The following is a 72,089-nucleotide window of genomic DNA, read 5'->3' as shown; positions in this document are numbered from 1 at the left end:
ATTCTGCAGCTATCTTTAATCCTGCTATGAGGGCCTCATATTCAGCTATATTGTTGGTGCTAGGGAATTGTAGCTTGAAGGCTTTTGGAATATAATCTCCTTGAGGTGTGACCAACAATATTCCTGCCCCTGATCCATGAGATGTGTATGAGCCATCAAAAAAAAGTTTCCATGTGGGTTGTTCTTCAATTAGACAGATATGCTCATCTGAAAATTTTGTGATCAATGGATAAGCATCTATTAGAGGTGCATTAGCTAGGTGATCTGCTATAGCTTGCCCTTTGATTGCCTTTCTATCCACATACTGGATGTCAAATTCACTAAGGAGCATAACCCATTTGGCCAAACGGCCTGTAAGTGCTGTTCTAGAGAGCATATACTTGAGAGGGTCAATCTTGGAGACTAGTTGGATGGTATGACTTAGCATGTAATGGCGAAGCTTTTGAGTTGAGAAAACAACTGCCAAACAAGCTTTTTCCATAGGAGTGTAATTGAGTTCATAACCAACTAGGGTTCTACTGATGTAGTAGATGGCTCTTTCTCTATTGTAGTCATCAAGCTGTGCTAGAAGTGCCCCTAGAGCAGTAGGTGTTGCTGATATGTACAAAATCAGGGGACGACCAGGAACTGGTGGAACCAAGATAGGGGGATTGATGAGATACTGCTTGAGATGGTCGAAGCTGCGCTGACATAAAGGATCCCACTTGAAGTTCTCATCCTTCTTCAGTAAATGTGAAAATGGTGTACACTTATCTGCAAGCTGGGAGATGAAGCGTCGAACAGATTGGAGCTTTCCTTGAAGAGAGCAAAGTTGTCTCAGTGTCTGGGGAAGAGGCATGTCTAAGATAGCCTTGACCTTCTTGGGGTCGATCTCTATACCTCGTTTAGAAACTATGAAACCTAGAAGCTTGCCAGATGTGACCCCAAAGACACATTTCTTGGGATTCAGCATGAGATGATATTTGGCTAACCTATCAAAGACTTTCTCCAGGTCAGCAAGATGATCCATGAAGGTATGAGACTTGACCAAGGTATCATCCACATAATCCTCCAAAATGTTATGGATGAGATCATGAAAAATGGCTGTCATAGCTCTTTGATAGGTAGACCCAGCATTCTTTAGGCCAAAAGGCATCATGTTGTAGCGAAAGGTTCCCCAAGGGGTAGTGAATGCTATCTTATGCTGATCCTCTTCTACAATCTTGATTTGATTATACCCAGAAAATCCATCCATGAGGGACAAAATTTCATGTCTAGCTGTAAGATCTACAATCATATCTATGTTGGGCAAGGGAAAATCATCTTTTGGACAAGCTTTGTTAAGATCTCTAAAATCAGTGCAGATTCTGATGTCACCGAAAGGTTTAGTGATAGGGACCATGTTGGAGATCCACTCTGAGTAGTCGATAGGTCGGATAACCTTAGCAGCTAACATTCTTTCTAATTCAGCTTTGACCAATAATGCCACCTTGGGGTGCATTTTTCTAAGCTTTTGTCTGACGGGCTTGATCTTTGGATCAACTGCAAGATGATGAACTACAAGCTTTGGATCAAGTCCTGGCATGTCTTGATATGACCATGCAAATTGGCCAATGTTCTCTCTTAAGACCTCAAAGAGGAGGTCAGCTTGGTCTTATGATAGGGATGCAGCAATGTGAACAAATCTGGGGATCTCTGAAGAACCAATGTTGACTTCTCGAGTATCCTCAATTAGAATAGAAGACACCTCTAGTCGATTATCTTGAGGAGGCAATGCTAAATCCTCATGTTCTTCTGGATTTTCTTGCTGAGGGGTTCTCTTCGTTGCCTTAGCTAGTCTTAGATTCACCTTAGTTCCAGTTTTGGGTGTATCGGAACTAGGTTGGGGATTTTCTCCAAAATACCCCTTGGGATCTAGCTTGTAGATATAGGCAGGATCTAGCTTTGTTTTCTTGTGAGGAGTTTCAGCTCCCATGAATCTTAGAAGTTCCTCCTCTGATGTGAACTCATCGATGTGTATGACACTTGGTTGGTCCCAATCTATGAGTTGTGGATGGGCGAGTGGTAGGTCAATGAGGTGGATGGATAGTTCTTGGAGAACAGAGTCTCTGAGGGAGATTTGGTCTAGGATATCGTCGTAGGCTCTCTTTTCAACTTCCTCAAGAATGTCTTCGATTTCGAAAAGGTTGCGGTGAATGTTTAAAAAAGTGTGACCGTTCTCATTGGTGCCCCCAATTGTGGGTATGCCAAAGCCAAGACCTGACTTCGATTCCCACTTGTGTGCGTCGATGGGGCACTGCATGCCTCTTTCTTCTGGTCCTAGACCACCACCTTGATAGTTCCATTTGTCAGTGATGAGCTTATGTTCTTGGGGATACTTTTGGCTGAAGTGATCAAGGCGTGCTTGATTTCTTTGAGGTGCATCCTTATGTAACCATTTGTTGATATCTGGAGTGAGCTCCTCATGAAGAGGGATTTTTGAGGATACAAAGGTTGTTGGGCCAAACTGTTTGTATCGAGGAGGTGGAACCTCCTTAGCTTTGTGATATGTCGGTCGTCTATGGGTATGTGGATCAAGTGGGAGTGCCCCGACAGCAAATGCATCTGACAGACTATAATCTCCACAACCTTTGTTATTGATCTTCACGGTAGATAGGGTAGAGGCGAGGATGGTTTCTGGGTCATTGTAAGTGTGGGATGAGTTGGCGATGGATGTGCCGATATCAATTCCAAGGCAATGGTTTGTATATGAAGCTTCAATCGCATTGCAGTAAGCAAAGGGTTCTGGATCGGCATGGATGGTTACCTTAGTGCCTTGATGCAGAAATTTGATGCACTGATGGTAAGTGGATGGAACGGCTTTCATGGCATGAATCCATGGGCGACCGAGGAGGATGTTAAATGGTAGGTTTAGATCAATAACATGGCAGAGTGTCTCTTGGATGACTGGCCCAACCTTGATTGGCAACAAAATAGTTCCTTCTGTGGTTCTTTTCAAGTTGTCATAAGCTTTGATGGTGATAACCTCACTGATGATATCTGCCTCAGTATACCCAGCTTGTTTTATGAATTTTAGGGTGCAAATATTCAAGGCTGATCCATTATCTATCATTACTCTTTTTACAGCAAAGTTGGATACCATGATGGCTATGCGAAGCGGAAGGGTGTGATCTGGCTCGACCACGGGTATGTCGGTGGGTTTGAACGATAGGGCACATGAGGATGAGAGGTGTCCAACAAGATTACGAAAATCAGTAGCATTGATATCAGAAGGGACACGAGATTCTATGAGAGCACTGTCAAGGATGTTCTTGTACACAGGACTAGTGCGAAGAAGGTCTAAAATGGAGATTTGGGCTGGCATGTTCCCAAGGTGTTCCAAGATATTGTATTGGCTTTTTGATGGAGCTGATGGTGTTGGTGTAACAAGTGGGCCTGCGATGTTAAATCGCGCTCTTTGAGTGGTGACTGCACACTCATTGTTTCGTCCTTAGATATTGATAACATTGACGAAAGGCTCTTTCTCAGATATACAACCTATAAGGCTACCATAGTCTATATAGGATGAAGTGTGGTCATTGTTCTTCCCATGTTGTTGGTTTGGCTGACGGTTGTTGGTTTTGTTTTTGTTGGTTTGGATAGGTGCTTTTGCAGGATTTTGGTTGTGGTGTGGAGGAAAAGCATTTTGATAGATCTGTAAGCCTGCATTGGGAGAGGTTTGGGCACCAACAGTGATTTCCTTCCGATCAATGAGGTCCTGCACATAGTCTTTCAATTTCATGCATCTGAGGGTAGTGTGACCTTTTACCCTATGAAATTTGCAGTACTCATTATCTTTGTACCATGCAGCTTTGGATTGGCTTGGGTCAATTTGCTAGGTAGGAGGAAATTCGATGAGGTTTTCTTTGACTAATTTCTCAAAAATGACATCCAATGGCTCACCAAGGGGTGTATAGTTTCTAGGTGTAGGTTGGAATATATGCTTTTGTCCTGCAGCTACATTGATGGCATTAGCTTGATTGCTAGACCCTTGGAAGTTGGGTCTTGGATTGTGGTTTTGATAGCTTTGGTTATTCTGTTGTTGGTAGTTGATAGCTTGTTGATTTTTTGGTTGATATGGTGGGTTGGACTGGTTGTGAGAAGGACCAACAATATTCACATGTCTGGTGTCAGTGACGCCATCTATTGCAACGTGCTTGTTTTTGTTCCAATACCTAGACTTGTCATTGGAATGTGATTGATTTTGGTTGGCTTCCTTGTAAAGCTTGACCACACCATCTTTAATGAGTCCTTGCTCAAGGATCATTCCTTTCTCTTTGATATCTTTGTAGGTTTGCAAACAGTTCATGGTCATGTGGTGAGCCAAGCTAGGATGGGCATTATCAATAAACATTTTCACCACATGGCGTTCTGGCAAGGTGCAAGATATGCGGGTGGTAAGGGTTTTCCATCTTTGCAGGTATTCGGCAAGGCTTTCTCCACCTTTTTGCTTGGTGTGGACAAGATCAACTATTGATAGCTCTGTTTCAACAAGATGGGCATATTGGGCTACAAATGCCTCCGATAATTCAGCAAAGTTTTTAATTGTGCCATAGGGGATTCTATAAAACCATTCAAGAGCTGGTCCAGCTAAGCTTTTGGGAAAAAGGCGTTAGAGGAAGACATCATTGTATGCTACGTCCTGGCAGTACATGTAAAATTCTTTGATATGTGTGACAGGGTCTCCTTTTCCTCTGAATTTGTCAAATGTGGGTACCTCAAAGTGTTTGGGAAATGGTGTCATGGTAATGGCTCTGTCAAATGGGTAAGGACACACATTCTCAAACTTGAATGTCTTCGGATCATTCCCTTCTTGGCTGGCTTTCAGAGCTATCTTCATTTGCTCCCATTTTGAATTGATAGGTGATGGATGGGGTGCCCCCAATGTAGGAGTGCCCTTAGGTAGGTATGTGCTAGATGGGGCCACTGAATATGGATGGCTATGAGGGATTTGCTGATAGGGATTGTACATTGTTTGGGCAGCTACGTGGTGGATGACAGGTTGCTGAGGCGGAGGTGGCGCATATTGTTGCATGTGTTGCGAGGCTTGCTGTTGATATGGGATTTGAGGTTGGGATTGAGGAACATAAGCTGGCTGTGGGATAAATGGATTTCTTTGTGGAGGTAAGGTATAAGATGGTTGAGAGGCTTGGGGAAAGGATCAGGGGGCTTGTGGGGTTTGACCAATATATGTGGGTTGTGCCCCCATTTGGGATGGTATCTGCAAATAATTGGTGGTTGGCTGGGGTGGTGGATTACCTCCTAGAAGTGGCATTGAAAAGTAGTTGGTAATTGGAGGTAATGGATTAGTTGGTGGTGGAGGTGGTGGGAATTGAAAGCTTGGGAATGGAACTGATGGGGTTTGATAGCTTTGTGGTTGGATTTGGAAGCTTGGTAGAGTGGTGGTAGGGGCTGGGGTCACTTGGGAGTTTGGTAGAAAATTGGTAGTAGCTTGTGGGATTTGATAGCTTTGTGGAGTGAGGGTAGTAGCTTGTAGATTTGTAGCTAATGGTATTGAGCTCCCAAGACCTAATGGAAATGATGGGATTGTGCTTTGGGCTGCAGTGAACAAGCTGGGGGTGATGAAAGGTTGATTACTTGGCCCCATGGGTGGCATCCCTGTTGTATATTGCTGAGGTTGGCCAAAGATGCTAGCACTGATTTGGGAGATGGGTGGATTTGGAAGGCTGGGTTGGGGGGCAGCAGCAGCAATAGTGAAGGGGGTGAACGGTGAGTTGTTTTGGGTAAAGGGGGTTTGGAGCGGAGAGGTATGAACCAAGGATGGAGTGGTGGTGGATGGGTTGGCTTGCGGCATGGAGATTTCAACTTAGGTGGATGATGGTATGTTTGGGTCTGTTGGATCATATGGATTGGCTGGAGGCTCTTCTTTTGGCATATATTGAGGATAATTTGGATCATAAGAGCCTATGGGTGGTGGTAGCTACCCAAACAATGGGTGAGATGGATCTGATAATGGAGGGGGTCTTCCAAAGTCAAAGGTTCCTACATTTTCCCTTCAAAAATTAGCCATGATTGTCTCTTTGTTCTTGTCTATAATGGCATTTACCAATACTGCATTTCCTGGTTGGTTCATGAAAGCTTCAATGTCAGTACATGATGGCATATCTTTCTCTGGGCTGAAGGATGGCTAAGTGCTCAAGGGGGGTGAGGTTGTTCGATCCAAATGATAGGGCTCCATTGTTTCTTTCTTCTTGGCTAAGTGAGTGACGGGTGGCATGAAAAATGCTCCTAGGGATGAGATGCAATAATGTTGATGGATGCAAAAGGGGGAAGGCTTCACTATGCAAATGATTTCCTAGGTTAAGGCAAAGCTATATGACAAAACCTAAGGAGGATTGGGTTGGAGATTCTAACTTCAAAGATATGTTGCCAAAGCATGAAAGGTTTTCTTTCCTATGTGCAAGTTTGGTGGTGATTGTGTCAACTTAAGGATAGACTGATGATCTTTTAGGAAGAACACAAGATTGACCACTTGTGGATCCCAACCTTTAGCTCAAGGTGATGAGAGATAACAAGTGACAAAGCTAGATTACCCTAGACAAAGCTCTGTCAAAGGGATAACCTTGGTGAGATTGATGGATTTGGAAGATTTTAGGAGTGGCAAACTTTTGGCAAAAGTGACAACAATTTTGAAGGCTTGGATGTGAGGTTTTGATTGTTGGCTAGATGGTTTGATTCTAAATGAGATGGATGAGCTAATAATGCTTAAGGGGATAACCTAAGATGGCTGGCTTTTCTACAAAGATGACTCTAAAGTGAAGCTCATCCAAGAAGATGTGGAGAAACAAGGGTGTCTAATCATAGAAATCATGCCTAGTTGGTAAGGCATAAGCAGGATTAACTCCTGGATGTTGGCTAAATTTGATGGTGCGCTCTAACCAGGCCTCTTGAAGTGCTTCGTCAGTAGCTTTGTCCTCTGCTTTGTGGAGTTTGGCAATTCGTGGGCTTGGTGTTATTTCTTTTCTCTTGGCTGAAAGTTCTTCGTATGCTAGAGATGGTTTGAGTTTAACTTTGTGGAACTTCTGTTTGGGTTTGGGTTGCTCTGATATCAATTTCTAAATCTGCTTGGCTTTGAGAGATCTTGGTTGTTTTGCTTCAACTCGTTCAACTTCTGGAATAGGCAGTGACTACGCTAAGTATGCCCTAAGCTAGGATTGACCAAGTTTGGCAAACATTCATTCAACAAATAAAAGATCAAGCAATAGATAGAAACAACCAGATAGAAGTTTTTGATTCTCAGAAAGTGATACTTGCGCCAAGGAGTGTGTATGTTCTACAAATGTTTCGATCAGTCACCTCAAACACATTAACATCCTAGATGGTTGTCTACAAGGTTGACAGTTGGTTTAGCTAAGGAGTCCTCGATATACCCAAGGTATGTGAGGTCCAAATTTGTAGATGAGACCAAAAAGATGTCACACAGCCGAGAGGAGCGGTAACCCACTTCTCCTCTTTCACTTCTCAAGGGTATAAAGTTCCTTGAGGCTTAGCCCGAATGACAAAATCTTGATCCCAAGAGAGGTGTCTTTCGATTCACCTCCCAATTCTTATACTCCGCCAGAACGCTGGAGTTGAGGTCGTCCAAGGGGTGATGAAATCCCCAAGCAGGCCTCCTAAAAAGAAACAAGGTTATGGATCCTAATCTTATGCACCCAAGATGGCCTCGAAAGACGACAAGGGGAGAGAAGACTTGGATGACCTTGGTCTAAAAAACACGCTTGTTCTTTTACCAACTGACTCTTATGTGTGCTAATCTAGACTTTGCAAGCACTCATGTTTAAGAGACAATGTTCAATTCCAACTTGAAGCGCCAACAAAAGTAAATCGATCGAAGAATGCAAACAATAAGAAGAGTTAGGGTCAACAAAAGAAAACTCGCGTGCCCAGAGGCCCTCCACGTCAAGTATTGATTAATTTTCTTTAAGGCATTCAAGATTGAGTGTGAGTTTGTTTTAAGCCCAAAACAAAAGTGTGTGAGATTCGATTTCAAGTGCGCGCCCGGAGGCTCTCCACGTTAGTTGTTGTTCAATTTTAGTGCCCAAACTTGAAGTGTGATTGATTTAATCTAGAGTTTTGATCATTTAAGAATTTTGATAAAGTTAAAGCAAACATTCAAAGACCAAGTGAGTGAGTTAGATTGTGGAACATTTAACACCTTTTTTCAAATAGACCCATCCCCATAAATGGCGCTGAGATTGCAACCAATGGTTAATATTTGATGGGTGATTAGAAAAGAGGTGAGTCCAAGGAACTACTCAAATTAATTTTTGCAAATTTGTATTTTAACTTAACAAGGTTTCTTAAATGTCCAAAAATCAAACTTTACCTAGATTGCATGTGGAAAAGAGATTTGTTTTGTTCAATTTTTAGAAGCTCCAAATGAAGTGTTTGATATTGCAATGGTTAATTGATCCTTAGAATTCAAGATTTGATTTGTTGTTTTAATCATGCATTCAAGGAAAATTTGATTTTAATCCATGGCATTCAAGAGTGATTTTAGCAACATGCATTTCAAAGAAAAGTGGTTAAACATTCAAGTGTTTTCTTTTGAGCATTCAAGATTGAGATTTTGTGTGTTGTTTTAAGAACTTTGAAGTGCTTTGTTTTAACCTTAGATCATTCAAGATTGTTTTGGACTCAAAAGTGAAAATGACTCTTTGGACTTTGGTTTTCATTCAAGATTTTGTGTTCTAGTTTGCATATTTTAAGCCCAAAAATGATATTCCTAGATTGTTTTGATGCATGAAAACCTTAAGAAACATTCAAGATTTTGCAATAAGACATTTGTTTGGAACAAATAACAAAGCTTTTAAGACAATTTTTGGCCACCATTTAGGACTCTTAGTTTTCATGAGATTTTTTAAAAGAACTTTAGTGTGCACTTAGTGTTGATTTTGAACCTTTTGAAATGGAAACTTGAAGTTTTTTTTAAATTCCCAAAAATGAAGTGTTCCTAATTTTGCATGAATGCATCTAAAACCTTGATGTTGCAAGGATGCAAATGATTAGATTGGTTTAGTTTCACTTGTTAAAAGATTTTTTCTTTCTTGCAAATTTTTAATTTTTCAATGGATTTAAGTATGATTTGGGGGTTCATTTTAAGCACTAAAAAGAAGTGTGTATGATTTTGCTTCCTTAAAAAAAAATGGCCAAGATCTCCCACAAGAAGAAGAAGAAGAAGTAGATGGAATAAGAAGAATATAGACAAGAAGAGGAAGAAGAATTTCAAGTTCTTTGTCCACCTATAAGCTTGAAAAATTTGCAAACACTATGAGATAGATTATGAGTTCCTTTGTCTTCTTCATGCTCATGTGGACCTACAAAACCAATTTATACAATCCTACCAATCACAAAAACAAGAAAAATTAGCCAAAATCAGCAAATAACATACAAAACTTTGACTAAAAAAGCTAATGAAGATGACCCATGCGGGGTCCCACCAGGCGTGCTAAAATGTATATGAGCAATGTTAGTATGCTAATAGAAACCAAATTTAAATAAAGCTTCTACAAACTAAACAAAATTCATAAACTTCAAGATAGACTAAGATGAGCTCTCAATTGAGAATATGAGCCATTAATGGGCTCTCTCAATAAGAAGCTCTCTTGTTGAGTGGCTTTGTCTAAATAGATAGGATGTATGCTCAATATGCTTCCAAAGGCTTCAATGGATGATTGTGGATTTTGGGTGTGAGTGTATGGTTTTGATGTAAAATGGCTTCTTAAAATGGCATTATGACTTTACTTCATGGATTGTGTTGTTTTGCAAAGGGGAAGGATCCAATTTATAGGCAAGAGGCTTGAAGGTTTGAGGGCTAAGATGCAAGGATGGGAAAAAGCTTATGGAGGGCTCAGATTGCATGAGAGGAGAGCACATGGATTGTGCTTCCTTATAGCCAATCAAGGAGTGACACATGTCACATGGTGAGAGGATGGAGGAAAGGGGAAGGATGAGTCAACAAAAGAGGCTCAAGGGATAAAATCTTCATAAAGACCCTCATAATGACTTGTAAGAGCAATAAAAGGGCTTGTAAGAGTCATTTATGACCTAGTGGACTTCATAAAGTTTTATGGTTGAGATATTTTGAGGGTGATGAGAGCAATTTCGACTTGGACTTGATTAGGAAGGTTTTAACCTTGTTTAGCCTTGTGCAAATGATTAGAGGATGGATTAGGATGGTTTAAGATTAGCTTAGGGATAGGCAAGTGGATGGCATTTAATGAGGGTGGGTGAAGGAGGAGATATTTGTTAACTTTGGCTTGGGTTAGTAAGTCTTAACCCATGTTTAGGGAATGTGACAAGGTTAGGAGGGGATTAAGATTAGGTTTAAAGACATCTTCTAGAAGAGTCTAGACTTTGGATGAGGATAAAGACTTTCTAGAATAGTCTAGAATTTCCTAGGATGAGGATGAAGACTTTCTAGAAGAGTCTAGAACTTCTTAGGATGAGGATAAATTAGATTTTTAAGAAATAAATAAAGTTTTATTTATTTCAAGGGTTCGGGTTGAGGAGATATTTATTAAAACTTTTTTAATAAACATGAGGATTAATATTTAATTTTAATTAAATATTTTGAGTTGGGGTTAGGGGTAGGAAATGATGAGATTAGCCTTTAATCGAAATTAAAGAAGGATTAGAAGATTTTGGAAGAGGTTATTGGTCATAAGGAAATTGGCCAAGTTTTGGGCAAAAAATAAATTTTTTATTTATTTTAGGATTTTTGAACAATTTATTAATTAAATAATTAATAAATAAGAAAATAATGTTTAAATAAGATTTAAACATTTTTGGGAGGGATTCCTTAATTAAATATTTTTAATTAAGATAAAGGGATTTAATGGCATAAAAATTAATTAATTAATTAATTAATTAATTAATTAATAAATGATGATGTCATCAGAACTTTTTCAAAAAATAAAAATACTTTATTTTCTAAAGGTTTTTAGGTGTCTACACCAACAATGTGATTTGGTTTATAGATTTGTTCATTTTTTGTCTTCCCTTCCAGATTTGAATTGGTGGGTTTAAAAGTCTTAGAAACCAATTATTTCTCATAACCTTTAGCTGTTTCCTTGTGTAAAAGGTTTTCTCATTGCTGTTCTTTACTTCTAAAAATAAACAAGATTTGATTTTGAGCAGGTTGTGGGGGAATCACTCCCTCTTAGTCAAACCCTAGGTTGTCTCTTCTAACCCTCTCACTGAACCACTCAGTGTGCATCCAATGTGGGTTCTTCTCCCAAATCTTCTCCTTGATTTTTGGGAGAAATCTCGCTTTGAGGCCATAGGCAACTCTATTGGTTGTTTTTAGAGATGGATGAAGCTACGAATGAGGTGAATCATTCTACTTGTGTCTACTTTATGGTTGACCTTTTGTTTTTAGAGATGGATGAAGCTACAACTGAGGTGAATCATTCTACTTGTGTCTACTTTATGGTTGACCTTGACATCTCCACATCCTTTCCAAGTGACATGGTTCTCATGGTTGGGGATAGGCCATGGACCTAGTGGCTGGATCTTGAGGGCCTCCCCTTCAAATGTAGGCAACACTTCTCTACTGGTCATTTGGGCACTAACTATTCTCTTTTGGGGCGTAAAAGTCATGCCACTTGGTGGAAGGATGTGAATGAGGGCATTCAACTATCCTACTTGTTGATGAATCTCCTCAGACTGATGTCCCCTGCCCCACTCTACCACCATGAGTGATGCTCCTCTTGCTCCAACATCCTATGGCCCTATGGATTTGCTTCCAGTTGCTAGTCCAAACTACTCTAGCAACGCTCCAATTGTTCTGATTGCTATTGTTCCTAGTCTATTACTCTTCTTCCTCTGCTACTATTGATTTGCTCCTGTTCGTGGCTATTGTATCATAGCATTGTCAGCACTTTGGTCCTGTTATGTAATAACCCCAATAGGTTATAACTTCTTCAAACACCAAAAAAATTTATACTTCAGTTGTTTGACATTTTGTCAAACACTTTGCAAGCAAGCTCTAATACCACTATAATAACCCTCCTCAAATCTACCCTCAAAAAAAACTGATGAAAGCTCAAAGAATTTCATCAAACAATTCACATGCAAGGGACGTATAACTGATATAGTATTTCAGCTAACTTCAAATGACTTTTTCTTCAATTTGCATCAATGAGAATCTTGTGCTAGAAGACTACAATGGACTACACAATGACCTAACATGAGTGTGCTACTAATTTTGATAATATTCAGTGCATATATATGATCTAAGCATGAGAAATGAACACCTACAACCAACTGACATTTTTACAAACAGTTGGTATGCAAACTAACTAGCTGATAAATAATGATATTAAATTGCTTAAATGACACCAGCAACTATTATCTTCTTAATTGCAATGAAAATTACAATGCTCATGAAATATGGCCAAGACTTTGGCATTTACATGGATTACAAAATGATAATGCTGGTATAATGCACACTTACAGCTGAAAGCTTATAACACCCTAAAAAGAAATACTAACAAAAGAACCTGGTTGTAGATGGCTGTAATAATTTCCTTCAATGCTGCCCCTTCTGCTTTGCTTTTTTCGAACTGCTTTTTCGGTTCTGCTTTTTCGTACTCGCTTTTTCAGCTTACTTTTTCGGTTTCACTTTTTCGGACCGCTTTTTCATATCTTCTTTTTTGGATTGCTACTATGTTGAATCTCAAGACCATATCTTTCAATGGCGTCAAGAGTTCCAGCTTTAAGGGATTTCATCTTTCAAACTATTGAGACATAATCTCCAAAAAAAATTCCAATTTCAGTGATATTTCCAAGCCTGCTTAAAAGAAGCTCTTCTATTTCTTTTATAGTGTTCTCACAAGAGCTCCATCCTTCGTTTTCTCAATGTGGGATAAAACATAGCTCCCTTTATGTAACTTATGTCTCCAATGTGTTATAAAATAAAGGGGACTCCTTTTAATTTAAATATTTCCCACAAACTATAGTCTATGCATTAATAAAGTTAAATATTTAAATTTAACTTTATAAAATAGCTTTACCAATGCATAACAAATCTTATCAGTGATAAACTAGTCTTCTTGTCGATTTTAAACAATTACCATCGACATACCGCTGCCCCTGGATGTCCGACCATGTCCAAGATGATTTACTATAAATAGTAAGTATGCCCAAAGTTGCCTCAAAACCCCTCAGAAAGACCTGCAACTGAAACTATCTAGGCCAAATGGCCTCTAAGTCCCTTTAATGTCTTGTTTAGCCTATGGGACCGTGGGAAAATAGGCTAACGAAAACATCATGCTATGAATGCGAAAAAGGGGACATTACAATCCGCCCTTCCCAAAATTGCTTGTCCCCAAGAAATGGTCGAACAACAACCCAATCAATCCACCTGGATCCCAAATGTAGTGATGAACTATACTGCTATCAGTCAACATAGGCTCTTGCAACAACCTCTGAAAATTAACCAAGAGGAATCCATAATCAAATTGGCGAATACAACTCACCCAAACTCCAAAGTCAGGAACCCATGAGAAACAAGCTCTCGAAATATCAGAACCCAAGTAGAGTAGATAACCCAAACTGCCAACATAGTAAATACCATCAACACATCCCACCAACCTATGTGGAATGTACAATACAATTCTGCAACAACAATGAATACTCCCACATGAAACTGCACCAAATACAGCGAATCCACACACTACACACCTACTGCGATTATCACAACTCTGCAAATCACCGATCACTGTCTCATAACCATAACACCTATGCACTGTTGATGGTGAATAGTCATTACACAGTAGATAGCAAAAACGAGAGCCCAGACCAAACCTGTCTGCCATCAACTCCTCAACACATGGATCAAAAGCAAACTGATGAACATATCCTACAATATAATGCCGGTAAAAAGAACCAATCCCAGTCAAAGACTCATCTTGCAGACGTGATACAACCAATTGTGACTGATCATCAGCTAAGTCAGAGGATGATATAACCAAGTGTGCAGAATCAACAACAACATCACTAGTCTTTGTGCCCTCCAAGTCAAACATACCACAATGCTCAGCTGCAGCGCCCAACTCAGCTGAACCTGCCTCCAGTGGAAACGAACCAAATATGCCAATACTAGTGTCATGGATAGATATATCCTCATCTCCACTGCCTCTATCAACCTCGAACATGGACATCCTCGGATCAACAGACACCACGGTCAGTGACTGTACAAAATTTGGTAAAGACTGAAGTCGTTCCAACTCCACGGTCACCTCAGCTAAATGAAACTGTGACTCCTCGAAAGCCAACTGTGTACTCTCAAGAAACTCAGAAGTCACCTCAAGCTGCTGAGTAAGCTTACTCACCTCATCTTCCTTGACCAATAATGCATCATATGTTGTACTGCCCCACTCCATAAGATAATCTCTATCGGCTACCAACTGCATATAATTCTATCTCAAAATCCGGATAGCCTCCCATAAAGAGTGGATCTCTGTCAAGGAAAGATAACTGCCTCCCTGCTCATCACTAGTAGGAGAACCCCATCCCTAAACTGCTAACAACTGACAAGCAGCATCAAAATGCTCGCAAGCGATAGAAATGTCTCGCTCGTAAACTCTCAACTGACTAGACACATGATTGTGCCGACTGGTCGCACTCCTATACTCTATCCCTGGTACACTGTCCAAAGGAGTAACCTTAGAATAGCTATCATCTGTAATACTCAAATCCTGGGACTCTTCTGTAAACTCTGTCATATCTGAGAGATCATTAACCCATTCCAACAAGAATGGTCAACTGGATATATGAACAATGCCCAACACAGATGTGTAAAAACTAAATCCAGCATCAAACAAGTTGTTGGCATGGATGAGAACTACACCTGGCAAGCTACTAATCAAGTCCATGATGGTGCAATAGATACTACTACCAAACAATGATAAATATCTCCGGTCAAAATGATCCCAAGTACTAAGATAAGGATCCCAACATCTAATCCATGAATGGAAACCAACTGGCAATTCAAGTAAACTTCTCACCTGAGTAATGTGAACAATACCAACTGACTTCACGTACCTGTCTACAGTCTCTGAATCTGGAGTGTGAATGCTAGACGTACTCATATCATCATCAATATGTGACCCGACTGTAAAAGGAAACTGAGTCCCCGCTATATGCGCTAACTCCCAAACTGAACTCACCTCAAGACAACGCTCGTCCACATGTCTCTCAAAATCCTGGAGAGCCAACTGAGTACACACCAAGGAATTTTGAGTATCCTCCAACTCATGAAAAAATCGGTCAACCTCCTTCTCCTCCTTCTTCACTACATCTAAATAGATCCTTGCAAGATTAAGGATATGATTGCAATCTGAAAGTAGGTGTATGTAACTTAACTTCATTGCCTCCATGCCTTCCTTGATCTGTTGTAAGTCGTCACAAGAAGAACCTGTTGTGACTCTTTTTTGTCTCTCTTGTAGTTGAATCATCCAAATGTGATTCTCAATCAATCCATGTATCCTGTCATGATGAGATAAAGTCGTGACAATATTCTTGCCCCTTGTCTTCAGCTGGCGTGCCAAACTAAGTAAAGAGCTACTAGCCTCTATCTCATGTGAAGAAGCATCCAACTGTGCCTGATACTCACTTTCTGCAAAGTCTTGAATGCTCACTTTCGAATCAATTGTACTATCCTCAAACATGACAGTATCCTCAACTGTTGTAACTTCATCTAGCCCAATTGTACTGGAATCACTATCTGTGTCAATCGCACAATCCGGTGTGCCTGTGATATCACCTTCTGGCTCATCCTACACAACGTCTGTAACCCCTTCTACTTGTGAAGATGATGCAAATAAACCATTACCTGAAGATGTGTTAATGTCTCCCTGTATCGAATCAGCATGTCTGTTAAACTCCTCATACAAGTGTCTGCCTGTCATAGGGAAGGTATGATCCTTAGGCCTATCAAAACGTTCAATCAGTCTGTCCTTAAACTCCACATATGAGGTAATGTGTGCATGACCCATAGTGACCATACCATGATGCCACCACTCGTGTGCTAACCCATCCAAGTGAATTGCTACATACTTAATAGCCTCTTCCTCAAGCATAGGGTTCATTTGAAAGTATGTGTCAAGCCTTTGAACCCAAGCTCTTGCTGTAGACTTCCTCGAGCCATCATAATATGGTAACTGAAGTTTCCCTAATTTCTTCCATAGCTCATAGCTCTGGTTCTTGTCATGTCCACATGGCATATGCTTCATCCACACATCTATATACTCCCTAAAGGTAATTGCAACAGTAAAATCTGGACCTCCAGCTTCCCAATCTCTCCTCAGCTGGTCCTGTATATCCACTAATACATTTGACATCGATTTGTGATGGCCAAGTGTCGAAATTGCGAAGCAAATGTGTCGCCGCTGCGACGGCAACAGACGTCGTTGTTTTTTAGTCACAAATTATGACGTCTATTCTTGGATGTCGCAGTTTCAACGCCTATCCGTCGCAAGCTCAACATTCTATCCCATCATTACTCCCGTCGCAATGGATGTGGTTCTCGTCGCAATTTCGACGTCTTCACCATGCATTGCGACGGGGTGGCGTCGGCATCTGCCCACGGGTTCGCTGAGGCGGGAGCCTTTACAGTTCTTTCGTGCGCATCGCACTTGCGACATCCATGGAAACTTGCGACGGTGCTGTCGACGCCACTGGCCGTCGCAATGTTTGCGAATGTGTCGCAATTGCAATGCAAAATCATCAATTGTGACGGGGTCGCTATGCACGTGACGCTTATTTCGTCGCAATGCACGTGCAGACGTCGCAATTGTGACGTCTGTGGTTAGCAATATGGCGGGGCCACTGTGGCGGCGACGCCAACTGTCGTCGCCGCCACAGCGGCCCCGCCACAAGCATCATCTTCAGCTGCTAGCTCTAGCAATGTGTTCGCAGTCATGTCGAGCAATTGTATTACTCCTTCATCAAATGCGGTTGCCCATAGCTCCCCAGTGTGGTCTTGCAATTATAGGCAGACCATGTAGCTATAATTGCATTCCGTAAATTGCTTGTCGCATTTTTTACCGTACCATTCTTCATTTGCATTTTCAGACAACTTTTTCTTGCATTGCTTTCCTGCCACTTGGTTGGGGCAAGCCGGGTAGGATAGCTTTTCTGTGTTGACCTCTATAATGGTTGCTTTCACGATGCACTTTATAGCACAAGTAGAATGCACAGTTTGATCATGTATGTCATGAATTTTCATTCTCAATACTGCAGGAGGTTGTGGGGCGTAGCTAATCGATGGCTCACAGTTGTCCTTAACTTTGTCATCGAACCATGACTTTAACTCTGCTGTCTCTGGAATTTGGAGATTGATCATCAGTTGTGTATTACTTGTGGTGTTGAGTACTCTTCCATTGAACTCAGTAACACGGCCTCCCTTAACCACTAGAACTGCAGTGTCTTGCAAGTAGTAGCTTTGTTGCAATTCATTGCCCACTTACTTGGCTGCTGAGCCCCAAAGCGTCAGATCGTGCCTATTCTCAATTCCTATGCCATTCCTATTCCCAATATTACATGCCTATTCTCAATTCCTATGCCCGCGACCAAACAGGCCCTAAGTTCATTGGATTAGTATAGAATTAGTTTAAGGTTAAAATTATCTTCATAAACCCTACTCTTTTACACTTTGTTTCAGAAATCTTTGTAAGCGTTAAACCCACAAAATTTCAAAAAAAGAAAAAAGAAAAGGGAAATTCAAAAGTTGAATGATCAAATCTTGAATAACCATGTAAGTATCCTTGGAGGTTTTCAACAAATCATCCTACCATGATAGTCTATCCTGGACATTAAAAACACACACATTTGGAACCTTGGAGTTGTCTTTGTGATCACACAGTTCATCTGTTTAGAACATAAAGATTTTGATCAAGAGAGGATAAAGTACCCCTTGGTATTTTATTTTGTGTTGTCTATCATAAAGCTCACACCAACAAGAAGCCTAGACACATGTCAGAATGGTTATTTAATCAAATTTATTACATTTGTTTCTGAGGCCATAAAAATCTTATCAGCTTTTAATATCTAGCATTTGTATGATGAATATTCACCATGTTGAATGATGAATATTCACAGTAATTATCTGGACAAATTGATCTGTGCCTACAATAAATAAATATTGACACATCTTCCCATAGTGGAGGTTTAAATACAACATGAAATAGCATAGGAAATTGATACCAACAACTGTTGGGAATACGGATGTGTGAACTGAAATATGTTGCCTAAAAAAATATTTTCTGGATGGAAAAAGGCTTCTTGGCTTTCATTACTGATTTCCTCAGCTATCAAAAAAGATAATGAAAACAAGAAAAGGTTATTGTCCTGCAAAAACTGTCATGACAGCCATTTCCAACCATCCACTACAAAAAAACTTATGGCAGCTACTGCTTGTTCAATTTTTTCTATAACCTCATTGACGGTCATCATTCCTAGTTCTCCACCATGCCTTGAACGAATAGTTAAAGTTTCACTCTCCACCTCCTTTGGCCCCACAATAGCCATTAATGGTATCTTCTGTGTTTCTGAATTCCGAATTAGTTTGCTAAGACGCTCACCATATGATATTTCTGTTCTAATATTTTTTTTCCTCATCATTTCCACCACTTTTTGACAGTACGGTACCTGTTGAATTCCAATATTAATCAGTCAACCTGAAACCCTTTGTAGGAAAAACAAAATATGAACATGCAATCAATCTACAGACCTGGGTGTCTGTTACAGGTAAAAGACGGGCTTGTACTGGAGACAGCCACAAGGGAAAATCACCAGTGTAATTCTCTATTAATATGCCAAAGAAGCATTCAAGAGATCCTAGGATAGCTCTGTGAATCAGTATTGGCCTGTGTTTCTCTGAGTTTGAATCAACATAGAATAAATCAAATTGCTCAGGCAAATTAAAATCCACCTGCATACAAATGTCCATAGTATTATTTCGATTAGAAAAATCAAAGTCAACTCCCCAAGATTATACTAATTAAAATTCATGAGTATAGGCCAAATATGTTTACCTGAATTGTTGAGCATTACCACTTTCTTCCAAGGGCATCTTCAATCTTAAGATCAATCTTTGGACCATAAAATGCACCTCCTCCTTCATCAATAGAATAATCCCAACCCTTGTCTTGAAAAGCGTCTTTCAAAGCAGAAGTCGCTTTCTCCCAAATATCATCGCTACCCACTGCTTTCTCAGGCTTTGTTGATAAACTGACTTCATAGCTCTTAAAACCAAATTGAGACAATATTACTTCTCTAAGATCTAGAACAGATCTTATTTCTTCCTTGATCTGACTAGGCAAACAGAAGATATGTGCATCATCCTGTGACAAACAATGAAACTCTTAAGCAATATAAAAGAGATAGATTGACTTATAAATTTCAAACAAATCTTGAAACTGCAGCCCCTGACACCTACTAGATTGAAGATAGATTCATTTTATCGATTTTAAATTGGTGTTCGCTTAGATGTATAACAGAACAAGTCTCGTCTCCTTGTAGAAATGATTAAAACTGATACTAAAAGAGAAAATGAACAAAGGCCAAAATAAAGTGGGGTCAAATTCAAAATAATGATTTAGTGTCTAATATTCTCTATTCTCGCCTGTGAAAAATGCTCTGAATGCCTCTTAAGATATTTCTAAATGATTAGCTTAAAATCTATAGTAAACATGGTTTCTCTTGCTTGTTAAAGATTAATTTAGGGAGCAGTACCAACTCTTTTTCAACGTCTTTGAATGTTAAATACTTCATGCCTTGAAAATGGGGCAGAATAAGTTATCAAGCATGTGTTTCTCAATATAGTATTATAGACAATTATTTTTAAAATGGTCATAAAAACTGTAGATTTCTGCATGTAAAGTATAACTGCCATGACAGATCTGTGTGACATAGGATTTTTTATTCTATTACTAATATTGTTCTTTGGCTCTTTATTAAATATGGGTTATTTGATTAAAATTAAATCTATTGCATGAAAAATGAATTCATATACGAAGCTTTGCAGAAGAGACAATTCATCATGCCCATCAAACATAATAATTGTCGAACGAGTTGCCAAACATCACAAAAGCATTCAATTTACTGACAGTGAAATATTTGTTATTTTCTAAAACATGTGATTTGAATCTCAAACTCAATAGGAGATTCTTTATCAATTCTGTATAATCAGTGACAATGATATGTTGTTTCTGAAATAGTCAATTCTTCAAGAGCTTTACTTAATATCCATTTGCCAATTTAAGTATTATATACTTCTTGTGACCACGGCACCTTTGCCCCATATTGATACATTATTTGAAACAGATTAATCATGGGGTGGGTATGACATTAAATCCTTACATACAATCTTGTATTGATTTCTCATCTATCATGAAGTTTCTTGTATGTCAATGCCTTTTTACATATTTATGAATCTCTGGAAGTGCATCAAGAACAACAAAATTCTACCAATGGAACAATCTTCCCAACATATAACCATGACATCAAGTACCCCACAGAAGAAAGAGTTGTCATCCAAAAGACAGCCTTAATGCAGTGTTCCATGGGAATGCATATTGCATTACCTGGGGAGTGGAAGATGTTCCTGATGTTCCAGACATCCTCAAGACTCAGAGACTCGGAAAGGATGCCATCTTTCTCAGAACTAGACAGTCTGCATCATTTTCTGCATAATGTTCTAAAAAAAGCTAATTTGTTAAAGAAAAACTTTTAAAAGTTAAAGCCTCTAGAAGGTAGAGGTGGGAAGATGGTCATTGCAAATTCAGTACATTGTATTTACTTTTCAAAATTTCAGCTTCTCCTAGTTTCTTGAAGTTACTTTAGTAGCCATAACCTTTTGGAAAAAAATTGTCGTCCTCAAAACTATTTCCCTGCATCCCTCAGTCCCAGAAGCTCAGAGAAACACTACCTAAGAGTTAAAAGAAGACATCAGGGAAACTAAAACTATCACCTACCATATTTGCTAAATCACATTGTTAAAAGAACAATTATGAGCATCATAAGCCTTTCACTAAGATGCATCTCCAAGGTTGGCAACATTAAAATTTGTATTAGTCCTTAGCTGTAAGATTTACTAATGGCTCCACCCTATGTCATTACACAACGGACCTATGAAATTTTTCCTTAATGCCCTGGAGCTTGATAAAATGCATAATACTAGAGCACTAACAGGTGTTTCATGCCAAAAGGGAAAAACCTGCACCTCAACCCCTAACTAGAACTGATCATTATCCATGCAAACCTTTAAAATCTAATACATCAAAATCATGGACAGAACACTCTTCTTAATTTTTATAGATTTGGTTTTGTTGCATTATTATCTTCAACGGTCTAAGGAGGAGTTCATTATATTTTCTTCTAGTATCAATAAAGTAAATATCAAATGTCTTACATGAGGAAGTACAAACAACTTTGATAAGTATTACTTTCAACTAGCCAAAAACTATTGTTATTGACACAAAATTTTCTTGTGCATTAACAAGTTATAAGTTTTTTTAATGTTGTGATGTTGCTATCAGGATTCAATTGTGTAGTTTTCGGTCAAACTCATTGGTCTATGTTTATGAGTAGTGTTTCACAATAACTTATTTCTCATTAGAATGAATAGAACACTAAATACTCATTGCATCTAGGTTTGCTCACAAAGGTGAAGCGTTGGGCTTTCTCGAGATGTTACCCACCCAAGCACCACTCCAACCCAAATGTTCTTAACCATGGAGTTTTTTAAAGGTTAATGTCATGCTCAAAAATCAAGGCTAAAGCACACAATTTTTTTTAAAAAAGGTAATAACAAGTATCTTATTGAGCTTCACTTTGTTTCGAGAATAGTTTAATATTCTCTACTAAACAGGGCCAACCACGTGAAGGTGGAAGCTCATTTGGCCCCACCCCCCTCCCCCTAACATCACTCTACATTCCCCGTTAACATCTAACATTCATTCATTCTTTCAACCATTAATAAAATGTAACATTCAATCAATATCACATGATAACATTCATTAACACATTAGATTCGTTAACATGCAACATTCATCAATATTCTACATTAACACATAATTCATGAACATTCATTAGCACATAATTAAATTCATTGAGACATAAAATACAGTCATTATCAATTAAGGTATGTAGTGACAATCATTTCTTTTTTTTCTTTCTATTTCTTTTTTCTATGTAAGCTCTAAGAGGAGCATCAGTGTCATCATCAATTCCCCCCCCATCAGTTGTTCTGTTCTCTATTCTTGATGATCTCAAATTCCTATGTTGTTGCAAAGGGGGGTCCTCTGCAATAACAAATAAAAGAGTTAAATTAAAAATAATTTATTATAATTGTTACAAGTAGTTAATTATTTTAAATAACATAACTGTGTCTCTTTACCTGATCTGACCACATCATTTTGTCTGGACTCAACGTCAACACGGTCATGAACATCGACACCTCGATCCTCTACAGCTGCTATACAAAATGTTATGTTAATCCAAACACCAATTGCAATTACATATAAAAAAATTAATAGCAAATGTATACCTCCACCACTGGGATGCACATCATGCGAACCTTCGACATCCACAGATTGTGTAGAAGGATTGTCAAGCTGCATTCCAACATCCTACGCATTGTTATCATTGCTTGCTTAAAACAGATATACTCACTTTATATTGGAACTTAACATCAAATAGACTAATTGGTAAAGTATTCAATTTGAAATAAATTTCGTTTAGCTTATTTACCTGTGGCTCAGATGCATCAGTATTAGAACCTTCCACACTAATTTCAGCTCGTAGCCATTCAGCCACGGCTCTATAGCCTTGTTGGAAGCCAATTCTCTTATCGTCTTCTGTGAGGCATCTCTTGAACTCTGAGCCCTGCATTTTTGCGTGGTATGGTGAATTTTACTTGCATTGTTTCATCAACCAATGGAGGGTAGTTAAAATATCAACAGCAAATCATCTATATCCATCACAATATAATAGGAGAAAAATCGAGCAGTTTTGATGGAGCAATCTACTATATAAATGTTGCGTGTTTGTATGCTTTGCTTGTACCAACATATTTTCTCCAAATTCTTAAGTTGGGTAAGAGTTAGTTCAGCTCTTTGGAAATAAAAATGGCTGCAAGTGTTGCTGCATTCCCTCATTCTTTCAATCACTGCCTTTATTCTCAACTATTGGAGGAAAATTCAGTCAAGGGTGAGATTTTAAATAATGTCATATTAGTGAATCACAAGTTTTCTTCACTAATCTAGATTGCAGAGTCTTGACTTCAATTGTTGAATTGTTTATATTGAATATGAAAATCCACTACTGTTATTATATTCTATTGACCTATTTATAATTGATGAGCTAAATAAGGGAGTCCTAGCATTTCCCTTCACATTATATAAAAAATTTGATACAATTTTTCATTTACTAATACTTACAACTCTTGCTTGAAGTTTCAAAAAACCGCCAGAGCCGAGCTCGTGTGTCCCGTGCTTTTCTAGTCTTGCCTTTGTTGCCTTTGATGTGTCAGGCAATCTATGAAAAGTTTGAAATATGTTAGATAGTATAAATATGGAGGGTAATTAGTACATAATTAGATTCTCAACAGTATCACATACCTTGATGTACTCTCCACTGGTGTAATATTATTTTTCTTGTCAGCTTTATACTTTCCATCCAAAATTAGAACCTGCCACTCAGCCTCAGGAACATAGGATGGACGCTCGTACCTAGGGTTATCTCGTAAATTTTTTTTGTACTGGTCCCTAATATACTTCAAACATAAACCAGCTTTTTCAAGGAGCTTGTTTCTCTCGAATGCACGAGGTCCAAAGAGTTGGGTCATGCTCTCTATAAGATCATCCTTCAACGGTTTGTGTTGGTGATTCCACCTTTTAAGTTAAAAAAAAACATGTTAGACTCATAAATGAAGTGAAGCTACCTTTAATATAGTTCAAGAAATGGACGAAAAGGAAAACTATTATAGCAATGATATGAAATCAAAATAGTGGTTTGGGGTTTTAGTTAGGATATGATGTTCCACCAGGTACGCATGGTGGGCCCAAATATTTGCAAACACTCATCACCAAGTTTTCTCCAAAAAAGATCATTCCCTACAAAACAATCATGGGATCATTAGTCAATGAAGAGTGATCAAAAACTAAATTACTATTATATCACTATAGAATAATAATAACTTTAAAGTACCTGGAACTTTGGCTACTTTTAATGGAATGCCTTCATCTTCGCTAACGATCAATGTGACATCCTTCACCGTTCTCGTACTAGGAACATAGGAACATCCAGGAAATGATGTTGCAGGTCCTATTGCAAAAAGTTTCATAAGTTTCATAAGTCTTTGTCACAATCGAAGTATAAAAGAACAAATGATAATTGATTTTATAAAGTTGTAAAAAAGAAACTATTTGTTGCTGTCATAAGAGAGAAAAAGAGGGATTTGTGTACCAGCAGATGGTGCAACAGTCGATGCATGTAAGCTGCGTGTTGTTGACTGAGCAGTCGGAAAGAGATTTGTGGTTGTCCTAGATGGAGGCGGCGTCATCGTAGGATTCAATTGATGTGAAGCTGAAGAATAAAATTGTTAGAGCATGCATAAATATAGAACGCGTGGACTAGCATGGACAAGATTGTTAGAGCATTAAAAAAAAGGATTGTTCGAGCATGTATTGTCAATGATTATGATCATTCCTATATATATTCAGTGGAAAATAGAAGTGGGGAATGGAACATGTGATCTACCTGAACCACCTGCAGCACCCTCATCATGGGAACGGGGCTCGAAATCAAGCAAAAAACTCTGTAAAGACAACGCATCCATATTTTAATTAATGTCATAAAAGAGCATAACATAAAAACCATTATTGAACTCTTGTTATAATTAAAAATTTCATTAATACTTACTTTTAAGGACTCAGAGGTGTGCAACAATTCAGATGCCCTATCTTTTATTTGTTGAGTCATAGGCTTTATGGTTGCCAAACGTAGAATTTCTTTGCTAATTTTCTTTAAATTAATTTTAATCGAACCGATCAGGTCATCGGTCTCTGCTAAATCGATATAGAAAGGGTCCTCCTCAGGGGGGGCCTGCTGAGGGACTGCAGGTTCCTTTCCCTCCCTCCGACCACTAGCCCTCTGTGACAACAATAGTATTAGTATTATCAAAATTACTCCAAAACAATAAAGAAAACAACATTAAAAAAATAACATTTTGCTTCTATCTAGTTTGCACAATTACAAATGAGTTTTACCTGCTCATGTGTAGATGAGCCGGGAGCATCGTCAGCATCCCCTCCAGGCGGTTGCTCCATATTGTGCTCCTGTGTCAAAGATGAAGTGTAAAAATGTTAGCCAAAAATTTATTGACTAAATGGTATGTTGGAGTCATTGATTAGAAGTTGGTTTAATAGTATGTACCACCCCCATGATAGTAGCCTCGTTTGTATCTATGCAGTTCAAATTGTAATCAATAAGAAGCTCTTCCCCTGCACGTATTGATTTTATCGCACAGATGAATACACGATTTCCCTCGTGCGCCTCAAATATGCAATTGGGTTGCTTTATAGTTGACCCAGGTCATGTACTATTTATAAAACTTACAATATTCCCTGTTGCTTTTAGCCTTCCATCAATGTATATAGCCACACTTTTACTTTGATTATTGTCTTGCTGTTGTATATAATTTGCCGAGAGGGCATACCTATGCATACTTTTTTTTATTTAACAATATGCATCCAACTTTTGTAATCGTAACATGGTCCAACATACTCCATCAATTCAGAAACTTTTTTGTAAGACACCTTTATGCCGTCCATAGAAAATAGGCCCAAACCATGTAGTGATGATGGTGCTATGCGATATATCCTCTCGTTAACACAAAAATCAGTGTTTATTGGAGGAAGTTCCTTGAGTACCCAATGTTTCTGTAGATGTTGGTACCTCAAGGGCACCTCGATGTCGCCTTCCGTCTCATCATCATAAGAACATGACCCCCCTTGAGCAAGGAAAAATTTCATGTGTTTATTGAATTTCCTTCTAGTCCTTTGACCTCTAGTTAATCTCCCTGTTCTAGATAAACTGCATGTCTCACTTTCCTCTTCTATTCCTATATTTCCCTCACTCGAGGAAGACACTTCTGACAAATACCTACTCGCTGGTACCTGCAAATGGGAGAGATCTTAGAAGACATCAATCTTACTATTGATAAGTGTATTAAATAGACTGTCTATAAGGAGTACTGACTTATACCTGTCGATCCATGAGACTGTGCGGGATGCTCCTGAAAGGGGTTCAATTTCCTGCAAATGTAATTCAACTATCGTGAGCATAATCACATCATAATCATAATCACATCCATCATTAGCATCACATAAAAATTAAAAATATTAAAAGGTACACAATAAAACACTTAAATCAGGCTCACATTATAAGCCTACTAGGGAAGTAGGCCTAGTGAAGGGCTAAAACTGGGTTTTTGTATCAGCTGATGAGTTGAGGGCTTAGTCACCTTGGGGACATGCTATTTGAAGTTGTTTGATGTGTGTGGAGGTGGAGGAAACACCTAGACTAAAGCCACTTGCATAACATTTTGAAATTCAGTTAGATATTTTATATTAATTAAGATAACTGTAATTTCTTCCAAAACCCATTATAATAATTTTAAAATGGATTACTGGTTTCTTTTTACTTACCGTGTAAATCTCATAGATCCAAATACATTACTGAAATAAGTTTTCTAGTTTTAGTCTGTAAATCAACATACTGATACAATGTTATTCCTATTCTAAAATGAAATGTTAGAGATACTTGAATTATTAACCAACAAATTGGGTAAGCACTTATATTATGTTTTCCCTATGAATTTTATTCTAGGTACAACTCCCTTTTATAGATATTTAATGAATTCCCTTTTCTAAACTAAACACTTACAAATGCTTTTGACCTGAAAGAAAATAAGGCTCAATACATTCACGCATCAATATGTGTTTTAAATAGTTTTATTTAATTAATTTAGATTAATAGTTAATTTAGATTAATAGTTAATTTAGATTAGTAGTATTCTATTTGTAGTTGAAACTTGTAGCTTTTAAATAGATAATGAATAAACTATGTAACCATATATATAAGACAAATATATTTCTATCAAGAAATGAATATTAAATAGATTAAGGATTGATGGCATACCTCTAAATTCCATCATCATTATCCTCGTTGTCATCATCATGATCTTCGTCGTCCTCGTCGTGCTCGTCATCATCATCGTCGTCGTCGTCATCATCCTCCTCGCCATCATCGTCGTCGTCATCATCAACATCATCATCAACATCAACATCATCTTCATCATCATCATCAGTAGCAGCATCATCGTCATCATCTTCTTCTTCTTCTTCATGAAAATTTGTGTCAGGAACATCATCCAATAACTGTCGATCGTGATCACCATCTAGATCATCTTCTACTTCTTCAGTATCTTCTTCTTCCATCGCATTATACTTTATTGGCCTTCCTCTCGGTTCATGTCTAACAACAAATGACCAACCTGGTTTATGTGGAACCTCTAAGTAAAATACCTGCTCACATTGGCTTGGAATAACATAAAGCTCATCCCCAACTGGCTCAAACGACCTTGTATTAACCATTGTAAATCCATTATCATGTTCAATAACAGTTCTATCAGGATCATTTGGATTAAGTCGTAGCCTGTACCATTTGACAACGAAGAGTACTAATTTGAAGGAACTAAAGTCACACTCAATTATCTCATCCAAAATGCCATAGTATCGATTTTCAGACTCTTGAGGATGTAAGTCGTTTCTAGATGAAATATTAGTCACTTGAAAGACTACAGTTATTCCTGGATCACAAGTTTTCTTCGTGTCATCCAACACTTTGACGCGAAATTTCTGACCATTACAGAACATAGCCTTGTGGTGTTTAACCTGCAATAATATGTGAAACATATCAAAATTATTGTATTGTGAGTTGATAAACATACGGGTGATTAATAAATTTGTACCTACCTGAAAATCTCTTGAACCACGTGCTAAATCTATTTCCCTTTGCGTAACATTGGAATCTCCATTACGATGAGCTTCTTTAACCAATGAAGATACACCTTTCCATGTTAATGTGCGACCAGAATGTTGACATCGTTCAATCCATACCGTCATCCAATCAAAGATTGTTTGCAATATACAAATGTAGTGCATCCCACTCTCGAGCACTTGTACAAAAAAAAAATAGACAACTTACAACCAATTTATTTTGAAGATTAAGAAATAATTTATTACAACATCATCTTATAATTTATTACCTCTCACTTTCCTCAATGTACCTTTCCCCATCAAGTACTCCCCTTCTAATTTTTTAAAAGGCTTGAGATCCCAAATGCGATCTACATGGATATTTGATGCAAACTTAGGAAGATATTCAGTAATGTACACCATAGTCTGGTATACCATATATCCCTCTACCATAGAACCCTCAGGATGTGCTCTTTGTCGAACCAAAGCCTTCAAAGATTTCAAATGCCTCTCAACCATCCACATTGACCTAGTGTGTACAGGTCCACACAATTCAATCTCCTCAACTAGGTGTATGAGGTAGTGTTCCTGTGCATTGAAAAAAGTTGGAGGTAGACACTTTTGCATTTCACACAGTAAATGAGGAATTCTTCTCTTCCAATAGTTTATATCTTCTTTATGGATTTCTTTAGATGACAACCACCTACATTAAGAGATTCAAGTCACAAAAAATATATAGATATGAGACTTTACAAAATAATATACAATAGATTACATAGCAAGAAAAACAAATCACGAATATAATAAATATATACAACAAATTGAACAGATATTACTGTTTACCCCATATATTTTCCAAGATCATATATCACTTGTTTGATGTTATTGTTGAAGTGCTCTGGGAGAGATAGAGGAAGCACGTACTGCAGTAATTATAAACCAATCATTTCATTATTTTCTAACATAACATAACGAACAATTCACGTAGTTTATGAATATATTGTAAATACAGAAGAACATAACTTACCTTGACGAAAGTATGCCAATCATGCGTTTTGAGCCCTGGCCCAAATTCACTTTTTTTTTATATGAGATTGTTTATGTTCGCAGCAAATCCTGTGGGAAATCGAATTTTTCGTATGACTTCTTTTATGGCATCACTTTGTTGCTTCGTTAATAACCATGGAAGGGCACTTATATTAATCTGATCTCTGTTGCTATTTGAGTGAATGAAATTTTTCAATGCATGATTGGATTCATGTATGTCATTACAAATTTTGACAATTTTTTCTTTGTCACGCCTTCCATCCAATATTTTCCACAATGTCTCTGTTATATTCTTTCCAATATGCATAGTATCAAACAAATGCACAATTTGTAAGTGCTCGTAGTAGGGCAACCTACTAAATTGTCTGGGATAGCTTTTTAGTCCCTTTGGAAGGTTGTCAGTATTGCCTTGACGACCTTCACGATCATCAATTACACAATTAGTCAACAAAAATCACAATAGAAATATATAAATTACAAACATAAACCATTAGGTGGAATGGCATTACCTCGACGATTAATTCTATTATATTCCAACTTCCATAAGCGAGGTGTCATTCTTCGTGTCTTTGATGTAGTCTCTTCTTTCCCATTGAAAAGATGTTTTTCCGTACTTCGATACTTATGATTCCTGTGGAAGAAGTGTCTACACTCATCAAACACCTGCTTTCCTAAACTTTTTGAATGACGAGATTTCATCTTTGGACCACAAACTGGACATGCAAATTTTCCCTTTGTTTGAAGACCTACAAGATAATGATGTAATTGGATTATTAAATATGTTGATTTTTATAATTAGAATTATTGTGCGCAACTTGAATTCACTATAACATACCACAAAAATGTGTTAGCCCTGGGGCATCATGTATTGTCCATCCAAGTATTGCATGGAATTGAAATTGTCTTTGTCGTATTGGTCTAGACACGTCATAAATAGTGACACCGTTCCATAACTCCACCAACTCGTCGATAAGAGGCTCAATATATACATTCATATCTTTTACTTGATATTTACCTACTTGAATGAAGAGTAACATTACATAGTTATTGTGACCGTTTTACTGCAAGATTTGTAAGTACGTGTAAATTAATAACTATCAAATGATAAGATATCTGGAACAATCATTGCCAACATAATGTGCTCCCTCTTTATTGACATCCACAGAGGAATGTTATTGTTGATAACAAAAACAGGCCACACCGAGTAAACAGATCTCATCTCTCCAAATGGATTGACACCGTCCGCTGCCAATGAAAGCCTGAGATTACGAGGTTCTTCTTTGAAGTGTTGCCACTTTTCCTCTATGTGCATAAATGCCGAACCATCTGCAGGGATTTGAATAATGTCATCTCGACTTCTATTGCGTGCATGATAATCCATAAATTGAGCCAAGCTACTACACCTGAATAATTGTCGCATCCGTGGAATAATGGGGATGTAATGAAGAACCTTTTGAGGCACCTTTTTGTTAGTCAATCTGTTCGATATCTACTCGTATGACATACAGGGCATTGTGTTCCAAATTCATGTTCTTTATAATATATAATATGATCATTGGGACAAGCATGTATTGCTTCATACTCCATTCCAATATCTTTCATAACAGCAGTTAATTCTCGATATGAGCGAGGTAGAATATTTGATGATGGTAACAGAAACTCGCCTATCAATCTACAACAAAAAATATAAGTTGTTAATATAAACAATATTAGTGGTACATTATTCACCCTTTGTTATCTATAAAGACATATATGACATACCTTAACATACGTGACATTGTTATGTTGGATAACCATTCATAACCTTCACGTTCAACAACAACAATACAGCAAAGAGAAGAGTTGTTTGGGAGTCTTTGTATAGGGGCTCGTATGCCTTCTGAAGTAGAGGTACATCGAGGCTATCATCATCATCATGATCAGATACGCTTGGACTAGATGTGTCATGGATCAATGTATTTATAGCATCCTCTTCAATTGTGTTTTATGGCGCATGATCGTCATCTTCCATGGGATCATTATCTTCACCTTGGATATTTGCACCTCCATGTTCCTCCACTTCGAAAACCATATTCTTCGGATTGTTGTGGTTCATATCATGTACTTCCCTAGGAAGATCAACCTATATAAAATTGATTAACATAAATAAACCATGATCATCAACTCATCATCAAGTGATTTCATATGTATATAAATTGTTAAAATGATATAATGAACGACTTACCAGTGGATGATAGTCATGCCCCCTTCAATGTGACCATTCTCCCTACAATGTCTCTTAACTGTTTTGATTAGCAGTCTTCTACGGTTTAAGCCCTTACAAATATTGCAAGGACAATAACATTTTCCATCACCTTTTCTTTTCAAGTTAGACCACAATCTAGCGATTGTCTCCCTGTTTTGTTCTTCACTTATATTATCTAACATGATCGTTCTTTGCAGGAAGCAAAAATCAGGCTATGAAAACTTTGGTCTACAACTTTCACAAACTAAGCAAAACTGTCGAAAGTACACAAATCTTCTTAGACCTAGCTAAATACTTTAATATTTTAAAAATACTTTCTTTGACTTTATTCCTAAGATTATTTGTAAAACTTTGACCAACCGCCTGAAGGTCTTATTTCAAGAGACCTTACAACATTAAGCCATTAAAAGCAATTTCAAAACATATAAGCTAAAAGTCTAGTTAAAATATACATTAGAATAAAAAAAAAACAATTTTCATACCCGAGCGTGCGGCTATAACTCGTGCAACGGCCTTCTTGCTTAGTTGTAGAAGCTCTCCAGCAATCAAATTATACAAACTACAAGGCCTAACAAAAATTTGAAAACATATAAGCTACAAGTCTAGTTAAAATATACATTAGATTAGATTCAACAATAGCAAGCAATGTTATTCAGAATTAGATTCAACAAACCTTAGCAGTGTAAATAGCCATCTCCTCTAAACTGGACTCCAGACACGAGGGGGCATTCACATACTCTTCCCCTAAAGGTATCCTGAAGAACAAAAGCCACTATTCTTGAGTTTTTGAATTGCACCTCGAGATGAATGAAGCTTAAAGGGAATGAAAATTGTTTTCATACATTTAAATCAGGATGTAATATTTATTCATAAGTATATACCTTGCAAGCACTTAAAATTGTTGTTATATGTGTTGCGAGAAAAGAAGAAGTTTATACTTATGTGTATAGACGCACTTCCTGTATGCGATCCAAAGCTCAAATGTTATCAAGTGTGTCCAATGATGGGGAGAGACCTCTATGCAAGTAGAAGATCTGCAATGAAACAAAAGAAAAGAAAATTTTCTTATAGTAAGAACAAGTTTGTTGTGCTGCACAGGGTACCAACAAAATAGTGTATAATATCTTTTTCTTTACCTGGCTTTTAATTCAGCATGAGAGCCTTTAATAGAAAAGTCAAGTTGATAACATATTTAACAAGAGCTGCAGGGCAACATAGTTCCTGCGTAAGTCCAAGAAAATGTGTAAGGATTCACATAGATTTGCGTAAGTCCAAGAAGATGTGTGAGCATTGACATAGATTTTGTGAACATTTTCTATGTAATGAAGATTTTACTGCAAATGGAATGAACCTAGGGGTCGATTGGTAAACTGATTATTTGTATCAAATGGTGTAAAATTGAAACTAAAACCATTTCAACTGGCCACGCCACTCATGGACTGTTCCTCCATATGTTATAATACTTTCATCATATATCACAAATATGAAATAGAATATGTAGCACACTGAAATAAAGCATTAAAAGATAGTGTCTAAATGTAATTAAATATATGGAACTGGTTATAAGAATTTGTACAAATCAATCAGAATGGGTTGAAATCAGTGCATCTTACTTCAACATTTCATGTAACACAGCCAAATCCAAAAGAAATCTCGCAGACAAACTACCTGAGATTTATAACCTTTATCTTCCAATGTCCAATGGCTCCTTATAGGCGTTAATACAAAGAAGCCAACTGTCAAAAACTGTGGCAGTGATAAACATTTCGAAAAATAAAATTGTATTATGTATAAATAAAAAACAGTGAAGAATGGTGTAAACTTGTAGCCAGAAGATAACACAGTGAAAATTGATGAGCTCTTTGTTATCACCCACCTCAAAGAAACGTGCATATCAACTCCAAGTGTCAAATGTTAGCTATAAGTGCAACAATGCAAGTTTTCATCTGTGTAACTTGTTTTTCTGCTACAGTCAATGCTGATACATCCTGCTTTAACATAAATAGATTAGTCACCAAAAAAATTATCAAGAGACCCTATGGTCATCGTCATGATTATTTGCTAAGCCAATTTCAACATCAAAGCCTCTAATATGAATATAGAGGATCATAACTAGATCCCATATGATTTGTCATAGAGTGAGATCTGAAACACTGTGATTCAAAAAACATATACAATCTTTTCTAGAAACAACATCAAGTAAAATCTTGGATAGCAGAAAAATTGTTATGTATAACAGAAAGTTGTTTTTAATTCACCAAATATAAGGATGTTTACCAACGAATAGTTAATATATTTTGTTGCACTGACAAGTGTGGGCGGGAAATTCTTGGGCTGCTACTCCTAAAGTCAAATATGATGATGTTGAATGCCCTGCCTCATGGAAAGTAAAATCCTATTGTGCATGTCTCCAAAGGCACCATTGGAATACATCTAATGATGTTATGAGATCTTATCTCTTTGTATTGGGTACCATCTTTGAAATACTTGATCTCTTCTCATTCCTCAGCTGATCGAGACTGCAGCCACAGTACAAATAAGTAACCAACTATTTCTGAATTTGATTCTGCTCTAAAGGAAAATGCCAGCACCACTTCTTTTTCTATTACTGAGTTTTTCTGCATGTAATCACCAGTTTGCCAAGTTGTTTGAAGTTTGAACCATGCTCCATATATGCCAAAGTAAAATAATCAAGTAGGATGCATGTGAGCGAGAGATAATTATGAAGAACCTAGATGTAGAATATAATTATGTGCATTCTCTTGCATTGATGTTTTCCTGTATCGTACATATTATTATTTTGAATTGTAATACTGATAGCATGTTCACCGTGTCTTTTCTCTGAATTTGAATATTTCTTTTCATGTTTCATTTGCCGCTTCTTTTCATAGTACCTCTGAGTTGTACTTGTTTACTTAGCAGGTTTTTAGGGTACTTGCTATTTTTAAAGTGATAAAACGTTAAGAGAGATTATGTTTAAGTTTTAGTTTGTTGGATAGCCATTACCATCTTAATTACCCTTTCTCACTACTCTTATTAATTGTTCTCTTCTTAGAGTGACAAAGCATGAATAATCATTTTGCAAGTGGCATACCCTCAACTATGGGACAACTTTCTACAAAATTTCCATGTACCACTACCACTTTCAAGTTATCCTATTTTTAGAAATTGTTTGCTAGAAAAAGGTGTTTAGTATACTTGAATTTAGACATACCTAGTAATGGAGACCAATGAATGACTGGAGACATACCTTAGCTTGCACACTATCTTCTTGCAATGGAGTGCCTAGTGCTTTCTTTGAAATCAACTCACTGCATTACAAATTGGAAGAGCCAGACAAGTTTGAGATTCTTCATGCAGGCTACACAAATTCATATTCTCACTACTAAATGGGAGATCTTAGGTTCAATTCCTAACTAGTCCATAAAAATATAACATAATGAATGTTGTCATGCCACACTTCTAGGTATATAAACAACTCAATGGTCCTTCTATTGCACAATTTGAATGTTACTTGATGTTAATATAAGAACAGATTAGAGCACTATATGGTTTTCATAAATGCAACTTTTGGTATTAATTTTTTAGCTAAGCTATCTATTGTAAAATAAAAAATTCAAGAGGAAGCTATATCCACATCAAGAGAAAGCTATTAAAAGACTATACTAAATAGTAGAAGCATATCTTTATACAATAATTACACTAAATTTGAATAGGTTAATAGTTGTTTAGGACATATAAGAAATATAAAATGCTTAATACATGTGGCAAAAGAAAAAATGCAGTTAATGCCTCTTAGCCATTTAGAATTGTGAAGTTTACAATTATTGAAAGGCATGTATTGAAGGAGGAATGCCAATTTTCTTACATAGAATAAATAATGGTAAGGTTCCAAAATGGAGAGGAAATTGAGGTTTGTGCTTCAACTCAAAGGAAGGGGGCCTAGATGATTAAGGTATAAGTCCATCATGAGTTAAATCTAGCTTTTATGGACAATATCGTACCTGACCTAGAATATAAAAATCATACTAAAATCCATACAAAAATCTAAAAAATGGTTCTTTGTGATATATAAAATCTTGACATATTCTGCTTCAATATCACCAATCTAATGGAGTTGTACCACTACCGATCTCCTTGTTACAATACCCGCATTCTATAAAATAAATCTGTATGGAAGAGTATGCTATTACGATGCTGTCTTTTCACTTGATTTACATTCAATTTGATGCCTATTGAAAGGATTTGCTGTGTATAATAAATATCTCTTTCTATGAATGTGAATCAGTTTTCTGTCACTTTCTTCAGTTTTTGCCGAGAATGAGTCGTTCTCTTACTCTTTGCTTGGTCTATTCATTGTGTTAAATTCTATTTTTGTGGGTATCAATAAACGTTTAGAAATATCTAAGCATATACGTAGTAGACGGTTATAGTTAGTAGTAATATTAAGGATTTCAGGAGAACTGAATAAGCCCTGATTCGAAGATAACTTGATAGAATGTCCATAGTTGTGTCGTTGAACCAGACAAAATCTTGTTATTAGTGATTCCTGTAAGGTGTTAGCTAATATAAATATCTATTTCAAATACAAAAATCTTGTTATTAGTGTACCTTCACTTCCAATGTTATTCGAAAGGCTATCCTACAATGCGCACGCCTTTCCTTTCAGAAGAACCCTGTGTCGCGCAATTTCATTCAAATGAGGGTTTTTGGCTTCTTCTTTTTCTCTTATATCTCGCTGGCATCGCAATTGCGACGACATCGGGCTAAAATTGAAAAAAAAAAAGCCAAAACCACATTACCTTTTATTGCCATCGCAAATTGACCCCTAATGTATTAGTGATCAGTGATCTGGGGCTCTGGTACAGGCTGCTCTGGAGCTCTAGGAGGAAATGTGGGAATAATGGGCCTCGAACTCACTGTCCTAGATTGCTGGGGTGCATGACCGAAATTGTTCCCAACTTGTTCACCTCCATTATGTGTCCCATCCTGATTATTCCCATTCTGATTGTTACCATTTTGATTATTACCATTCTGATTATTTCCTCCACCTACGTTAGCATTCAACCCCATTTGACAAGCCATCATCTGCATCATAAGCTCCAATCTCTGACTTTGTTCCTGTGCTCTTTGCTCTGTTGATCGCTGTCCCTATGCTAAGGTGTCTAATAACTGTAAGAATCTTTCCTTTCCCTGATCTGGACTGGCATTCATTTTGTCAAACATTTTTCTCTCTATCTGGCTAATCCAAATTCCCAATAAGACCTCCACAGGATGGCAGGAAACCGCTCTAATACCACTGTAATAACCCCAATAGGTTATAACTTCTTCAAACACCAAAAATCTTTATACTTCAGTTGTTTGACATTTCGTCAAACACTTTGCAAGCAAGCTCTGATACCACTGTAATAACCCTCCTCAAATCTGCCCTCAAAAAAAACTGATGAAAGCTCAAAAAATTTCATCAAACAATTCACATGCAAGGGACGTATGACTGATATAGTATTTCAGCTAGCTTCAAATGACTTTTTCTTCAATTTGCATCAATGAGAATCTTGTGCTAGAAGACTACAATGTACTACACAATGACCTAACATGAGTGTGCTACTAATTTTGACAATATTCAGTGCATATATATGATCTAAGCATGCGAAATGAACACCTACAGCCAACTGACATTTTTACAAACAGTTGGTATGCAAACTAACTAGCTGATAAATAATGATATTAAATTGCTTAAATGACACCAGCAACTATTATCTTCTTAATTGCAATGAAAATTACAATGCTCATGAAATATGGCCAAGACTTTGGCATTTACATGGATTACAAAATGATAATGCTGGTATAATGCACACTTACAGCTGAAAGCTTATAACACCCTAAAAAGCAATACTAACAAAAGAACCTGGTTGTAGATGGTTGTAATAATTTCCTTGAATGCTGCCCTTTCTGCTTTGCTTTTTTCGAACTGCTTTTTCGGCCTGCTTTTTCGTACCTGCTTTTTCGATTCCGCTTTTTCAAACTACTTTTTTGTATCTGCTTTTTTGGATTGCTACTATGTTGAATCTCAAGACCATATCTTTCAATGGCGTCAAGAGTTCCAACTTGAAGGGATTTCGTCCTTCAAACTATTGAGACATAATCTCCAAAAAAAATTTCAATTTCTTTGATATTTCCAAGCCTGCTTAAAAGAAGCTCTTCTATTTCTTTTATAGTGTTCTCACAAGAGCTCCATCTTTCGTTTTGTCAATGTGGGATAAAACATAACTCCCTTTATGTAACTTATGTCTCCAATGTGTTATAAAATAAAGGGGACTCCTTTTAATTTAAATATTTCCCACAAACTATAGTCTATGCATTAATAAAGTTGTATATTTAAATTTAACTTTATAAACTAGCTTTATCAATGCATAACAAATATTATCAGTGATAAACTAGTCTTCTTGTCGATTTTAAACAATTACCATCGATATACCGCTGCCCCTGGATGTCCGCCCATGTCCAAGATGACTTACTATAAATAGTAAGTATGCCCAAAGTTGCCTCAAAACCCTTCAAAAAGACCTGCAACTGAAACTATCTAGGCCAAATGGCCTCTAAGTCCCTTTAATGTCTTGTTTAGCCTATGGGCCCGTGGGGAAATAGGCTAACGACAACATCATGCTATGAATGCTAAAAAAGGGACATTACATGTTAATAACGTTGATTCCCTCTCTCTGGGGCTCCCACCTTGTGTCGGGGATCCTGCTGATAGTATTGGTTGGATAGTTGTTTTCTGGTGGTGGTCGTATCATTCTACAGTCCCTCACCCTTCTCCCTTCATTGTGAGTGAGTCACCTAATCAAACTTGATTTGGGTCATTCGCTGTGCTACAAGTCTGTTGTCCATGGTCTACTCTTGACCCTGTTGTAATTTCTTTTTTCACCCTTTGACTGTGGTTGTGTATGGGGTCATCACCCTTGTTCTGCTGCTTAATTACTAATCAAAAACATTGTACACAATACATACAACTTTGACACCAGATCTTTAACCATGCCATCAATGGCAGGAAGCTCTAATCTCGCAGATGATTGACTACATGCTATACAGCCATCAGCATCTAGAAGTCATTACTAATAAGAACAGCTAAGGATCTTAAAATTAAAATGTTTCCCAAGTGTGAGGTTTTCAATATGATCAATTTTTTCAACACAGTATATTTTCAAGAAATGAAGGAAAAAGCCAGTATCTTCAACTAAATAACTTTATATCAGTGAATAAAATTTAAGCTCTGCAAAGCTCTTCATCGGCTGATAATTGATGTTTGGATTTTGAAAGAGTGATGTAGCAACAGTGTTTTTGTAATATACCCTTTTTACAGACTTTCTGTGCTTTCTCACAAGCTCAATATTGCCGAAAACTCCAATTGACAATTTTTTAAATATTATATAGGAAAAAAGTTCCCAAGAACATAATTTACTGATCATAAAATAAGTTGCTCAATGAATTTTTTTTAGATATATCAGAAAATTATCATTGTCTGCAATGTACAGTAGAAAGATTTCAATTCATAATGATGAAAAAAAATTACCATTGCCTGCAATGTACAGTAGCAAACACAGTCATGTGTGCTACTGTCCACTTTGATAGGAATTGCATCAATTCTTCTGATAGAAACTGTGTTTACTCTACGGACATCTATTCCTCTCTACCATCATAAAGGAGCACTCGGCGATGTCACTTTTAAGAGGGTCAGGAATGATAAGCATTGATCAACATTCAGTGTCACCCTGAACTTCCACTTTGGGATAATCTACAATTTCAGAATAGAAAATTGAAACATTGAGTAGGATGGAAGCCAAGCTAGTTCAAAAGGAATTTGTTCCTTGCAACAACCAAATAGGATTTCTTTTTAACTTAAGAAAAACATTAATACAAATTCACACTTTTATCAACCAAAAAATTTAATTATAGATAATTTAGAATGGAATTATTGTAGTTCTTCTCTTTTTTTGACTTTTTTCTATGCCACTGAAAGCAAATCAGTCATAAATGATTGATAAACATAATCCCTGTCACCCATATCAACTGCAGCTTGATGTTGTTCTATTCAGAAATAGTCCTGCTCCCGTCTTTTCATGATGATGTACCACTTGCAGTAGCATCAGCTAGGGGAATGGATTTCTTCAAAAACTTTGGAATGTTGTTAACATCTTGTGCACAGCACTGTTGCGGATGAGACAATAGAATACAAGAATCTTAAAAAAGCACATGCGTAATACCATTGAGATAGGATGGAAACCAAGCTAGTTGAGAAGGAATTTGTTCCTTGCAACAACCAAATAGGAATTCTTTTTGTTAAAAAAAATTAATAATAATAATAATAATAATACAAATTCACACTTTTATCTACCAAAAAACATAATTACAGATAAAAATAAGGGATTTATTGTACTTTTTCTCTTTCTTCCTTTATTTCTATGCCATTGAAGCAAATCAGTCATAAATAATTGATACACATAATTCCTGTCAACCAAATCAACTGCAAATTGATGTTCTATTGAGAAATGGAACTGCTCCCTTCTTTTCGTGATGATGTACCACTTGCAGTAGCATCAGCCGGGGGAATGGATTTCTTCAAAACCTTTGGAATGTCATTGTCATCTTGCGCACAGCGCTGTTGGGGATGAGACAATAGAACACAAGTATCTCGAAAAAGGACACGAGTAATACCTGTACCATTCTCAAATATATATCCTTCATGTTCACTAACACGTTCGAGGACATCAACAAGAGCATCATACACCTTCTGTGGGCAGTTCTCTCCACTTGGTTTATCATGAAGATATATAACATCCAAAGTGAATAGTTTTTGGTTTTCAGGCCAATGTGATGGGCACTCTGGCACTACAGATGATCTGCAGTATATAAGAATCTGACAAGGCAAAATACATCATGTCATTTGCAGTAGGTCATATCCCTATGAACCTAGCTTGGTCGAACATCAAATTAAAAATAAAAAACTTAGATTGACCATATTTTTAAACCATTGATTCAGATGTCACAAGGAATTTCAATTTTATAAATGATCTGAATAAAAAAATCGATTTAAAAAAAAGATAGGCCAGTTGGGATGAACCCAGAAAGACAACAAAATTGAGGAATGATTGATAAACAAAAGTAATTGACCGTCAATAGAAGGGACGAGGATGAAATCCCTAACACACCACACCAATAAAGATGCACTTCATAAATACTTGCTCAACATGGTAGCTTCCCCAATCACCCATTTACCTACCTATCCACCTCCTATCTCACATAAACACCACCAAGATCCAAATACATATATTTCCAGTTCGTCAATTTAAAAAGGGCTTTACAAAAAAATTGTCTAACTTTACGCCTACAATATATAGTTTGGATCACAAACTCATATGTCCTTTAAAAACCTTTTCCTAGTGTCCATTTAAAAAAGCATTATGAGAAACCTCATCTTTTCAAAATATAATAAATAATTGACAGCATTGAGAATTATAAATGAATAATGTCTTAAAATATGTGTTACTTATTTCATAATTAAATTAAAATCTTTTGACAATTAAAATAAAGCATACGAGATTTTAAAAAGGAGAGAATTGGATGTCATTCTAAAGTAATTATATATATGTGCATGCTCCTCATGGTTTCAGTTTATTGCATATGCTGTGGAAGATGAAAATGACCATGTAGCAGGCGTTGATCCTGAAAGCAGTATGACTTTTTTTCTTAGAAACAGACTAACAAAGAATGGATTATATCGAGTAAACCCTGAAATCCCTTATATGCAATGAATTTGGTACTAGAATTCAAACAGTTAACCAAGAAGGGCAAGAACCTTAATTGTTGTCACAGGAGCTATCAACCTGCCTTGCTCAGGTATCTTTACTTTTGCTTTCACCTTTTCTATGCACTTGCTAACACCAAATTTTCTAAAATATCCCTAGGAAATAGCCCTTGCATCTGCACGCCACCACCAACACCATATCCCTCTAATGCCTCCTCCACCTTTCACTTGGGAATATATATCTCATGAATGTAGGCCTCAACAATGGCTTTACAACATGCCTTCATCTATAATAATGTACATTGTGTTTGAAAAAAGGACCCAATTGGTGTTGCTGGAGTAATTGCTACAATAATTTCACACCTACCACCCTATGCATGGCACTCTTCACTAGAGGTAATTTTGTTGACTTGGTGATCAGCACCTACTTGGAGATTTGTGACATGGCTTAACCACCTCCCATGGGTTGGGTTAAAGCTGGCATTTGTATCGGACATTGACAGTTCAAGCTTTTGGTGCAACGGCAAATGATTCCAACGATTAGTATCAGACCCTTGCGTCACGGGTTCAAGTCTCCCTTCAATAGGTGCTGAAGGCTCAGTCAGTTCTGAGGGGGAGATTGTTGACTTGGTGGTCAGCATCTCCTTGGAGATTTGTGACATGGCTTAACCACCTCCCATGGGTTGGGTTAAAGCTGGCATTTGTATCGGACATTGACAGTTCAAGCTTTTGGTGCAACGGCAAATGATTCCAACAATTAGTATCAGACCCTTGGGTCACGGGTTCAAGTCTCCCTTCAATAGGTGCTGAAGGCTCAGTCAGTTCTGAGGAGGAGATTGTTGACTTGGTGGTCAGCATCTCCTTGGAGATTTGTGAGATGGATTAACCACCTCTTGTGGGTCAGGTGAAATTTGGCATTCCGCATCTGGCATTGACACTTCCAGCTTTTGGTGTAACACCAATGATTCCAACAAAGTTGACAATAAAAATGCCTCTTAAACATTCAAAAGCACACCTGTTATATTTTGGGAGTCCCATTTTCCAAGTCTCTCAATTTGGGTTGGATTATATCTTTGTACCACACACTCACCTAATGTCATCTTGATCAGTCCTACAAGATTTTCATTCTAAACTTATGTCTACTTCATTGTCATATCTTCAAACTAACTACCTGCAATGTTGATTTGTCATATTTTCTACACTTCCCTAACAAGCATTAGTTGCAATTCTCTTGCCAAGGCCCTTTTAGCCTTAAGTAATCTACAGGAGTGAAAAGCAAGTCTGACTTCCAGAATCCAATTAATACTCCACTCCTGGCAGTTGCTTTGATTTCTCACCACCAAGCCTATTTCCTCCCAATTGATTGAAATTTTGCTTAAGATTTCATTCTCTAGATGATCACTGAAAAAGTCAGCCAACTTAGTCACAAGTTTGTTGCATTCTCTATAGCCATGTTTGATTGTAAGAAAATTTAATAATTTATTAATGCCAGCTTTTGAGAAATTTGGTCAAAAAACGTGGTTAACTTTCAAGCTTTTCAAACAAATATTCCTTAAGAGTTTATTGTCACCATGCGATCGCCCTCCATTATTACTTATTGGATATCATTTCTAATACATTTATCTATGTTGAGCTACGTTGCCCTGAGATTCCACGACAGGCAGAACATATTTCTGGGACAGCAATTTTCTAGATTAAAGAGATCAAATTTTCACAATCCATAGTAAAAATAAACTGATATATTTCTGGATTCGATTGTGTAAAGATTTTTCACCATCAACGTTTCGAATCACACCAAGTGATCCATCATCAGGATGAAGAGAGCAAGAGATGTCAAACAAAAATGATGGATCACTTGGTGTGATTCGAAACGTTGATGGTGAAAAATCTTTACACAATCGAATTCAGAAATATATCAGTTTAATTTTCTAGATGCCAATTTGGGGACAGCAAATCGGACATCTATATAAAATATAGGGAAAATATAAAATATATCGGAAGTTTTAAATATTAATATAAAAACATGGATAAAACATGCATATAGACATTTTATTTATATGAAAACACGGATAAAGTATGTCTACATACATTATAGAGCCTTAGCATAGAACATTTTTGTTCAATTGATGCCCCTGGTTGACCACTAATATTGATGGTATTGATTAGTCTACACTAGCCACTCCCATTGATGTTCATTTCCGGCCCAAGCATGTGAGTTTGGAGGAGTATTACTGGTTTCCAGCCTACAGCTCAGTACAAGTTGTACCTCCTGCAAACCTGATGTGATCTACTGGGTATGATCCCGTGCATTTCTTGACCCTCTGTTGCTGTGTGGTGGTGCTGGTGGTATTTGGTGCTGCTGAGCAATGTGAAGAAGTGCTCTTTGATGTATCAAAAAGGTGTTTGATGAATTTTGTAGCTGTTTTGAGCTGTAACCACTTGAATATCAGACCTGCAATGCTTTGAGCTTTGCACGGTGGTTTCCAGCATTGACATTGATCATTGCAACACTTGTTTAAAGTGGTTCATTGTTTCTTTCTGATTTGAGAATTTTTTAATAGTATTCTATACAGATATGACCTATACAGTTATGACCTTCAACAACTTCTTTATGCACTAACAAGTTCTGGGTGTTTGTGAAATTCTTTACCAAGTTGTTGGTCATATTTCTGAGTGCTTTTAGCTATGATTCAGACCTGTTTACCCTTCGTAGCAGTGAGAAGTCCAATGTTACAGACCTGCGACCATTTTTTTACACACTGCCAAGCTCTGAGTGTTTATAAAATTTATTACTAGGCTGCTGTTGATTACTTTCAGATTTCAAATTCCTTTTGGCAGTGACTCAGACATGTTCACCCCTCATATCAGTGAAAGATCTAGTGTTGCAGACCTATAATCACTTTCATATGCATTACAAGATTCTGGGTGTCTGTGAGTCGTGCTTGCTGCAAAGATCTGTTGCAGCATCTCTCCCAATATTTTGCAACCCTGTAGTTAGAACTAACATATGTAGTTCAACATGTATCATTTTTATCAAACACTTATACACTATTGCTGAGGTATGGGGGCCTGACAAAGAATTTAAAAATGTTTGTTTTAGAGCATTCTGAGTCTTTTTTTCGAAAGTGTTGGAAAAGGGGGGACGGTTGACCATCCCGGGACAGTTAGGGAACATCAAAGACATCCCCAACCATCCTAGGGATGAGGGACATCCTCTCTAATAATCACTGGCATTCCCAAGTTTCCAGGACATTTCCTACAATTTTCAGATTTTGTGGATGGCTAGAGGACATCCACGACCCGACCCTACAAGGAAAAAGGTTACGGTACCTGAAATATGTTTCATACCTAATGACTCGTCAGTCTATGGAGATCCCTCTCCCCTGCACATTCTTGCTTGAGTTAATGATATTGCTAGAGGACATCCACGACCCGACCCTACAAGCAAAAAGGTTACGGTGCCTGAAATATGTTTTACACCTAATGACTCATCATTCTGTGGAGATCCCTCTCCCCTGCACATTCTTGCTTGAATTAATGATATTGCCATTGTTGGTGCTATGGTTGATCCAGCCTAAAATCAAATGTCATCACAGAGGAGACCCTTTTTATCAATGGGTTGCTTTGGGGGAGATATGATGAGTCGAAGACCGCCATCTATACACATCATGGCCTTTCTCTTCCTCCTTTGGGATCTATTTCTCTGTCGGTCCTTGTAGGACCTAAGGCTATTTTTGCAATATTTGTTGTGATTGCAAAGTCAACTTCTTCGAAGTGTAGCTAGCCGTCCCTTGGCCAATTTCCATGGACATTGTTGCTTATATTGTCAACTACTGTGCAAACTATCCAAGATACTGAATACAAACCACTAGTGTCGCATAGGGACTCTTCAAACCAAATCTGACAACCTCTAGTTGGACCTATGGCACCCCAAGGCGATCTATTATATCAAGCATATTATGAATACAAGACTAGGGATTTAGCATTTGCATTGGTTCAACCAGCTTCTTCTCTAACTTCTCCTTACTCTTGCACAGCAGTGTGCTACATTATTGTTCCTTCGTCAGGGGCTAAGGACAAGCCCACTCCCTCGTATAGGCCTCCTCATTCTTCTAAGACCTCACAACATCCAGTGATGCCTCTTCTTCCTTTGCCTCCCACGAGAAAGGAAAGGTACCCATGTTGCATTTCCAAGACTTTGTCTTGGCCTTTTCAAGAGACATAGATCTCACACCGGATTTGGATCTGCTTCTTTCTTCTTCTGTTTTGTCCTTCTTGCTTTTCTCTTTCGATCTTCACTTACTACAAGACCCACCTTAACTAGCTCTGAAGTTTCCCTTCACATCTCTTTAGAAAGTAACAATGCTACCACCTTATCCATGTTGAACTTGGTGGTCATAATCCCAATATCCACAACAAGATGGGTCCCGTGAGCCCAACAAAGAACACAACATAAGCATGCAATTACACTCCTAAATCTTGTCAAACAGATTCCAACTGAATCATGTTGAATGCAATGAGATGATCAACAATGGATCCTCCTTCCATCTTCAAAGATTACATCTTCTTTCTCAGGAATAGCTTGTTTACAAGGGATTTAGCCTGATAAACATCTCCAAGCTTCTTCCAAAGAAGTTGCGTCATCTTCTCTTCATGGACATTTAACAGATGGAGTCTGCCAAATAGAGCCTTGTGAGGCTCTTAGCTTTACGATCCATTGTATACCAGACATCTTGGGCCATGGTGAAAGATTTTTCTCCGGATATCAAAGCCCACAGATCTTAATCTATTAGCATATTCCCCATTTTCAACATCAGAAAATCCCTCAAACTAACATTTTGCAAGAAAAATTCCTAGGCAAGTGCAGAAATCTTTCAGTCGAATTTCTCTAAGACTCAATAGAAATCTTCCCCTCCTAAAACATAATCTGCACCAAGTTCTTTGGAAAATATTCTGATTTTCTATTTTTCAAACAATCAAGTCAGATGGGACCACCTGAAGCATAAAAATTTGAAACTAAAAGTAAAACTACCCTTCTAGGATTGTTGAGTCATTTTAGTTTGATCTGTTCAGGAAAGTTTGCACAACAGAATCCCAGGTGAACTGGAAGTTGAGTGATAAATATTACCTTTAACAAGTGGTGCAGACTCAAACCAAGCCATAATTCAGAATGGCTCGTGAGGGCAAGCGCCACACATCATTAATGACTTCTAAACAGAAAAAACAATTACTCTGGAGGAAGGATTCTGCCGGTTCGGATTCTGGTTCGTATGCTGGTTCGACATTCGTCCAAATGAGTGGAAATGAAATTGCCACATCTTGTAAAGGACTGGGCAAGTGCTGTATGATTTGAATAATTGCATTGGAGTATAGGTGTGAACATGTCGAACATCTGAATTGAAGAAAAATAAAACATTCATTCATCAGGGAGCGGTAGAATTGTAGACCCAACCTACAATATCACCGTTATGAATGGTATGTTTCAACCAATTCAACTATTGCTTAAGTTACTGACGAATAGAGTTATCCATGACCAGATATTTTTAGATTGTATAAACTTTATAACCTGCCGTCTTCAGGAAGCTATCAAGTTCTCTTAACACTATGTACCAATAAACTTTCGCGAGAATATCTATGGACAGCGACTTTTAAAAGAAATAGCAATAAAATCTTTATGTAACATTAAAGTGCAGGGATCATGTTGACAGCATGAAGAAGTAAGTTTGACTTCAGTGGAATACAAATGTTCATTGACCATTGGTTCAAAGGCTCGTGGTTAGGGACTCATGTAATACTGTTACGTGTGTGATAACCATTCTTCTGCGTTTGACATGTACGCGCGATAACTTAAAACTCTGTTCCTCTCGCTTCCGGTGGCCCTCGAGATGCATTTGAAATTTGCCCAAATTGCACGAAATTCATTCTGGGTGCGCTTTGACCAGTCAAAATTCGCTGCAGATGTTTTAAAAGTCGCCCAGGGTCCCTTTGACCGAATTTCCAGCGAATTACACACAGAAATAACGATTTGAGGCAAATCGACTTTCGAATTCCATGGTAACCAACCGAATATGGTAACTTATTTTATTTTCTCGAAATCAGTCAGCCAGCAAATAAACATCACTCATTAGAAAGATTAACTACTCATATAGTAATTTTAAGTTTTGTTCTTCAGAGGTTCTATGAAAATATAATAATGATGAGAAGGAAAAACAATTACCACTCTCAGAGATCGAAATTGAGCACGGGACTTCTTAGCCTCAGTGACAACCATTCTGAAAAGCTGAGAAAGATCACAGGATTTGTACAATGCATCTGTTGTCAAACCCCTCACTGATGCATTTATGGTGTTTAGGTCATGTGTAAATTCCCTCTGCCACTGCAACACATCCCCCAAACATATTAAAAATAAATACATTTTCAATGGAAAAAGAATGTGTCACCTAAATATTATAATGAATTATTATATAGCACGACTCGTGTTCAAACCCTGAGAACCATATTACCCACTTAAAATAGAAAATCCAATCTGGCCTTGGCTTAATGAAAAAGGCAAAGTGCAAGTACTAACTCAGAGTCAATTTGACATAAAACCAAAAGGGGTTCAACCGCCCAAAATAAATGAAAAAATATAAGATTGAAGACCATTGTAACCAATTTTACAGCCAACATTGTAACCTGCATCAACTTAATCTATGATGTACGGCAGTAAAGCTAAATGCAAGTGCAAGCTCTAGATGAACTTGACAAAATAAAGACCCAAATTTTAATCCATTGAAAGCATGAATACATGTTAAAGTGTACCATTGAATAACATATGGTATCAAGTTCTATGGCATACTTGAAAGAGCAAGGCCAGAGGCAGTTGCAAATTCTAGGTGAAATCCTTACTTAAAGTTGAAACAAAGGTTCAAATCTGAGAGAGAGAACTTAAAATCTAATATAAAGCAATATATATGGTCCAATTCTACAGCATACTTGGACGGACAAGGCTAACTGCAAATACTGGGTAGATTTAACCAAATGGAAACCTGACTTCATAGCCTTGAAAGACATGTTTCCATGTAATTCAACATACTTCAATAGATGATGATATGTATCAAAGTAACAAGAATCAGAATCAGATCGGAATTGGCAAGGCCGAATCGTACCGTGAATCGGCCATGAATCGCCAAATATAAAAATCCCTTGAAATTTAGCAACTTATTTCATAAACCCTTTATCGCTGATTTGATTCACCGATTCACAAAAAATCATTTGGCTTGAATCAAATCGCCGAATCGGGTGAATCACATGAATCACCATGATTTTCGGAACTATGATATGTATAATAATCTAGGAAGTCTAGTTTGGCACCCTGGGACCCTGGTTCCAGACCCTTTCAATCCGGGACTGGATCAGAGCCAGTCTGTCTGTGGGTCCAGACAGGGTTCATTGCCCACAATAGCCAGTTCAATCCAGCTGGACCAGGTAAAAATTCGGTGAACCATGCACTGACCTGGGCAGAAAAATGGCAGCCCACTATTTATTTTTTTGCAAATTAAATAAAATTTTGACATTCAAAACCCTAAAAAGTGGTTATATCATGACTTATGTTAGCTTTTATGTCTTATTTGATGTGCAAATAGACTGTTTTCTCTTGAAGTGGAGCAAATAGGTGGTTGAGAAAGGAGTTAGACAATTGATTTATGAAGTTTGATTGAGTGTTTGTGCTCCATTCCTATCCTTGAGTAATTTTTTATTTTTATTTAAAAAAAAAAAAATTGCGTAAGTTTTTGAATCTCTCTTATTTTTATTTTGAATGTGTATAAAATTACTTGCCATATGAACTACAATGACATCTACCTCTTCCTCCATGGGCAATAATGAACAACAAAGAATAGATCCAAGCTTTCCTTTGTGAAACTATGTTGATATTATAAGATCACTTCCAAGAGGTGGGGGATTCCGTTGGAAATGTCGGGGTTGTGATGTAGAAAGGAATAGTTCATATCATCAGGTGGTATGCCATTTGTTTGGACTCCCTAGAAGAGGAGTCAATAAGAAAAAAGATGCTCCTATACCAAATGAAACAGTATTAAATTATATATCATGAAGCGTGAAGAAGCAAAAGAGGGGGACGCACGAAACACTATTTTGTCCACTAAAAAAAAATCAAAGAAAATGTAAGCCCCCATCTTCAAATATTGTTATGGAAGACCACCCCTTTTGTACTACTGCAGCTAAGCCTTTTGTACTACTGCAGCTAAGCCTAAAACTGAAACTCAAGCACGCATTTCACAGAAAAGAAAGGGACCTTTGGAAACTTCATTCCAAAATGAGAATCAAGATATCGTAGACCAAGATATAGAAAGATGCATATAAGTGAATGGTTTGGCTTTTAGTGTTGTTCACTCCCCATACTAGAAGATGTTGAAAAGTGTCAATGTAGACCAAGATATAGAAAGATGCATATAAGTGAATGGTTTGGCTTTTAGTGTTGTTCACTCCCCATACTAGAAGATGTTGAAAAGTGTCAATGAAGCTCCAACAGAGAATAAGGACCCCAGTTATGAGAAGATACAAACTTGATGGAAAGAGAGGTCAAGGGGGGTTGAGGATGCATTGAAGCCCATAAGGGATTCATGAATTGAGATAGAGATATCTATTGCATCATATGGGTGGAAAGATTCAAGAAATCGTCCCTTGATCAATGTTATAATAGTGTCCCCTAAATAGGCAATGTTTTTGAAATTTGTGGATTGTAAGGGGTAAGTAAAGAAAGAAAATTTATTGTTAATATTCTCATCTCTGCCATGGAGAAAATGGCACGTAGAAACGTTGTTCAAGTCATAATAGACAATGCAAAGAATGGTAGAGATGGTGGTTAGCTGGTTGAAGAACGTAATCCACATATGCTTTGGACACCTCGTGTGGTCCACTCACTCAATCTTCTTCTACAAATGATTGGGAAATAAAATAGGTTGGGTCAAAAAGGTGTATGCACAGGCTGAGAATATCCAGATTTTCATCACAAACCACCACAAGTCCCAAGGAATTTTCAGATTGTTCTCAAATTTGGAGCTATTGAAGGTAAGTGAACTTGAAGTAGTAACTTAATTTTTTTTTAATTAAAATTAGTATTTTACATTTTTATATTTGAATAACTCAATCGTGTAATGTGTATACTTCTTTAAAAGTTGTCTCTATTTAATTGTATTTTTTTTGCTTTCATTTCCATTACATGTTGAAACCTGTCTTGCATCTAGCTTAATTGTCTTGAGACAACTTGTGAAAGTGAAAGTGGCACATTGCAATATGATGATCAACAATAATTGATCCATATGGAAGCAAAGTAGCACTGAGAAGGCAACAAAAATTAAGCAAAGGATATTGCATGATTTGTGGTGGGAACGTGTGGAGTGTCTCCTTCGCTTCACCCAGCCCAATATGAGCTTGCTTCACTACATTGACATGGATAGGCCTTGCATTGAAGAGGTCTATGATGGTATCAACTTGATGCTTGACAAAGAAAATAATAAATGATAAAAGACAAGACCTTGAGGAGATCTTCAAACAATTGCAAGCAATTGTTGTAGAATGATGGAACAAGATGACCACTCCTCCATATCTTCTTGCCTACCCATTGCCATTGAAATATTATAAATAACATATTGATATGCTAGAATGGATTCCACCATATAGAAATTTAGATGATATGTGGATTTGATTAAAGGTGAGTTCATGGAGTTTGTGAATGGAGGAGGTCTAAGTATTGATGCTGTTCATCGTCAGTTTAAGAAGGATGCTCATAGTTGGCGATACTTCCATGGCCAACAATTCCAATTGCTACAACCCTTCCCAGTCAAAATTATATCACAAGTAAATTTTGTTCATAATTTTCATTTACTTTATCTTCATAGGTTGCTAGTAATCTTACAACTTTATAATTTGATTTTAATTGTTTACTTTGTCTTGTCTTGATAGGTTGCTAGTTCATCTGCATCAAAAAGAAACTAGACCACATATTCTTTCATCCACTCAATAAAGTGCAATAGATTGCAATCAAAGAAAGCGGAAAACTTAGTATATGTGCATTCCAACTTGCATTTCCTTTCACATAAGCAGAATGAATGCAAAGAAGGAGAGTTGAAGATGTGGGATATAAATGCAAAGCATGTGGACTTGAATGCTTCCACTTCTCGGCTTGTTATTTCTGATTTGAGGACTTGGGCAGTGAAAATGTTATTGTTGCAGCTGATCCTATTGGGCTTGGCACTATTTTTTAATCAACTAATATCATTCATGAAGAAGAAGAAGAATTTGATCGAGAATAATACGTTAGATGAGTTAAACTTAGTATAAAGTTCCAATTGCTGAAAGTTAAAACAATGATACTTGAACTCAATATTATTATTTTGATGCTGACCTTGAAGTATATGATGCTAAGATGGTGTGATCATTATGTTGTAATCACAAGTTTATGGTGTTTCTATTGTTTATATGATATTTTGTGACATTCTAATCTTAATTCATGCTTCTAGGCTGAATACAAATAGATAGATAGATAGATAGGAAGGGAGGGAGGGACGGAGCGGGGCAGAGAGTTTACATGATTTTGTACAAAGGAAACCAAACCCTCTTTCAAAATTTTGCCATACCGGAGAGCCAATTGTTTGAACCCATATCCGAACCTATATAATAATGAAATCTTGATGCATTTGATGAAATTAACATTTGGGTTCAAATCTTTAAAAGATATCCTGCTGTACAATATAGTTAGTCTATATCATCTGAATCTAATAGTTTTGTGCCTAAGGCTACATATAAGTTATGGGTGAATTTGATGGAATAAACACCAAAGTAAAGATCCCAAGAGGTATGTTAAAGCATAGATGGAATACTGGCAGAGTACTCTCCAAGTTGCAAAAGCTGGCCGGGTTTTCTGACTTGGCGAGTTTTTATGACTTTTTCAGGCCCCAGAAACTGCAGAATTTTTGGCAAGAACTTGTCGAGTACTTGCTGAGTTTTTGTTAAAACTCGGTCATAGTTTTATAACAATAGTTAAAGGCAAAAAATGGCCCAAATCAGTTTCATTTCTCATTTCTTCACTTGCATTTTTCTGAGGGGAAAAGTCTTCCAAACACTTGCAAACTAATTTCGATCAACTTGAAGTGGACTTGAGGCAGGTTTAGAGCACATTTGCAGTGGGTTTGGAGCGGAGTTCTTGAAGAGGATGACATCAATGATTTGAAGAGAGACATGCTATGGAGGAAGGCATGGATTTGGTTTCACGTTGGATGACATTGAGTTGAATGAGTCTAGAGGCAGAGCTATATCTAGGATTGAGGACAAGCCACAAACTAAGTTAGACATACCGAGCAAGAAGGCAACATGGTCAGTGAAGACTTCTAAGATTAGACCCTCTAGTTCTACCTCTCCCTTAGTTTTTATTAGAACTAAGAAGAGGAAGATGTAATTGGAATAAGTATTTACTTGTAGTTTTACATAAATTATTTACTATTTTGCTTCCAGCCATGAGTCTTCCTTAGGAGGATGCGATTTTGTACCCACTTTGTGTTTGAAATTTAAATATATCTATACTAAGCTTGTTTGTTTTGAGTTCTAACTTATTGACTCATTGGATCTATCTTTTCATTGAATTTTGCAAAAAAATGCATTTCTATTTAAATTTAAGCAATTTTTTAAGTTGTCGAGTTTTTGCTGAAAACTGGCCGAGTTTTCCCCAAATTTATTTTTCAGACCTTGGCTAGTTTTTGGCTTTTGCAAGTTTTTCAACTATGTGTTAAAGTATAACATTGAGAAACATGCATCATCTAATTCTATGGCCAACTTGAATCAACAGGGTTAGGTGCAAGTACAAGCTTTTGAGTAAATTTTACAAAATATAAACCAAAGTTCATTTTTGAAAAATATGTTAACATGTGACATTTAGTCTCATATATTATTCTACATAGCAAAAAGGACAAAACAAGTAGTAAGTTAATTTAACTCTCGCATGTTCAAATTCCAAAAGAGAGACATTCTTAAGTATAAAATTTCAATAAAACAAATCATCTAGTTCTAAATCATTCTTTAATGGCATTGGTTAAGCGCAAGTTCTAAGTAATTTGATGGAACAGAAACCAAGATTTATATTCCTGAAAATTTTGGTATGTGCAATATTGAGTAACGAACATCATCCAATAATATCACGTACTTGAACGGCCAAAACTATGTACCTATGGGTGAATTAGACGGAAAAGAAAATCAAGTTAGAATCCCAAACTAACTGTTAACATTAAATATATCTTCCAAATCTATGCACTGCGGGAAATGGCCAATTGCAAGACTCAGAAAAAATGACAAAATGGAGACTGGTGTTTGATTGCCCAAAGCACATGTTAATATCTGTAATTTACAGTACACAGTGTCATATAGTTCAATCATCGAGGCTCCATGCAACTGAAGAGTACTGAATAACTTTGTCCAGCAATTAGGCCAAAAGTATGTCCCTCCTGTGGTTTTAAAAGAGATAGATCTAACCCTAGACACACCAAGTCTAGCCTTGATGTCGGATTCTTCATAAAGACCCAAAAGTCATTAAAGTTAATGCTAAGCATATGATTCTAAAAGACGTGCATGAAGCAACATTTTTCCAATATCATCCTAAAATTCAAAAAATGAAGTCTCTAGCTAGTTGTTTTTCAAAACTCAAAATGGGGAAGTGGTTTGAATCCTCGACCTTCACAGCTCTCCGACATAAACTGAATATGTGGTGAAGCTTCTTTTGTATGCTGATGACCTTATTTTGGTAGCAAAAACGGCTCAAGGATTAAGACATCATTTAAGGGCCTTAGAGAAATTTTGCCATGAAGTTGGGATGCATGTGAATATCTCCAAAACCAAAGCTATGATTTTATCTCTAAAGAGAAAGGTAGAGAGTACTACATGTGTTTTCGAAGGCAGCCCACTGGAAATCGTGAAAGAATACAAGTACTTTGGGATTGACTTTCATTATAAACTCAGTTGGGAGACTTGTAGAGCGAAAAGGATTCAACGGGGTTGGAAAGTTTCATTTCTGCTTCAAAATAGATGCAGGACAACGGAACTATGGGATTGGAAAACTAAGAAGACTCTCTTCGGCTTGCTGGTCACGTCGGTGATCCTTTATGGTTGCGAGGCATGGGGGGATGCTTTTCCATTAGAGGCTTCAGCAATAATTGGTTACTTAGCTACTTCAAAAGAACGCAAAACATGCATGATCATCGGTGGCCAAAAATTGTGAAAGAAGAAGCTCTTAACCGTAGGAAGAAAACTTGGATGAAGCAAAACATTAAATGGATGGATAAATGGAACATCAAAGTGTGGGAGTGTCCGAACAGTAAGGCAGGCATAAAAAATTTTGTTAGAGAGAAGCATCAAAGGGCCATGTGGAATAATAACATTGGCAGAAAAAATGGTTATTACATTAAAGAATTCAACCCGACCGGGGAGCATGGCGAGAAAGCATACCTTAGGGCTGCTATTAAAGGTAAGCCAAGGTTGTTATTGGCTCAGTTGAGAACTGGATCCCATCACCTCCGGTGCGAGACGAGCAGATGGAACAGGCCCAAAGAGGCTTGGGAGGAGAGGATATGCATGTTTTGTAGGACGGAAACTATTGAGACAGAATGGCATTTTCTCCCCGAGTGCACAGCTTACGACAACATCAAAACTCACAATGATTTCATCCAAAAGGCGGACAACATACATAGTTTATTTGAAGTTGACAAGATCAAACAAACGGCAGATTTCTTCGTTAAGATCCATATCAGAAGATTGGAAATGGAAAGAAATACAGAAGTTACTTAGCACGTTCTGTTGGTTCCATAGACTGCTGCGGTCTCGTGGACATCATTAAAATCGTTCATTCATTCATAATCACGTTACAATTATACACAACTTTCATCCTAGAAGCAAAAGAGTAATGGATCGTGACAGATTAGAGCATTCACATATGGGTATCAATAAATAAAATATCTCTAATTGGCTGTCTCTTAAAGCTCAGACTGGGGAAGCGCTTGAACAATGGACCTCCAAAAGACTCACAAAGCTTAGCACTCTCAAAATCTATACATCCTTTTCAGTCTAAAAACCAAAATCGGGACAGATAGGAACGATTTATGTGACAGAGGTATGCGATTAAGATAAGGCGAACTCATGGTTAGAAACGGTAGCTAGTAAACGGTTATAAATCAATCAACCTAAAAAAACTGTGGCTGGGTGCTCTTTTCAATGCTCAAACTCGAGGAGGAATTTGAACTCTAAAGCAATATGGGATTGGATGTCTTTTTAAAGATCAGACTGGGAAAGGCAATAAAACCCTGGATCTCCAGGACCCCCATAAAATTTGCAATACAACAGGCATGTCAAATATTCCATAATTTCGATCCAGGCACAAAATAGATGAATCGTGATAGACCATTACATAACCGAGTGGAAGAGCGATCCAATTGAGGGAAAGCAAACTTATGGTTAGGATTGACAATTAGAAAGAGGCTACTGATCAATCAATCAATAAAATTGTCTAGTTGGGTGTCTTTTTAGAGAACAGATTGGGTAAATGATTCGAATCGTAAAGGATTCTCTGACTGGATGTCTTTTTTAAGCTAAAATTGAAGAAGGGATTTGATTTCTGGGTTTCCATTGCCATTGTGTCCACTAAATTTCGTAAATTCATATACTATTTTCATTCTAGAATCAGAGACAAAATCCTAATCAGATAAGAAAATACCCATGTAGCAGAGTGATCCAATTTTGCAAAGGCGAACCTATGGTTGGGATTTATGGTTAGTTTGGAGTGAACGAATAGAGATATAGCCTGTTTGATGCAGTCTATGCGAGTAAAAGTTTGGCCTTTAGCTCCCACGGCTTTCATCTCTGCTTCCATCTGCCGATCGGCGTCAACACAGAAAAGAATGTCTTCAAATGTGTGTTGAAGTTTGTGGAGTTTGTAAGCAACTGAATTTGCATTTGCGGATGCTCCTCCTTCTCCATGTTCCCCCGAATCTCTGTGCTGCATTTTGACTAGTCAGTCTGCTGTTGAAATGAAGATTGTTTTTGAGAGGGCAGACGAGTGAGTTGACTACGAGGGAGAGAAGCGAAGAAGATAATTCACAGTCGAAATATTTGTGATCACGGCCCACGGGTCCCTCCAGTGCTTCCAACTCTGGTACGCGATTTGTTAGGAAAACTGATCGGTTTTACACTTTTCTAGGTTATCGGTGCAACGATTCAAACGTCACATAGGGAAGAGGATCCACTAAGCATGTTTTGTGATTTAATATCTAACATTTTTGACAATATTGCACCAATAGTTGTGACTTTAAAGTTGTTCTTGCCAATGATAACTACCCATAATTGAATGAAGTGTGTCTTTTTTTTCAAAAAACAACCAATAGTGTGATGCCACATCAGCTGCACAAGTATGGGGGTCTCCAATGCACTATGATTGGTCTCACTTTTTTTAGCGTTGTTTTGGACACCTTGGCAAAAAGGATGCTGATGTGGCACCATATTTGATGATGTGGCTCTGAAACCTTAGTTATAAGCAAGGGACTACTACTATCAAAAAATGGGATTGATTTGAAGTTTCCATATAGGATTTTGAGAAGCACAAAGTTAGGGTGCTCAACTACTAGGGCCTCTCCCCTACTCACATTACACAATAATTTCTTTTTCTAATAGAAAAAAAAATTAATGAATGGTTCCTTTTTATTAAAATAATTACAAAGTTGCATTCTTTTTCTAATAGAAAATGTTTTTTTAATGAATAGTTCCTTTTTATTAAAATAATAACAAAGTTACATATTCAAAAAAAAAAAGTGGGGCGGGGGATACTAGATCACCACGTGGAAGTTCAACGGTGAGAGGCCGGAAACTTAGCTACTCATCAAAAAAAATATAAAGACCTCAGGTTGGTAAACAAGCTACAACACAAAACAAAGTATATGAAAAAAACCCTCACATTGCAAGAGCAGTGTCAACCGAGGGAGGATCTCGATCATCAATAGAAAATAATTTTAATGAATGAAGAAAGGAATTTTAATGATGAGACTAGGGATCAATCAAATGTAGGAATGCAGAATTATGGGATTGGAAAACCAAAAAGATGCTCTTCACTTTGTTGCTTATCCCAGTGATCCTTTTATGGATGCGAGATATGGGGCAGCAACATGTCAGACCAGAAGTGGAGACAAATAGAAAGAATTCAAAAGCATTTAATCATCTGCAACCACAAAATTAAAAACCACGATTCCTTACAAGATCTTATTGGCAAAAATTAATATATTCCTTTAGAGGCGATAGCCATGGTTTGGTTATTATGTTATTTAAAGAAAACTCAGAGATCAACGGTGATCTAAATTGATCACAAAGGAATGCATTGATAGAAGAAAGAATATGTGGATGAGACAAAATGTCAAATGGATGGAAAAATGGAATATTAGTATCAAAGAATGCCCAGATAACAATGAAGGAATTAAAAAGTTTGTGAATGAAAAGGTTAGGAGTCTCATATGGTCAAAACAAAAATGATGCAAAAAAGAATATTATATCAAAAAATTTAACCCGACAAGTGACCATGTGGAGAAAGCATACATAGGAGCAAATATAAATTGTGTTGGTAAACAGATTTATCACTGTGATAGTTACTTCTGAAACTAACCATGTTCGCCTTGTGAACAGTGACAATTTTGCCAACAATTGGAGAGATTGTAACCAATTAGTACCATATTACAACCTTCCTTTGCATTAGAGAGGGTCAACTCCCTCGTATGATGGGTGTATTTGATTTTCAACATTAATGAATTAAAACATTAAAAGATAGAGATAAAGTTATTGATGACGAATGCACCACACAACTTCACAACTTTCTTGAACTAACATAAACCACTAATAAGAGGAATCAAGAGTTACGCTTGAAGGCTACCATTAGCACAATGTTGATTTGATAATTCATGAACATTTGCACAATACCATGAAAACACCCATTACAAAAAAAGAATCAACATTTCAACGTTTCAGATATATAGAAAGAGAACTCAAAATGTGTTTCCTTTTTATTTCCTTGCACGAAGAACATAAAACATTTTTTTATTACAAGAACAAGATTTGTACATACTTTCCAAAAATTGTCTTGCTACCAAAACTTCAACATAGTGTCCCCTTATTTCCATATCCAAAAGGTCCCTTTACAAAGCCAAAATGATTCCTTATATCGACGTTGAGGTTAAGAACTACTCTTATGTGGTTAATAACTACTTCCCAAATACATGATTTGGATGAGGTTAATTAGCCTCTACAAAATTAACGCAGTATGACCTGAAACTTACATCTTACATCTCTCAAGAGGAAGATTAAATAATCAATCCTTATCAATCTCCTTTTGATATTTGAATGATTTATTCAAGTTATATCACTTTACTAACGAACATATATCCTCTTTTCATGAAGAGATCAAGAGCATGAGGCATACATGAGTGCACCAAATACTGACTTTATGTTAACGGTCTCTCCAACTGTGCTTATATCTACTCTACATTTGTCCTCTCACAAATTTGTGAGGCAAATGTTGAATCACTTTGTAAATCAAGTAATCTCTCAATTGTATATGAAGATTGATATGAGGGTGCTCTAGAAATGCTATTTAGAGGCTCAATTACAAGAAAAGGGAGATTGGTAAATAATTTTATATTTGTTTCTATCCTCCACCTCCATATGTGTATGTATAGTGTTGGTCTTCCTATGGAGATTTGTAGCTGTGACCCGTCATACTCTAGTTATTGCTCTTGATGAATCTAGTTGAAGCCTGGTCTGCCACTATCAAATGATGCTTTCTTGGCACCCATCAACTTTTTGTTTGTAATAATGAACTCCACATTAAACACCTCCATGTTTCCATTATCTACTAAAGATGTCTTATGGAGGCTATCATATGGGCATGGTCATTATGTCAAATAGATTACATGCTCAGATTAATAGCAACCTATCAACATCAAGAAACATCCATCGCATTGGTGTAATGATATATATTGCCTTGGTATTTTATCAAACAAGTCTATGGCTTCACTTGGTAGAATCTTGACAACTATTGATCATGAAATCCATCTGACCATCTATAGTTGCATCTATTTTGCCAAATGTATACAAAATTTACAATTATGATGAACACTCTTTAGTGTGGAATTTGGTAAATAGTTCACATGCCTTGTCTATATTGCCCAAGCTACGAGGGTAACATCATTTTGAGACAGTGGATCAACTAGTTTCCATGTCTTGTTTATGCTTCCACATGATTAGCATGTCGCACGGAGTGCCCAAACGTGAGTAGAAAGCCTGTATCCTAGTGCATTTGGTCAAATAGGTCATGAGCTTCATACTTTGGCCAGCGTTTTCCTTAAACCAGCATATGGTTTCACCAAGTTTTTCTCATGTTCATATTTGCAAGTTGAAAGGAACCATGGCCATCACTCATATTGTGATTATTGGCCATGATGGCTTTAACACTTGAATCACTTATATTGTGATTCACGGCCATCAACAACGTGACCAAAAAAATTTCCTTCACCAAGGAGCTTGAGTCACACAATCAATTATCCTTCCTTGATGTTCTTCTCATCAAGAAACCTAATGGCACCCTTGGAAGAGGAGTGTATCGTAAGACCACCCACACTGACTCATGCCTCCACTCATCCTCGCACCATCACCCGAGCCAAAAAGTAGGTGTCCTCAAAACCCTTGCCCTAAGAGCACATAGAATTTGTGATGTTGACAACTTAAACCAAGAGCTCACCCATCTTCGACATGTCTTCAGATCAAATGGGTACTCACATAAACAAATCTCCAAGGCTGTTAATCAAGTTGAGTCCTTCCATCATTCTCAAGCCATTTCCAAACCTCCTTTAGACCCTCCTCCCTTGATGGCCACCCTTCCTTTTGTCGATGGCGTCTCCTAGAAGATTGCCAAAATCTTATCCAAAAAAGGTCTCTACATCGCTTTCAAATCTCTTTCAAGACTCAAAAATTGTCTTCTACCACTCAAAGACTCCAAAAACCCATTTTGAGACTCTGGAGTCTACAAGATTTTATGGTCGTGTAGTGTTCCCTATATCGGGAAGACAAGTCAATCATTCAACACTAGAATTCGTGAGCGCGGTGCTAACATAAAGCATGAGAGGACTTAAAAATCGACATTAGCTGAACATTCCTCCACCACCAAACATCACATATGTTTGGAAAACACACAAATCATCTCCAAGGAGGATAACTATTTCAAGAGGAAGTTTAAGGAAGCCATTGAAATCAATTACCGTCCCACGAACCTCAATAGAGATGATGGTTGGGTCATAAACCTATCGTGGCAACCACTATTAAGTATGCTCAACAACCACCATCAACCTTGATTTGGACTTGTCCCCGAGGCCCCCAATTGGCCTAGTCTCCTTGGTTGTCCCCCCTTGTCTAGCACTCTCCTCCACTACACCTTACTTATTTGTCTAGTCTCCTCAGTTGTCCCCCTTTGCCTAGTACGCTCTGTAGCACCCTCCTCCTTGTCTGCTTCTTCTTTTTCTTGCACTGTCGTTGTCTCTTCTCAAGGTTCCCCTTCACCTCTCCATCTCTTTCTTTTGTCCTCCTTTTTATTTTTTATTTTTTAATTTTATTTTTCCTTTATTTTTATATATATGCATATATATATATGTGTGTAACTTATTATTCTCTCTAACAAGTTAACATATACTTTAAGGTTCAATATTATACTATATATATTAAAACTTAGTAGACATACTCATTATATATATATATATATATATATATATATATATATATATATATATATATATATATATAATGAGTACATATGCTAAGCTTTAATAATTATATAGAGTATAAAATATATATTAAAGCTAAGTATATATGCTAAGCTTTAATAATAATAAATATAGTGTATATATATTAAAGCTCTGTGTGTGTGTGTGTGTGTGTATGGGTGTATGTAGCGTAGCATATTCTCTATTAAATTAATATATACTTTAAGTTTTAACATTATACTATACATATTAAAGCTTAGTCTATATACTCATTATTTATTTATTTATTTATTTATTTATTTATAATGAGTATATATACTAAGATTTGACATATACATAGTATAATAGAAAATATTTAGATACAAGCTTTAAGTTTTAATATTATACTATATTTATATTATAGCTTTGTGTGTGTGTGTGTGTGTGTGTGTGTGTGTGTGTGTGTGTGTGAGTTGTACCCTACACTTAAGTTCCACGCACAAAATATATTCTTGCTTACTTCCTTTGTGTTTAGGTCAGCTAGCATTGTTTTCTCAACTTAGTCTCTTATTGTTTTTTCCTTATGTTTTCTTTTTATTTTTTATTCCCCTTCTATTGTTTGACTTTTTATTCCTCTTCCTTGGTTTGTGTGCTCACCCTTTCCCTTCTTTATGCTTCTTGAGTAAGGTTGAATCTGCATTGTTACCATTCTATTATGGCATTCTCTCATCCTGATGATGGATCACAAAGTGTGATCCAAAACATTGATGTTAAAAATCAAATACACAATCAAATCCAAAAAGATAATTTCAAGTCAATATAGAAATTTATCACGCATTCTTGAAATTGCTTGCAAATGCCACTCATCGATGCTAATGCTCGGGAGTTGGTCAAAACTAGAAAGATGTATAACTTTCCTTGATGCGAGCGGATCTTAATACTCATGCAATGTTTGATGAGGTACCAAGGACTCTAGTATTTTTAACTTCAACTAATTTCTCAAACATTTTTGGCCTTTAGTGCATATTTTTTAATCTATTCCAATGTAGATACTTGATATGATGAGAAGGTGGCAAGGGCTTGTACACTAAAAACATGACTTTAAAGGAATTGTTTCTTTGATCACTCAAATAGTTGTCATTGCAAATAGAAATCACAAGGGACGGTCACCTCGCCATCGACCTCGAGTTCTCTTCCTATTCTTCATTGCCTTGTCAAATTCCTTCCACATTTGAAAGGGTATCAACGTATGACATAAAATGAAATAATTAGAGACATTTTATCAATTATTTTGTATGCATTCTCCATACAGTGCAACATCTCACATTTGGCATTCTATCAAATGATAGGTTGTGACCATTTTGAAAGTCCTTTGAGTATCTTGTAATCAAGAATTTGCACAGAGGGGAATCTCTTCAATATATTTGCAGTAAGTGAATTGAGAACTTGTCAAACCCAGATGCCTTTTCTTTGACTTCGTATTTTACCCATTGTCTCTACTTTTCAATCTTTTACTTTCATCAACTAAAAAAAGGAGGTTAATAATCGTCTCGAAAATACATGTTTTGAACCTCTAACCTTAACCTTTCTGGATGAGAGGGTAGGTTAATGATTGGGTAGAAAATACATGTTTTGGAAATTTATCTTAACCTTTTTTTAGATGGAGAGGTTAATATTTCAAATTGAAACACGTGTTTTGGACCCTGAACCTTAACCTTTTTAGATGAGGTTAATGGTTAATGATTAAGAAGGAAATACATGTTTAGGGAACTTAACCTTTTTGATGGAAAGGTTAAGATTTTAAGATGAAATACATATTTTGGGGTGCTTTATTAACCTTTGATAACTTGAGACTCAGGAACCATATTTCAAAAATTCAAAGTGTTGGACGGAGATAGGAATGAGCCAAAGATATTTGAAAAGCAAAAATGCTTAAAAATCTTAAGGAGAAACAGTCATTTTAACCTTTAAAAAGAGGTGCATCCAAGGAATAACCATAATTTGACATGATGAGGATTTTGAAATTCGAAGCAATTTTTTATATCCAGACAACAACTGGCTCTATCTGGAGACAAGGACTAACATGGACAAAGCTCGAATCCATAAAAACTAGAATAGAGCCTTATCCATTGGGGTATTGAGTCACATGAGGAACCACTTTGCAAAGGGGGAAACTAACACCAAAAATGGGACAACTAAAAGAAAAACCAAACACAACAAAAACTCCTACTAGACCATGTACAAGGTAGGTTTCCCTACATCCAATAAGTCAAGGTATAATCATGCAAATCCATTCATTGGTTGAGGAAAATAAATACCATGGCGTGCTAACATGTGGAAACTTTCAGATTCATGTGGACTCAAATATAAGCTCGCTCCTTGAATTCTAACTTTGAGATCCTTAGCATGCTCTACATCTCTAGATAAAGGGATGCATCCAACTAACCATGCTTCATCAAAAATCTCAGACTTCAAAATCAACTCTACTTCCTATTGCATGTCATTGATGACTTCATTTTGAAAGAGTTTAAGTATGAGGCTCTCAAGTTTCTCAATGCATTTATGATCTTCTCTTGTACTTGGCAAACCCCATACTTGAGTTTCTATTAGTTGATCATCATGAAGTCCTAAATTCATTTCTGACACCAAATGCTCTTTCTTTTCTATTGGCATGATCATGGTTGAATCTTCTGTAAAATTATTCAAACCTGGATGCACATCCATGTTAGGTTGAATCTTCCCATGATCCATTTCATCTTCCTTATCTTCAAAAAGATCATCTTGAATTCTTAGGTACTGGTGAGTTACAATGATACCATCGTCAACCTGGTTGGTCAAAACTTCAAGTTCCCTTCCATCAATATCAAAATTCTTCTTCTCGAGGTCCTTTTGGTGGTTAAAACTAGAAGAGATCAAACCTCGTATGGTATTGCCTTCATATAATTTGTGACAAGAAGCAACCTGTGGAGTTATAGCCATTGAACCTTGTCTTTGAATGCCAACTTGAGAATCATCAATAAAAATGTCTTCCTCTAAGAATAAAGCATTAAAGTAAACATTTTCTTCATAGATGAAATTACCATCCAAGGCTTTTGAGCACATGCTTAGGATAAAAAGTCCATAAGAGTTTCCTTCGTCACATTCTTCCATGAGAACCCCTGCTAACTCATTACTTCTTTTATCATGGTTACTCTTCTTATAGAAGCTCTTTGACATAAGATTTCCTATTTGATGAGAAGGCTCAAAAAGAGGATTCCTTTGACCTTTGAATGATCCATAGGATTTTAATTGCACTTCCATTGGAGCAAAGGAACTTGTCATCATATCCATATAGCTTTCATTTTCAATATGTTCAGTGGTGTCTATGTTCTTTTGAATCATTGATTCTTCTCCAAGACAACTTTCATGAAATGTGAAAGGTTGATATTCTTGTAGCATGCATGATAAAGAATGGAGGCTAGATGATTCATCTTCTTCTCCTTGAAGTTGATTTTAAGCTTTTTCATCAATCAATCTTTCAATCACAAGTTCATCAACGTCACCAAATGTAAAGGTCTCCATTTCCATAGGGAAAGTAAATATTTGTAGAGGTTCATTGGTGCTTTTATCTCCACCAATGGTAGTGGTTTTAGATTGTGCCATAACATGTAAAGTATTGATGTTGTCAATAGATTCATCACCTTGAATGATCATGGAAGGATGAATGGGAAGATCTTCTCTACATAGGAAGTCATCATCTAAAGCATTGAGGCACCGAGTAGGAATAAAAGCAGTATGAAATTCACTTTGATCCACATTTCCATCATCTTCAATCATATGTTGTGTAATTTCTTGAGATTTTGATATTTCTTTTTCTTTCTCATTAGGATCGAGATGATTGAATACTTTCTCCTTGGTTTTGAAATGTTTACAATGATGCTTTGATACATTAGCATACTCTTCTTCTCCTGTAGACTCCATTTCTCGACCATCTCCTTTATTAGACATAGAATCTTCGTCTTCTTTCACGCACAAAGATTTAGATGAGTCCTTTCTAACCTTGGGATCGAGAGATGTTCTTTTACCAAGAAAATAATTCTTGCATGGGTCTTCTTTCTCAAGTTCTTGCAGCATTTGAAGTAAAGAAGGATGTACTTTTTCAAGATCCAAGCATGCATTGCCATAGAAGCTTTTTAAAAATTCAACCTAATTAGGATCAATGGAAGTATAATTTTGATGAGCAATAGGTGTAGGCATTGGGCTATTTTTCTAACCACCATTATCCCTTCGATTTACAATCATTTTTGTGATCAAAGTCTTCCTTATACTCACATGTGGAACTTCTTTTTGAAAATGATTTTGGCTTATAAGAGAATTTGATCATCTTTACCATCTTCTTCATCTATCTTTTGCAAAGTTTGGAGCAAAGATGGATTAATATTTTATGGATCTAGTTTTCATCCACCATAGAAACTCTTCAAGAAGCTACCTTGATTAGGATCGATGAAAATCTGATTTTGTTGAAAGACAGGTGAATGAGACACATTCCTATTATTCTTCATTGTTGATTTAGATGAAAGATATTTTTCAAAAAGACCTTTATCTTTACATGTTGAACCTTTTTCAAATAAAGACTCACGATTATGAGAAAGAAACCCATAATATTTTCCATCACCTTCTTCGACCATTTGAAAAATTTGTAGTAAGTAGGGATGAACCATTCTAACGTGTTTAAATCTGAAATAATATCTGCTTGGGTATCTTGGAAACCAAGATTTGGTTGGAGAACTGGAAGCACATTCTCATGCGACAACACCATCTTGCTTCATTAGGTGATTGATTAATCTTTCTTGTTCGTGTCCCCAGCAAAGTCCCTTTAGTAACCGAGTGAGCTCGGTTAACACTAGTTCCATCCAACATTTCTTTCATTAACTAAGTGAACTCAGTTAATAATGAACTTTTGCAAACTTTCCTTTGTCGCCCAAGTGAACTTAGTAGACACTGTCTTCTGAACTAGGAAAACTCTGGAATGTTCAAAAAACACAAAAAACTTTCTTCAATGTTCGAGTGAGCTCGACATACACTAACTGGAAATGATATGACATATTGTGTAACATCAAAGACAATACATAATTAATTAATTGTTTCCAACAATCTCCCTCTTTGGCATTGATGGCAACACAACATGTCATAATGCAATGATTTTTTTTAAGCAAGAATAAATTAAGGAACATATTCTTAGTTTCATTCCGATTCTCATCCATGAGAACTCCCTCTATCAGTGTGAACTCCCTCTGCCTTCAATTTCTCCCTCTGTTAGCAAACTCCTGCCTTTGATATCTCCCTCTTGTCATCTCTTGAAGTGATTAAATTTCTATGAGATATGATAGCAAACTTCTCCCTCTTTGACATCTCATGCTAAAGACAATATTTACCTCATTTAATATATATCAATTTACCTCATATACTAATTAATTTGCAATGTTCCTTTGTCAATGTTGCATCAATTGATTGATCTTCAACATGCTTTGGTTGATGCATCACTAAACTTCACTTAGTGAGCTTCAGATAGGGGAATGACCCCTACCTTACCTCTTAGATATAGAAATGCATACTTAGGTAATGGATTAGTGAATATGTTTGCAATTTGTTCTTTATTATTCACATATTCCAATCTTACCTCTTTATCTTGTACCAGTTCTCTGAAAAAATTATATTTTATAGCAATGTGCTTTGTTTTGGTATGCATAACTAGATTTTTTATATACTAATTGCACTGGTGTTATCACAGTATATAACCATTGGATCCTTGATCTCTATATTCTTACCTACCAAAAATTGTTTGAACCAAACAATATTAGAATAGTTAACTATTGCTGCCATATATTCTACCTCTATTGTGGATTGAGAAATAAAATTCTATTTCTTGCTTGTCCAAGACAGTAGTCTTTTATCAAGAAAGAATGCTCCACCGCTAGTGCTCTTTCTGTCATCAATACTTTCTGCCCAATCAGCATTTGTGAATACTTTTAAATCCAAATTGCCTCCTATTTTGTACCCTAAACCATAGTCTTTAGTACCTTTTAGATATCTCATGATTTTTGTGATTGTCATCATGTGATTTTCTTTGGGATTTGTTAAGAATCTTACCACCACACTTACTACTAATGCAATATCAAGCCTTGTATGCACTACATACTGCAATTTTCCAATCATTGATTTGTATGTGGTCTGATCTACCTCCTTGGAATCATCATTTTTGGAAAGCTTATGTCCATTAGACATAAGAGTTCCAACTGGTCTTGAGTCTTTCATTCCAAATTTCTTTAGTATCTCCTTGATATATTTAGATTGAGTAATGAAGATACCATCTTTCTTTTGTTGAATCTACAATCCAACAAATTTTTTTATCTCTCCAAACATAGACATCTCAAATTATTCACTCGTTTCTTTCAAAAATGCCTTGCACAAGTCATCATTTCCTATAAATAAAGTGCCATCCACAAATATTTCTGCCAACACAATTTTTTTGTCTGGTCCTTCTTTGATATACAAACTACTGTTATCATTTGTTCTTTGAAAACCAATCTGTATCAAGTAGTTATGAAGTCTATCATACCATGCTCTAGGAGCTTGCTTGAGACCATATAATGCTTTGTGTAATTTGCAGACCATATCTCTTTTCCTAGGATCTACAAAACCTTCAGGTTGTTCTATGTAGACTTCCTCATCAAGAATTCTATTCAAGAATGCAAATTGTATGTCCATTTGATAAACTTTAAATCTTTTGTAAGTTACATATGCTAGTAAAGTTCTAACACCTTCTAATCTTGCAATAGGAGAAAAATTTTCACCATAATCAATACCTTCTTCTTAAGAATAACATTTACATACTAACCTTGCTTTGTTTCTAGAAACTTCTCCATCTTCATTTAGCTTATTTTTGAATACCCACTTTGTGTCAATTACATTTTTATCCTTGGGTCTAGGAACAAGAGTCCAAGTTTTGTTCTTCTCTATTTGTTCTATTTTCTCATTCATTGCTTCAATCCAACTTTCATTATCCAAAGCATCTTTAACATTTCTAGGTTCAAATTCAGCAAGCAAACATGTACCTTTCAATTTGTTTCTTGTCATTATTCCATCTTACTTGTATCCAATGATTTGATCAGGTGCATGATGCCTTTTGAAATATCTTGCTAACACAGGTACTTTGGATTTGGAGTTTGTTTCACTGATTTCTTCATGATCTTCTGTATTAAGCTCGGGTCCCACTGTTTGTGACTCGGGTCCATTAGACTTGGTTTGCTCTAGTAACTCAGTAGCTTCTAACTGCGACTCAGGTCCTTCAAACTGTGACTTGGGTTGCACTGATTGCAGCTCAATAGCTTTTGGTGATTTTGGGGACTTTGGAGGTAAGGCCTCCTACCTTCTAGATAGATTTGGAAAAGTATCAATTTCATAGTAAACAAATCTTTTGTAATACTCAGGCTCTTTGTTGCTTTCTTCTTCACTCTTTTCTGCAAACTCGTCAATTCTCATATGTGCACCTTCTATGATTTTATAAGTAGACAAATTCAAACATCTGTATGCTTTACTTCTACAGGAGTATCCTAGGAATATGCCTTCATCACCTTTGACATCAAATTTACCTTTCCTAAATTCTTTCAAGATATAACATTTTTTGTCAAATACTTTCAAGTAACTTACATTAGGTTTGTAGCCATACCATAGTTCATAAGGAGTTTGATTTGAGTCTTTCTTCAACCATACTCTGTTCAAGGTATGCATTACAATATTGATTGCTTCCTTCCAATATTTGATTGCAACATTCTTTTCTATCATCAATGTTCTTCCACAATCCATGATAGATTTGTTCCTTCTTTCAGCTATACCATTTTGCTGAGGTGTACCAAGGGTTGTTGCCTATCTCTTAATTCCTTTTTCAATGTAGAATTCATTGAACTAGCTGGAAATGAATTTACCACCTCTATCTGATCTCAAACATTTCAGCTTCTTTCCAGTTTCTTTTTCTAATCTTGCTAGATACCACTTAAATTTTTAAAAAGCTTCAAATTTTTCTTTTAGATACATTACAGTCATCATTCTGGAATAATCATCAACAAAAATAATGAATAAATTATCTCCACTATAACTCTTTATTCTAGTAGGTCCACATAAGTCTGTATGTATAAGCTCTAAAACTTCTTCAGAACGATAGTTCTTTCTTTTGAAATTAGTTTTTCCCATCTTACCAATTTGGCAATTTTTGCATAGACCCATATCAGGTTTCCTCAAGCTAGGAAAACCTCTTACTCTTATGTTTTTGTTTATCTTGACCATGTTATCAAAGTTCACATGACATAATATTTTGTTCCATAACCAACTTTCTTCTACTTGAGCAATAAAACATGAACTTTCATTGAGATTTAGATAGAAAAAATTACCTTTTATTTGTTTGCCAGATCCAACCATATTTCCTTTTCCATCTAGTATTTTGGCCTTCCCATTCATAAATTCTACCTTGAATCTAATGTTATTCAACTGTGCCACACTCAGTAGATTATGCTTTAGTCCTTCAACCCAGTAAGCATTGTCAAATCTAAGTTCATTGGTTAATGAGATAAACCCTTTTCCCTTTATGCAACAAGGTTCCTTGTTTCCAAATCTTACACTACCACCATCACAATGTTCCATGTGCTCAAACTTTGTTTTACCTCTAGTCATCTAATGTAAGTAGCCACTATCAATAATCCATGTATCATTTTACTAACATGAGAGATAAGTGTCATTTTATCTCCTTCATCACCAAATTCATCTTTCACAGTAATGTATACCATTTCATCTTCACTGGTATTAGAATCTTTAGCCATAAAACAAGATTTCTTACCTTTCTCCTTGTAGTCCTTGTAGTTTTTGAATTCCTTCTTGCCTTTATACTTATTGATTTCATTTTCATCCTTGTCTTCTATGTTTGGGCACCTTGCAACAATGTGACCAACTTCTTCACAAGAAAAATAGATTAGAGAAATCTTACCTTTGTATTTTCCTCTACCTTTGAAATATTTTCTTGCAAGTAGGGCTTCAACAACTTCAAGATCATTGTCTGAATTTTCTTTATCTTCTTCACTTTCTGATTGACTATCTTTTGATTTCTTACCCTTTTTCTTGAGTGAAAGCTTGGCTTCAAATGCAGACTCAATATCTTTGGAACTAGTGACATAGTTATCATAGTTATCCAAGTCAAAGGCTGTCAATCTTCCAACTAAAGCATTCAAAGTTATTTTACTATTTGGATCACATCTCATTTTTTGAATAGCAGATACTCTAATTGCATATATAGGAAGAAGGGTTTTGAGTACCTTGCTTACAACTATTTTGTCATCAATGTCTCCTCTAGATGCTTTGATTGTACTCACACTTGCTTTAATTCTTTCAACATGTTTTGCAATGTTTTCATCTTCTCTCATCTTTATCTAATCAAATTGTCCTCTGAGACTTTTGGCTTTAGCTCTTCTTACATTACCATCACCTCCATAGATGTCTTTTAGTTTTATCCACATATCATAAGTTGTAGTGCAACTTTTGACTTCATAAGATTCAACATAATTAAGACCAAAAGTAATGTCAATCATCATGATGTTATGATTTTTCTTTTTAGTAATATCTTCAACTAATAATGTTCCAATAGGAGTCTTGTATTCACTATCAAAACATTTTACAACCTGAATCACTGATAGTTGCCAAATGTAACTTCATAAGTCCTTGTCATGTTGCAAAGTTATCTCAGTTTAACTTGGGAATCTCTCTTCTATAAGACATTCTAATCTTTAGCTTTGGTCCTTAAAACCATCTCTACAAGCACCAAAAAGCTCTAATACCAACTGTTGGAAATATAAGAGGAGTAACTGAGAGAGGACGGGTGAATCAGTTACCACTAAAATAAATCTTAGATCCCTTTGATGTCAATACAAATCAAAATTGAACTCTATTGTAACTCGGTAAACATACAAGAAAAAATTTGTAACTTGGTAAACATTGAAATAGCTCGACAAATGCTTAACATGAAAATCTTTAAGATATTATCTGTGGTTAATCTTACTTAAATTAATTGCAAACACATAAGAGAAATAACATGAACACAATTGACACCAATATTCAACTTGGAAACCCACTTTGAGAAAAACCACCAATTGCAACTAGTTACTAATTTTCACTCTTCTGAAGTGAGCCCTCTTAGGAGCCAACCCTATTAAAGGTTACAAAACACACTGTTAAGTGTGACCCTGTTAGAGGATTTAATCACCCTGTTAGGAGTGGCCTTGTTAGAGGTCTTTAGACAATTCAATAGAAATATCACCTTGTTAGAGGATTTACAAATAGTTGTTAAGCCAACTCTGTTAAGAGATTTAGATCACTGCTACAATGGTTAGAGAGTAACAATGAGATGACCAATTTTTGATGCAACTGAATTGTTGATTACAGATCTCAATTCTGGCTTATATACTCGATCCTTCCTGATTGAATGTATCTTTGCATCTCAACGAGGATATACTACTTATCCTTCTAATTTGCTTCCTCTTAGCATCATCAAATCTTCAATTATGTTCCACACATTCAATCCTCAACTTGACCTTATATTTATATCATAAATATTGTGAAGTCAACTTGAATACAACTTAGAATAATTAATATTCATCTTCTCAGTCGGCTAAAACCAATAGATAATTCAATTGAACTCAATATGCCAAAACAAGAAAATCTTTCACTAGTCAACCCTACTCGTTAGATAATAACTCAAAGTGATTTTCTTATGTTAACCAAGTGAACTTGGTGAACATTATATATTCACAAAGTTCCTTTGGTTACTAAATGAGCTTGATTAATACTAGTTTCATCCAAAATTTCCTTCATTAATCAAGTGATCTCAGTTAACACTCAACTTCTGCAAACTTTCCTTTGTTGCCCAAGTGAACTCGATAGACATTATCTTCTAAACTAGGTAAACTCTGGAATGCTCGACAGACACAAATAATTGTCTTCAATGCCCAATTGAACTCGGCATACACTGACTAGCAATGATATGACATTTTGTGTAACATCAAAGAAAATACACAATT

The 72,089-nt window shown here is 36.7% G+C and overlaps 3 protein-coding genes and 2 long non-coding RNA genes across 5 annotated transcripts; all 5 read right to left on the bottom strand.

Annotated features, from left to right (window-relative positions):
* Positions 1 to 22,156: 22,156 nt before the first annotated feature.
* On the bottom strand, positions 22,157 to 23,952 carry LOC149541326 (uncharacterized). Its single transcript, XM_089796043.1, has 6 exons — positions 23,667 to 23,952; positions 23,487 to 23,583; positions 22,798 to 22,932; positions 22,595 to 22,661; positions 22,445 to 22,519; positions 22,157 to 22,349 (listed from the first exon to the last, which is right to left on the bottom strand). The coding sequence occupies exons 1-6, from the start codon at positions 23,891 to 23,893 to the stop codon at positions 22,204 to 22,206; spliced, it is 747 nt and encodes a 248-aa protein (XP_089652169.1). The 5' UTR covers positions 23,894 to 23,952; the 3' UTR covers positions 22,157 to 22,203.
* A 120-nt stretch (positions 23,953 to 24,072) lies between these two features.
* Positions 24,073 to 25,742, bottom strand: LOC149541325 (uncharacterized). Its single transcript, XM_089795593.1, has 6 exons — positions 25,317 to 25,742; positions 24,970 to 25,200; positions 24,808 to 24,865; positions 24,514 to 24,633; positions 24,256 to 24,372; positions 24,073 to 24,161 (listed from the first exon to the last, which is right to left on the bottom strand). The coding sequence occupies exons 1-6, from the start codon at positions 25,374 to 25,376 to the stop codon at positions 24,073 to 24,075; spliced, it is 675 nt and encodes a 224-aa protein (XP_089651719.1). The 5' UTR covers positions 25,377 to 25,742.
* A 3,220-nt stretch (positions 25,743 to 28,962) lies between these two features.
* LOC149541323 (uncharacterized) lies at positions 28,963 to 32,118 on the bottom strand. Its single transcript, XR_016355324.1, has 3 exons — positions 32,054 to 32,118; positions 31,863 to 31,948; positions 28,963 to 29,011 (listed from the first exon to the last, which is right to left on the bottom strand). It is a non-coding gene; the product is annotated as an uncharacterized LOC149541323 (long non-coding RNA).
* On the bottom strand, positions 30,609 to 31,252 carry LOC149541324 (uncharacterized). The gene is made up of 2 exons (XR_016355310.1): positions 30,897 to 31,252; positions 30,609 to 30,807 (listed from the first exon to the last, which is right to left on the bottom strand). It is a non-coding gene; the product is annotated as an uncharacterized LOC149541324 (long non-coding RNA).
* Positions 32,119 to 39,787: 7,669 nt separating the features above from the next.
* LOC149541322 (uncharacterized) lies at positions 39,788 to 56,457 on the bottom strand. Its single transcript, XM_089796610.1, has 3 exons — positions 55,938 to 56,457; positions 47,403 to 47,561; positions 39,788 to 40,297 (listed from the first exon to the last, which is right to left on the bottom strand). The coding sequence occupies exons 1-3, from the start codon at positions 56,223 to 56,225 to the stop codon at positions 39,920 to 39,922; spliced, it is 825 nt and encodes a 274-aa protein (XP_089652736.1). The 5' UTR covers positions 56,226 to 56,457; the 3' UTR covers positions 39,788 to 39,919.
* Positions 56,458 to 72,089: the final 15,632 nt, after the last annotated feature.

This window comes from Cupressus sempervirens, chromosome 8 (assembly GCF_028749045.1).
Source record: "Cupressus sempervirens isolate cs-2001-9-10 chromosome 8, ASM2874904v1, whole genome shotgun sequence".
NCBI classification, from domain to species: Eukaryota; Viridiplantae; Streptophyta; class Pinopsida; order Cupressales; family Cupressaceae; genus Cupressus; species Cupressus sempervirens.
This window is presented reverse-complemented; position numbering and strand designations above follow the sequence as displayed.

What these genes read in the sequence shown, in the direction of transcription:
- LOC149541326 (XM_089796043.1), bottom strand. Translation starts at nt 23,893, where the DNA reads ATGACCCAACTCTTTGGACCTCGTGCATTCGAGAGAAACAAGCTCCTT. An exon ending in TGAAACTTCAAGCAAGAGTT is followed by an intron (nt 22,933 to 23,486) that starts GTAAGTATTAGT and finishes GCAAAAATGCAG; the next exon opens with GGCTCAGAGTTCAAGAGATG. An exon ending in AAATGATGTGGTCAGATCAG is followed by an intron (nt 22,350 to 22,444) that starts GTAAAGAGACAC and finishes TTGTTATTGCAG; the next exon opens with AGGACCCCCCTTTGCAACAA.
- LOC149541325 (XM_089795593.1), bottom strand. Translation starts at nt 25,376, where the DNA reads ATGGAGCAACCGCCTGGAGGGGATGCTGACGATGCTCCCGGCTCATCT. An exon ending in GCTCATCTACACATGAGCAG is followed by an intron (nt 25,201 to 25,316) that starts GTAAAACTCATT and finishes TTGTTGTCACAG; the next exon opens with AGGGCTAGTGGTCGGAGGGA. An exon ending in GGGTGCTGCAGGTGGTTCAG is followed by an intron (nt 24,634 to 24,807) that starts GTAGATCACATG and finishes TTTATTCTTCAG; the next exon opens with CTTCACATCAATTGAATCCT.
- LOC149541322 (XM_089796610.1), bottom strand. Translation starts at nt 56,225, where the DNA reads ATGCAGCACAGAGATTCGGGGGAACATGGAGAAGGAGGAGCATCCGCA. An exon ending in TGGATCACTCTGCTACATGG is followed by an intron (nt 47,562 to 55,937) that starts GTATTTTCTTAT and finishes GATGTGTTGCAG; the next exon opens with TGGCAGAGGGAATTTACACA. An exon ending in AATTTCGATCTCTGAGAGTG is followed by an intron (nt 40,298 to 47,402) that starts GTAATTGTTTTT and finishes TTGCCTTGTCAG; the next exon opens with ATTCTTATATACTGCAGATC.